At 31.7% G+C, this 72,089-nt stretch overlaps 6 protein-coding genes across 6 annotated transcripts in view; 2 read left to right on the forward strand and 4 right to left on the reverse strand.

Annotated features, from left to right (window-relative positions):
• HELRODRAFT_108507 (hypothetical protein) overlaps positions 1-3,273 on the reverse strand; it is an 8,190-nt gene extending 4,917 nt beyond the window's left edge. Inside the window, exons 1-8 of the mRNA XM_009032317.1 lie at positions 2,956-3,273; positions 2,646-2,805; positions 2,316-2,470; positions 1,847-1,975; positions 1,510-1,672; positions 1,066-1,170; positions 253-478; positions 1-55 (exon numbers count right to left, since the gene is read on the reverse strand). The exon at positions 1-55 is cut by the window's left edge and continues 84 nt beyond it. Of these exons, the coding sequence (XP_009030565.1) occupies positions 1-55; positions 253-478; positions 1,066-1,170; positions 1,510-1,672; positions 1,847-1,975; positions 2,316-2,470; positions 2,646-2,805; positions 2,956-3,102 (1,140 nt within the window). The 5' untranslated portion in view covers positions 3,103-3,273. The remainder of the gene's footprint in view (positions 56-252; positions 479-1,065; positions 1,171-1,509; positions 1,673-1,846; positions 1,976-2,315; positions 2,471-2,645; positions 2,806-2,955) is intronic.
• Positions 3,274-9,568: 6,295 nt separating this feature from the next.
• HELRODRAFT_150771 (hypothetical protein) lies at positions 9,569-10,276 on the reverse strand (the record flags this gene model as incomplete). The annotated part of the gene is made up of 1 exon (XM_009032318.1): positions 9,569-10,276. A coding segment is annotated over one exon (708 nt), but the record flags the coding sequence as incomplete, so codon positions are not given.
• Positions 10,277-15,564: 5,288 nt separating this feature from the next.
• Positions 15,565-28,103, reverse strand: HELRODRAFT_96415 (hypothetical protein). Its single transcript, XM_009032319.1, has 20 exons — positions 28,049-28,103; positions 26,314-26,345; positions 26,108-26,225; positions 25,878-25,944; positions 25,149-25,220; positions 24,407-24,485; positions 23,626-23,718; positions 23,328-23,399; positions 22,721-22,874; positions 22,208-22,290; positions 21,475-22,032; positions 21,280-21,395; positions 21,008-21,069; positions 20,616-20,715; positions 20,370-20,430; positions 19,160-19,306; positions 18,453-18,520; positions 17,211-17,308; positions 16,656-16,826; positions 15,565-16,530 (listed from the first exon to the last, which is right to left on the reverse strand). Exons 1-14 carry the CDS (start codon positions 28,069-28,071, stop codon positions 20,688-20,690), a joined length of 1,557 nt encoding a protein of 518 aa, XP_009030567.1. The 5' UTR covers positions 28,072-28,103; the 3' UTR covers positions 15,565-16,530; positions 16,656-16,826; positions 17,211-17,308; positions 18,453-18,520; positions 19,160-19,306; positions 20,370-20,430; positions 20,616-20,687.
• A 6,009-nt stretch (positions 28,104-34,112) lies between these two features.
• On the forward strand, positions 34,113-34,854 carry HELRODRAFT_70550 (hypothetical protein; the record flags this gene model as incomplete). Its single annotated transcript, XM_009031902.1, has 2 exons — positions 34,113-34,232; positions 34,723-34,854. Coding segments are annotated over 2 exons (252 nt in total), but the record flags the coding sequence as incomplete, so codon positions are not given.
• Positions 34,855-39,275: 4,421 nt separating this feature from the next.
• On the reverse strand, positions 39,276-49,858 carry HELRODRAFT_189800 (hypothetical protein). Its single transcript, XM_009032320.1, has 16 exons — positions 49,632-49,858; positions 48,482-48,609; positions 47,921-47,980; positions 47,518-47,697; positions 47,172-47,306; positions 46,721-46,879; positions 46,406-46,519; positions 45,462-45,561; positions 44,909-44,993; positions 44,176-44,266; positions 43,914-44,006; positions 43,108-43,152; positions 42,958-43,017; positions 42,784-42,870; positions 42,196-42,320; positions 39,276-40,374 (listed from the first exon to the last, which is right to left on the reverse strand). Exons 1-16 carry the CDS (start codon positions 49,753-49,755, stop codon positions 40,305-40,307), a joined length of 1,656 nt encoding a protein of 551 aa, XP_009030568.1. The 5' UTR covers positions 49,756-49,858; the 3' UTR covers positions 39,276-40,304.
• Positions 49,859-66,406: 16,548 nt separating this feature from the next.
• On the forward strand, positions 66,407-69,280 carry HELRODRAFT_70423 (hypothetical protein; the record flags this gene model as incomplete). Its single annotated transcript, XM_009031886.1, has 2 exons — positions 66,407-66,805; positions 68,384-69,280. 2 exons carry the CDS (start codon positions 66,407-66,409, stop codon positions 69,278-69,280), a joined length of 1,296 nt encoding a protein of 431 aa, XP_009030134.1.
• Positions 69,281-72,089: the final 2,809 nt, after the last annotated feature.

Below are 72,089 nucleotides of genomic sequence, written 5' to 3' on the forward strand. Positions count from 1 at the left end.
ACTCGAGAAAGGATGGCCCGCCTGTATCCATTCCCTGGCCAGCAAGGCTTCAAAACTGGTCAGGTGGTGCAATGCTGATGACAATGCTTGCACAATTTTAATCAACATTTATTTTATTTTTTATGAGAAATTCAAATGAATACAATGATGGAGTGATGACCAAAAGAAATGTGATGGCAACTAAAAAATGAAGTGGTTATATAACAGGATGAAGCACTGAAGTGGAACAATGACGTCATCCCACCCACCAACCCCACAACAGTCCTGCAGTCCGGATTAAGGATAAGTTGAGTGAGAGATGTAACGACCAGTGTTGTGTCAGTTCCTTCCCCTCCGTGAACCAGCACACTGCCACCATTCTCCATGTACTGAGCCACTGTGCACGCACACGTCAGTGCATCCTTCACATGACCAAGCCAGTTGCTCGAGTCCAGTTTGGAAAGCCATTTGTCCATCGAGGCTCCAACATCTAAACAAGCTACAAAGTTTAACAGCTCAATTAGATTTAGTTAATGAATTAAATTAAATGAGATTAAATTTAAAAATTTATAGCTTAAAATAGAAATAAAAATGAAGAATATTTATCTATAATTTATTCTTGGATTTAATACAAAAATGCATATTTGCTTTGTTGTGTGAACAAATTTTCACAAATAGAGTAATACCTAGAAAAAACTTCAACAGAACTACGTGTGTCAAAAGTAATTCTGTTTGAATGGTAATAATAATAATAATGTCATTTTATATAGCACCATGGCAAGCGACTGAGGTGCATTATCATTATTACAACAAACACACGGTGCATAAAAGCACGTGAATCAATGCATCACACACTTTTGCATGTGATAGGCGGGGATCATTTTGCATTCGAACCCGGAAACTGCATCAACAATACCAGGCTCCTTAGCCATAACACCATTGCGCCGCCCGTGGTACAACTATGGATGTTGTAAAATTGTTGAAATAAATTTTGTAAAAATTTGCTGACAATAAAATATTCTACCAGTACATTTTTAAACCTCACTGCTTACAATTATAACAATGAAAACAAGAAATATGAGAAACCCTCAATAAGTCGAGTGAGGGAATCCTGCAAGTTGGACGGCCTCTCAATGGGTTGGTTGACCCTTCTCCATTGGGGGTAGTATGCCTCTGGTTCGACACCTCCTCCTGTATGGTGGGTGCATCACTTCCATTCAATTTATATACTCCATCAATCCATACACTCCATCAATCCATATACTCCATCAATCCATATACTCCATCAATTCAAATACTCCATCAATCCATATACTCCATCAATAAATGTACTCCATCAATAAATTCATTTCATTTAAGATTTAAACAGAAATATCAATGAATAACAAGTCAACAAATATTAAACAGATACATTCAACATAAGTTAAAATACTTTAAAAAAAATGGAATAAAATATAAAAAAATTAACAGATGTGAAAAATTTGAAAAAAAATATAAAAGAAATAAAATGAAACATTGGATGCAACCCACCCCTGGCAGCTGCCATCTTGGTGGACGTGATGGATCGGGTGTCCACAATATACCCCCTGATTCTGCTGGACGTGGTGAGCACCGAGTTGACCACCACCTCATCCTCCCTACATCTCCTGTTGTTTGGACCGGTCAATGGCTGACTGCATCTCATCAGCACCATCTGCAGTTGTGATACAAACAGCAGCCACCGTGTTAAATTAATCAGGAATTGTCAAATCAAACACTTTACAATTACTTAAAATGGTTTTAAATTAAGATAAGTAAAATGAAATAAAATAAAATTTATTTGGTAAACGATATGAGGACAAATATGTAAAGTAAATAAACCACAAACCTTATTTGGCTTATGATAATATGACAAAACAGGGAATCGACCATTCTGTCTGAATGAAGCTGATTTGATCAATGTTTCATCATCGACTGACTTCAACACCACAACACATTCCGGATAAGATGAACATACCTGATGTTTTTAGAAAGAACAGAAATTTCCATTACTCAATCATTACAACAAAGCCTGTCACCAAAATACATGTACATCCAATGATGAAATGTATTAGTAACTATACTGTCTAGCAAATCAGCTCAACAATTAAATCCTTTAACGTTTTAAAGCATAAAACTATTAAAATAAAAGAATCATATTTGAAGCTATTAAAATAAAAAATCACTCATTATAAATTAATAAATTAAACATTTTAAATGCAATAAATAAACTAAAACACAATCTACGGTAAGAGCTTGCAGGGGAATAAAAAGCTGCTAAGATGAAATGTTGACACACATTAGAACAACAAATCAACCTTATAATTTTTATTGACATAGCTGAGTCTCCACTCGTAAGCTACAAAGTTTTGAATCCGACTGAACTCAGTCTCAACAGTGTATGCGTGCCAGCCATCTTCCAACATCTCAATTGGAACTCTGTTGTAGAATGGATAGGACAGACAAATATCTGCTGTTGTATATATAAATGTTCCATAAATTAAATTAAATTCTAATTATTAAGTGTTTGTTTTTATTAACTTATTATTTTCACATATTGTAAAATAAAAACATTATATTTATAGTATTGTTCATACGCAAAGCCAATTGACATATGACAGTCAAATAATTTATAGAATTTATTTTACCAATATTGGAGAGTGCTTCTATGGAATAAGCAATGTTTACACAATCGTCAGCAGAAGGAATACCAAGTTTTAGTATTTGAAAGTCTTTACATTTCAATGTTATTATGCTTTCTGATCCATTCAACCGCTTTTCAACTGAGTCAACACTGCTATGTAGAAGCTGTAAAGTAAAATATTTTGGTATATTATCAATTCATCTATTTTATTAAATTTATTATCTTTATTAATTTTATAAATTAGAATGTTTTACATTAAATTTTTTAAATATTACAATAACAAAACTTTGTAAATGAAGAAATGAATGGCTCACCCACAATTCTTCACTGAAGTCCTGTCGAGAAGAAAGAATGAGATGGTGAGCAGTGATGCAGAGTGTGCCCTCAATGGGGGCCTGATTGGCCTGGTACAAAGTTACCCCATCTAACTTAGGGGTGGTTATATATTCCATAAATTCCATTTTTTAATTTTTCCAGAGTTAGAAAGTACAGAAACTATTTTGGGATTTATGGAGAACGAAAAATTGTAAAGTAATAAAAAAAATCAACTTGAGCAGAATTGGACCTGTATCCTAAAATTAAAATCTAACACAAACACTGCTCTTCGGCAGCTACTTTTAATAAGTGTTAAGTTAACTTTTCATTTACCAAAGAATAACGAATGCAATCAGTGTGCGTCAACTAACTGATGATAGAATGTTTTATTCTAGAAAAATATATATATATATATATATATGATGACAGCAGTAATTCCATTTGTTGATATTTGTTGATTTGTTTGATAATGTGTGTGAGAGAGAGAGATTGTGTATGTGTGCGTGTGTGTGTGTGTGTAAGTGTGTGTGTGTGTGAATGTTTGTGTGTGAATGTTTGTGTGTGAATGTGTGTGAGTGTGTGACTGTTTCTCTATTTGCGGCGGTTACTTGGATTAATTACTAATTATTTCGAAGTAACTACACTTGAAGATTCAAACTAATATTGAATACAAATGCACTTCAATTACGTTTTAATATTTTTATAGATTAAAGTACATAGGATGAAAACATATACATATATGTATATATTAATTATACTATTTGTATAATGTAATGTTATAGAAAATTTAGACAATCTATAGTTTAAGCTGAATACAAAACACACAAGATAGTACTTAGCAGCTGGCATGTGTTTTATAGTTGGTTCTTATGAAAGTGTGGAAGTAGCAGCAGCAGCCTCTGAAGTTGTTTCATATTTGTGAAAATTTCTTCATTAGAACTTATTTACTTTTCAAGTACAACTATAGTTCACTCCAAATACATATAGCAGTCTAACTTTTCATTGCTTCATCACACAAACTCTTAGTCTTAACAAGCAACGCCGCATCACGGTTGTGTCCTATTATATTCTTCCAAACTATAGAGCTTATGTATTTCAATTTATAAAGGGATTGATCAACTTATTATTATTGATTGCTGGTAAATAGTGATTTAGTAATGACAAAAGGTCATCGTTACCTTCAGTTCGGTTCGGTCAGTTCTTAAATTGAATATACTTCCACAGGGAAAAAATGTGACGATGTCGCGAAGTTTTCATCTAAAATACAATAATTTGAAGAAAATTAGCCAACGTCCTTTACAATACAATTCAAATTTTAGACAAAGTACATTTATTGGTCCCAGTCTATAGAAAAACAAAATGACGTGACCGATGCATGGTTTTTGTGTTTAATTGTTGAAACAAATAAACTATTGATCGTGAAAGTTGGAAGGGTCAATATGATCACAATAAAATAACAGTAAAAACAGTAAAATAACTAAAAAAATCTACATTGGCAGCTCAATCAAGAATTGAAAAGGAACGTGGTCTGGTTGGCTTAGAACTTTTGCGTGTGTGTCTATGTTTTCTTTGTTTTAGGCCATTAACTGCCAAAAGCAAAATGAACAGGATACGATATCTCAATAAGGCTATGAAAAATTTTTAATTCAAAGCAAAAATAATAACGATTGATTTATTATTAAATAATGTCTGTGAGGACAAATATAATTATATGCCAACCCATGTGTGGGGAGGAAAATTGAGAGAAATATTGAAAAACTGGTACAAGGTTCTCCATGGAAACAAGTGCAATCTAACGACCGAGACATCTGAGAACTTTCCAATAGACCAGCAGTTCTTTAAAGTGATGGGTATGACTAACCCATTGTCTAAATGTGGATTCCATGATCTGGCATATTACCAGAAAGTTTAGATAGTCTTTGTGTGATTACACCTTCTATAACGACCCTCATGAATTATTAGCTAAGACGATAGAAAAATCTCAGATTGAAGAACTAAGGTGTACTATCCTTGGCCTCGACAACGAAGAAAATAGGTACAAAAAAAAACTACCTATGAAGTCCGTGTTTACAAGGAAGCTTCCTTTCCATGTATCGAAATTAGGCGACCCGAGATAACACCGATAAATTTAAATTTTTAAATTTAATTCTACTAATCGTAAAATTTTAGTGGGCCTGAGAGTTTAAAATGATCTATTTATATGCATTTCATCCTCATATGAAAAATGGTTTTCAATAGAATATCACATGTCAAATCGATTTATAACCGAAGTTGCATTTTTCATCAAATCATGTTATCTTTTGCTGGTTAACAACATGCTTTGTCAATGAATTGAATGAACTTGTAAATTTGGTAAACTTATCGTGCAATAAGATGAAATATATATATATATATATATATATATATATATATATATATATATATATATATATTGGTAATAGAGCATAATTTTTACAATATTCTATATATTCTACCGAATGTTTGGCGTTAATATGTTCCGAATATTGTAATATGGCCTTATTTGCAGCATGGATTCGGAAAATAACTTTATTTTGAATTTTAATAAACTAAACGTTCTCCAAAAAACTTTAGTGAGAAAAACGTATTAACGCCAAACATTCGGTAGAATTTATAGAATATTGTATATATATATATATATATATATATATATATATATATATATATATTTCATGCTCATAAAATTAAAAAAGAGCAAATAACAATAACTTTGTCATGCTGATTAAGCCAGTTAAAATCCTGCTTGTGACTTGTGACTTAAGACGAAATAACAACACTATACATAAATATCTAATTACTTACCTTCCACCAAGATAGGTGAGGTACGAACTAAGAAAAACTTATATCGGAAACAAGTATAATACGTTGAATAATATTAAATTATCATGTTAAGGAAATGAAATCGAATGAATACCGAGTTAGTAGCTTGGAAATTAAATAATTTATAACAATCATCCAAAACTATAAAAATTTTCCATATCAAATTATCAGGTGTTTAAAAATGGGAATAATATGGCCAACGATTTTCGAAAGTGATGTTGATAGTTTCTGTGATGCGTTGTCTCGATGTTAAGGGAACAACGATTTTTAGCTATTATTCTATATGTTAATAGAATCAAATGAATATAGCAGAATAATGTCACACATAATTACTGTTATTATATAACAGCGTAGTACGCTATTAAATTACAGTTGAATGACATTATTATCGAAATTATCCTTGATCTTCATTCTGTGGTTGCTGTCAGCCCCTGCGATCTCCACACATTCACTGCAGTCGTAAGAGGCTGCCTTCACCAGTCTGATAGGGGCATAATCTGCGTTGTTGCTGTTGTTAAAAACGGACGATCTGCACATCATGTTTCTTATATTGGTAGGGTTTGCCGTCTGATATTTTTGACAGCAAAGCTTAGGGCTTTTAACCATTCTCCTGTTGTAAATTTATCCATTATTATTTGCTGCCGTTATTCAACGATATAAAACTCGTTATGAAACTAAATTATTAATTTATTAAAATTATAAATTACATATTATCATTGTACCAGATGCCTCATTTTAACGTTGCTAATAAGATATAGTAATGATGTGAAGTAATTCTAAATGCAATTTAATAAAATTCAAAATGAACTGTCGAATTGGAAGAAAATGAAAATTTTAAAAGTATACTCACAACTCCTGGTCGACGCACATTTTGAATCTAGGCTGGATAACAAACAATTTATTGGTATATTTTAGGTTAAAACAAATCATAAACATAATTAATTTACTTTGAAAGCAACTTTTTAAATCAAAATCAACATTTAAATTACTTTTCGTAAAGCAATTTAAATCAAGTTTTAAAATGAACCTCTTTAACGCTGCACTTAACAATTTCCTTTTGTATAAAATTGTATTCAACCTCCAAACCATACTTCATCCGTGTTTCGGAATTGATACAACAAACATTAAACCATTGCGGCTGGTTTTGTACAGTGTTGTATCTTTCTACATTTAACAACCACACTTAGCCACGTTTTGGTTTTCATCCCAAGTAAAAAGAATCGTTGATTTCGACTCGTTAGCTCTTCTTTTTACATTTCTATTTGATAATCTTATGTTTCTAATTAAGTCAAGCTTCTAAATTGTACGATAAGTTTTAGATCTCATTATGGAAAACTACGAGAAAAAATTGATTCAACTTCTGACAAAAAATATTCATTTAAAAAAGTTAAAAATTTAAAAAATTTGAAGAATAAAAGGAACTACGCATCGCGGTGAAATTACAGGGAAATTACATGGTTCTATTGTTATCATCGAGTTATCAAGAAGACGGCTTTTGCGTGTCTCAGCAAACATTACTTTTTTAAAGTTAAATAAAAACTAACTTATTCAACGTTTATTAAATCATGCTCTCAAAATCGTTTAAAAAACGTTTAGAACAAACATTTGGTTAAACATTTCAAAAATAAGGATTAACGATGATTAAAAAATTCAACTGACCACGGGAAATAAGTCGCTGATGTCATCTTCATCATCGCCGTAGTTGTTTTTTGTTTGGCAAGGCACCAATGCTGTTTTAGCATACAGACTGTTAAAGCCAAACTTTTCATCCTTAACTGTTATTTTATCATCATTCGTTTTGTACAAGTTGTGCACGCACTTGTTTGTTGATGTTGGCTGGTCAATGGGATTGATAGTTGCTGAGGTTCTGCATTTACACTGAGGTAACAACTTTCTCGTTGGGTCAAGAGGTTTAATTTGCTTTTCTTGACATGACTCCTCTTTGATTCGCCTAATTTGTTCTTGGATCTGTTTTTGCATGTGTTGGTTCAATTCCTTTTCAACATATTTTCTTTGCATTTGTTCCTGGTGTAACTTTTGTTCAAACTCTCTGCATTTTTGCTCTTTTAATAAAATCTCTTGACGTTGTCGCTCAATTTCCATCATCTGCTTCTGCTGATAATAAAATTTAATATTTTCGTTAACTTGTTTGTATAGGTTCATTTGTAATGCTTGCAAATGACAGTCTGGTTCCCAGTTATTTTGCATTATAGGTAATTTGAAAGGTTCTTCACATGAATCTACTTTTTCATCTTCACACATATCATCCGATGATTCAATCTTTTCTGGTATTTCTTCTTCAATCTTTTTTTCTGAACCTTCGTTTATATCTGGTTCGTCATATTTTTCCGACACTTTATTTAATTCCGGTTCCTCAAATTTGTCAGATTCTTGAAATATTGCTGGTTCTTCAATCTTTTCTGGTTCTTCGTATTTTTCAGGTTCTTCAAAATTTACTGGTGTACTAAATTTGCTGGATCTACTTGAATTTTTAGTTTTACGATACGGCTTATTAACCTTTTCGATGTCTTCAGTTTCTTTAACTTCAACTTTGCTTGGGTCCTTTGGTAGTTTTGATACTTTTTCAGGATTTTGGTAATCTGGTTTTAAAACCTCTTTAATTTCTTTAAATTCCTCTATGCCATTTTCATTATCAGCTGTAGATGACCTTAAACAGCAACAGCCAGAATATTGTCGATCAAGTATCTTTTGTTGATCTTTTAATTTGCTTGATATAAATGGTGAGCGTAAACAATATTGCATGCATTTTGCCACTTTTTCATCATTTCCTAACTTCAAAATTTTATTTGTTTGCTCCTGAGGTGGTACGACTACAATGTTGCATTTGCAGAAATTATCAACGTTTGCATTATTGCACTGTCTATTTTTTGAATCTTGCTCTACTGGGCAGTGTGTTAATTTTTGGAAGTTTAGCATATTACCACAATTAAAAATAGGTATATTTTGAGTCTGTAATGCTTCAAATGTTTTCTTGTATAAATTAGATGGATTTGGGATGTATTCTGTCATATTGGAAATTTGACAACACTGTAAATCGTCATTAGAAAACTTTGAAGAAGAACATGGAATTTGTAGTGACGGTGTTAAGGTTGAATGAGAAGACAATGAATAAGAACACTCTTGATTTGAATATGGTAAGGTTTTCATTAAATGACGGCAATTGTTTGATTGACATGAGCAGAGCATAGAATAATATGAATCAGAACATTGCGATTGCTGGTGGAGTTCACGGCAACGTAAATGAGGGGGCAGGAATAATTGGAGTTTAGTGTAATCTGGCTGGGTCGCGTAATGTTCAGAATAATTTGACTGACATAACTGGGACTTACAATAACTTGATTGGGATTTAGTATAACACGATTCCTGTGAACTGCATTTCGAATTGACTGAATGGGATGGATGGGATTCAGAATAATTCGATTGCGGCACTTGGGATTTTAAAAAATTTGATGAATTTTGTTGAGATTCTGAGTAACCTGTTTGTTGAAAAGATTTTGAACAATCCGGTTGATTTGGTTGGGATTTGGAATAATCTGATTGGTGAGGTTGAGAATAATTAGATTGGTGGGGTTGGCATTTGGAATAATCCGATTGGGGCGGTTGAGATTTTGAATAATTTGATTGGGGTGGTTGGGATATAGAAGAAATCAATCGCCCATCTTGAGAAACAGAAACAGTGGATTGCGAAGGTTGAGCTTTAGAATAATCCTTCTGAAGAAGTTGTGATCCAAAATGATTTAACTGAGGTGGTTGATGTTTAGAATAATCTGATTGGTGAGGTTGAGATTTAGAATAATCTGATTGGTGAGGTTGGGATTTAGAATAATCCGAGTGGTGAGGTTGAGATTTAGAATAATCTGATTGGTCAGGATGAGATTTAGAATAATCTGATTGATGAGGATGAGATTTAGAATAATCTGATTGGTGAAGTTGAGATTTAGAATAATCTGATTGGTGAAGTTGAGGTTTAGAATAATCTGATTGGTGAGGTTGAGATTTAGAATAATCTGATTGGTGAGGTTGGGATTTAGAATAATCCGAATGGCGAGGTTGGGATTTAGAATAATCGGATTGGTGAGGTTGAGATTTAGAATAATCTGATTGGTGAGGTTGAGATTTAGAATAATCTGATTGTTGAGGTTGAGATTTAGAATAATCTGATTGGTGAGGTTGGGATTTAGAATAATCCGAGTGGTGAGGTTGAGATTTAGAATAATCTGATTGGTCAGGATGAGATTTAGAATAATCTGATTGATGAGGATGAGATTTAGAATAATCTGATTGGTGAAGTTGAGATTTAGAATAATCTGATTGGTGAGGTTGAGATTTAGAATAATCCGAATGGCGAGGTTGGGATTTAGAATAATCTGATTGGTGAGAATGAGATTTAGAATAATCTGATTGGTGAGAATGAGATTTAGAATAATCTGATTGGTGAGGTTGGGATTTAGAATAATCTGATTGACGAGGTTGGCATTTAGAATTGCCTGATGGAAATGTATGTGGTTTAACATTTTTTGACTTAGACTTGTACTTTTGAGGTGGATGAGGAAAAAGTGATAAAAATGATCTACATGAATTGTCAGAAGTTGGTTGCGAATTTAAAGGACACACAGGAGATGATTTTTTTGGAAATTCAATTAACTGCTGGCTCTGGGATATACATTTGAATTTGTCGCATTTTTTCCAACCTTTAGTAATTTTTTTCTCTTCATGCTTTTTATGAAGCATCTCCAAATCTTTTTGTTGACGATATGTTAGTGGTTCAACATTAGTGCAAATGCTGTGATCAACACAGTAAAAATTGGGTAAACATGAACAACATGTTGGAAAATCATTGCAACAAGGTGAACAACAATCCAGAAGTGAAGATGTAAGTTGTTCATACTGTTGCTTCAGGTAATGGATTGTTTGCTGCTGTTGTTCGTATTTTTGATAATGGAGTTGTAGCATCTTTTTGAGATTGTTTTGCTGATCAATAAGTTCGTCTATGTCGCCAGACTGCAACGATGGTGAACAATGTAAATTTGACGGTTCATGTTCGGGTGGTATTGGAGAAAAAATTGTCAAAATTGACGGTTGACTGCTTTTTCGATCAGAACTTTCCTTGGAAGTATTTTCAACATTTGGCTGCAGATCTACTTTTAAGGTATTTATGGTTTCTGAGATTGATTCATTCATTTTTTCATTTACAGACACAGTTTTGATCTTTTCGGTATTTTTAAGTACAGACGCCGGTTTGACCTTTTTGATATTTTCATGCAGTGAAGCCAGTTTGATTTTATTAATATTTTCATATACAGATTCTGGTTTTTTATTCTCAACACTTTCATGGCTTGTTTTTTTAGTATTATCATCTACAGGCTTTCCTCCCTCAGAATTTTCGAATGTTATTTTTTGGGATTTTCCTTCATTGGTACACCCTCTTTGGTTGAATTTTAGCATACATTGTTTCTCAATTTCCTCTAATTGATTCTCGTACCTTCTTTGCAGCTTCCATAGCTGTTGACGTTGATGTTGCACTTTCTGAATTTCAATTTTAACCTGTTGATTTTTCTTCTGTTGCAATTTGCACTGCTCCAACTCGCGTTTTTTAAGTAACTCATCTTGACATTCTTGTAGCTCAGAGTATCCGCATTGCATTTTTGTCTTATCTTGATGTTCTGTGCATGCTTGATTGATGCCCCCAACAACATTCGATATACCTAAACAAAATATTTTAAAAATAAATTCAAAAATTTTAATATAACTTTTTCACAACATAGCAGTTTAAAGTTACGTGCGATGAAAAGTTAAATTGAAAGATTAAATTTTCAAAAATATTCAAAGTTCACAAAAGTAAAAATACTACCTATGATAAAATGTGAAAAATGTTAAATAATTAATTATGTTAATAAAACCATTTAGTCTTCATTGTACAAAACTAGCTTTTATCTGTCAGTGATGTTGTTATTACCGTTTAATTTAAACCAATTTCGATTGTTCATATTTCAAATAAATTAGAAGCAAAGTTGCCAACAGAAGATAAAATACCTTTCTCATTCATAAACATGTGGTCACTGGCAGACGTCGGCCCATCTCTTGTTTCTAAACGTTTTCTACAAACAAAGTTTTTCCTTCTGAAACATGTAGAATGACGTTTATGATTTAGAATAAAATTTAACAATGGAGTCATTAAAAAATTATATAATTGAAAAAAAGCGGATTTTACAATCAAAACATATATATTCATGTATTACATTTTAGTAGATGTGAACAAAAGCCTACTTAGATTCTTGTTCTAGCTTCTTACAGTTTAAGTTATCGTCAGCTTCGTTCATCTGCTGAAGTTCGTCATAACTTGTTGTCAATCTGTCTCCGGCGGGGCATGTATCCAACGTTACGTTCAAATTTTTGGCTGGTTGATGAGGGTTGTATGTATCTCCACACTTTGTAACTTGAGGACATATATAATGGCATTGAAGTTTTTCAAAATTTTTGCCTGTTTGACATTCTTGTTTTGTGGTTTGTTGTAAATTTTTACAATCTATCGGTTGACGCGAGCGTTGAAGCAACATTTGTTGATGAATGTGCTGCACTTCTGGTGGCACTTCTTCAAAAATTCTTTGTTGCAAACAATAAGTTGATGGATGAATATTGGTGCTGATGTTATTAACTGATTGTTTGCTTGATGTTCGTAAATTTTCTTCACATTGATCTCCTCGCAGAAAATGTGGCTTCTGCATGCTATCCTGACCAGATTTCTGATGTAACGCATTGGTGTTTGAGAAAGGTATAACTTGAATATTTGATGGTGGGACAACGATATCTTGTTGATCACAGCAAGCTTGCTGTTGTTGGAACAATTGTCGCTGCTGGTTGGCAATTTGCGCTTGTTGTCGTCGACGAAGAAGTTGCATTTGTTGCTTCAGCGCTTTCGGATTGGCATAACATGCTAGATTTATATTTTTGGTAAAATGGAAAACTGGCAACTGCTTGTCAGTATTAGGAACTGTTGCGTTGTTGTGCAAACTTTTGTTATTGCTAAATTTATAGGTGAAAATTTTTGTTGCCTTGTTGTTATTTAAGTTATTTAAGTTATTACCGTTGTTGCTGTTGTCAATTTGGTTATTGTTGTTGCTGCAGTTATTGATTTCACTTTTGTTGTTATTGGTGTTTCCGTAGTTATTATTAATGCTTTGGTAATTGTTGTTGCTGTGATCATTGCTGATACTGTTGTTCTGGCAGTTGCTAATGTTGCTGTTTCTGTTATTGTTGTTACTATTGTTATTGCTGTTGTTATTGTTAATGTCAAAATTTAATAAAACTATGCAAGTATCACTTTCTTCTTTGTTATTCTGCGTTATCTCCAGATTCTACAAATAAAATATACATTAAAAAAATTACGTGATGAAAAAATAATCAATCATATTTTAAACAAAAATTTCTTTCAAATAAATTAAAATTATTTCAGTATGTTTGTTTGTTGTCTATAATAAAACAGCTTAAAAAATAAACTATTCAAAAAAGCCCGTCAAAAACTTCAAGAACGTTAAAGGGCTTTGAGATGAACTGAAGTTGGAGAAGTAAAAAATGAATTTTATCAACAAGAAAATGATTTTTAATTTCTTCCCAATTTTTTTTAAAGTAAATCTGCCAATCTTTAGACCGCTTTTGAATGAACAAAATATGAGTAATAAGAATTAGAAAATTCTTAAGGTCAAGCACAAACAAAAACAAGCGTGCATCAAAACACTCGATGCCATTTTGATCCCCGCTACAACTACCAATCTGGAATATTGGTATGGAATATGGAACGATCACCTCTTCAACTCTATTTTATCTTATGGGTCTCCATTCGTCAATAATTCACTCATTTTACTGAAGTTGTTTCTCCAGGATAGTAGGCTAGAAACATACATATTTACACATTTCATACAACCGATCAAATTGCCAATGCACTCTGCACACGTGGCAAATGAATCAACCAAATTATTGTATATGGAAATTCAGAATTACAATTTTACATCACTCTATATGTAGAGATTACTTTTTATCCCTCTATGCCAAAAATTAATTTAATTGTGACAAAAATAACACAGACCAAACAAATTTGGTACCTTTGTTTTAGATTTATGTTCATGATTTATATATATATATATATATATATATATATATATATATATATATATATATATATATATTACAGTGAAAGTTCTTTGTGATATCAATGACGATAACAACATTGATAATGTTTGTGGCAATAAATATACACTAGAGATATTAATTATGATCAACCTGTAACAATAACAATGTTGCTGGCCTTAACAAAACAATAACACAATAGGAAGACACGCATGTACATGCTCATAAAAATAGTATTTGGATGTTATGTGACCTGGTATAAAATTAGTCTTGGAAAATTTTGATTTCGTTTACACTTCAACCAGCATAAACTTGTAAACTTATTCCCAAACTTTGTTTAAATATTAATTCTTGCCTTTGTGCTCTTGATCATATGCTAATCGTTTTCGAGCCTATGCTCATCAGAGGACGGAAATTGAGGAGTTGCAATGCTATTTAAAAAATCAACTTTTTGCTAGCTTCTCAGATGATATCTATCGACATTATGCAGTTACGAATAGCTTAGCTACCAAAAACGACAAAAGCTGATGAAGGATGGAATCTTTAATCGGGCTTGTTTTATTGTTCCCACCCTACAATGAAGTAATTTTTCAGAAAAATTAAACAAACTACCGCAGAAAAGTGCAACGGAAATCGATCATGTAAAACGAAGATGATTTTTCTCTGATCAAAGGGTTTGAGTCATAACTGTCTTACGAACAATGACAATTTCGTTCCACGTTTGATCACGATTGTTTAGATAAAAAATGTTTGAGAACAGTAGTATACTAAACTTCAGATTTAAGCTGTCTTGGATTTATTTTTGATTTTTTTAAGATGTTAATGAACATTTTTGAAACTTGTGCCTTGACCTTTTCTTTCTCTCTCCACCCTCCTCTTGCTACATTAGTGCGTAGAAGTGATCATTTAATCTTACGAACTTTCATTTATTGGCCTAATTTTATTAACTTTTGGCAATACGGAAATCGCGATTTCAGCTTTGTCTTTAAAACATTTTTCAGAGTGCAAATGTATAACAATGTTAATTTTAAATTGAATAAATACAATTATAAAGGCAAAAAAAACATAAATAAATAATTTTGTCGCAAGTCGGACAATAACTTCCGTTCCATTCAATAGAAGACAGATTTCGATAAAACTTTACGATCATCATTGTTATCACATCAGTACAAAAAGGCTTTACTTACAACATCTCTGCAGTTAATCACTCGAGTATTTTTTATTGATTTTCAGATGGTTCCTCGATTGTGACTTTTTAACTTCTATTGAATGTTTTGGTCAGCGAATTAGTCAGTCGGTGGATGCGCCATGTCTCGTGCGGTTACGCGATGGTCAGGTTCGAATACTGTCGGTCGAAACTCACAGACTATCATACGCCATGCGAGTATGATGCGGTGCTTGCATATAACGTGTATGTACGTCGAGTCGTGTCCTTTGGATAGTACAGTCTTGTGGCACGAAGGTTTAAATACAGGGATGATATGTAGGCGGTTTGCGTATGTCAGAGCTGCATAAAAAATAAAAAAATAATAATAGAATTCCAGCTTTTGATACAGCTATTATGAAAAAATCAACAATTCCTTTTTGTACAGCCAAACGATGAAAGACAGATTGTGCATCACATGCGAACGAATACAAATTTATTATTAAACTCAGAGATAGAATTAAATTTTTTTTCATAATAAATTTCTCATCAAACAGATACAAATTAATCAGGTCATAATCAAAAAATAAAATAAAGACAGAAATTAGTCTGATGGTTTTGAATCGTGAAAAAAGTATTTCATGGTCGGTCTAGGTTCAACTTAATTCGGAAACCTGCCGCCGATGAATCTCACGATAAGGTGAACAACATTGCTCCATTCTTTTACAACAAGTGGCTTATAAGTTGTTTCTGGTCATTAAGTCGGTGACACCTAGATTTTGTCAAAAGAAAAAAAATGAAGTTTTTTTATACTGGGTCCAAATCTTGTGTTGATGTGCAGAAATGTCTTCAAAGTTGTACAAAAATTGATCCTAGAAATATAAAGAGATTAACATCTTTAGTACAATGAAAAAGAAGCAAAAACGTTCTAATTCCAGATCACACGATTTTTTCACGTACTAAATGTGCTAACATGAAATTTTAACTCACAAGATTTTATTCAATATAAAATATCCCTTAATGAAAAATATCATTGCAGCCGATAAGCAAATATGGCAAGCAATCTTGAGCGTCAACTTGCAAGTTGAGAAGAGAAATGCAATGAATTGTAAATATTGCAGAGAAAACTTCAAAAACCAATTAAAAGCAAGTAAAAAGATGGTTTGGTTTGTTAGAATTTCAACGGCATCCTACAGATAACCCTGAATTTATAGCGAAAGTTAACCTGCGCGGTAAACTTTTGTACAGTTATCAGCAGAATACGTATACAGCTTGCAAGTAATTATGGCTCAGTTAAAATTAAACAAACAAGTAAACAGTTTCAAACACTTCTGCACAACTATGGAATGAAGGAAAATTTCAGGAAGGAACAGTTGCTTCGTACTTAAGTTGCTGACAATTCGACATCCACGGGTATGAAAATGTGAGCGACTGTTTATTTCAACTACTGCAATGACAATTATTTTAATTGCTTTGAAGTACATTGACACAATAAAAGAAGATTCTTAGTTTAATTAAATTTTCGATGCATTTCAATAAAAAAAAAACTTAATTAATTGAAATAACTCTTACGTTGTTGAAATCCACTTTGAGATATTTCTTGCTTCTTGTTTTATGGTTCGACGCATTGAGATCGTTTTCTATTGTCTCTGATCTACTTGAGAGCGCAAGGGATGTAGTCTCTTGTGATTGGTCAGCAGGTTGGAGAGCACAGTCCTGGCTGATCGTCTTGCTCAAGATGGCCTGCCATTTATAATTTTTAAAATATGCTGCTGTTCACGATGCTTCTGAAACCCATAAAATAACTGATTGAATTGCAATTGCAATTGCAACGGTCAAAATCAGTGGCGGATTAACTCGTAATTTGCCGCCTAGAGGCACTCGTAGTTTGCCACCCCAGTTTTATAATAATTAAAGAAAAATAAAAGCAATATTTTTATTACAATTTTATCAGGTTCATTCTTTTATAATATTTACGTAATGTCATATTAGTAAAAAATGCATTTGCATTAAACAGTCTACAAAAAAGTTAGTTCAAAACTTTACAACGTGTTATTCTGCACGCAAACTCATCAATAATAAAATTTAATAAAATTACAGATGCCACCACACAAGCACAATAAAAACCTGCATAGCAACATTGGTCCTGGTATGTCTTCTTTCAGAATAAACTTTTGGCAGAGCGGCTGATGTTGGCGTCGTGAAAGGTGTCGACTGCTCGGGAACTATGAAGACAAGAATTTTAAAACTTGTTGGGACAAAGCGTGATAGATGATTAAAAAAAACGTGGAAGAACACAGAGAATTCACAGAAAATTAATTCACATTTTGAAGTGCCGTTAAAAAAATTGTCAAACTTAAACACATTTAGTTTCTACAATGCACGCATGCATTCTATAGTGGCCTGAATAAAAGAATACGGTAAAAGGAATCCAACTGCTTAACAGAATCTTCAGGAATCGAATCTCATTTGGTATCTCAATTTAGCCCGTTTAATTAGGGAAACAATTTAACAAAAGACGGACATTTATAGAGAAGTCGCAACTTATTTTGAAAAATGACAGCTTATTTGTGATTGCTTAAATTGTGATATGTAAGGCGCGTACGCTACGTAATCCAAATTTGTACATGTCTGGATAAAAAATATCTCAGAATATATTTGTCGAACAACACCAGATTGGCCTATTTTTAAAAGTTTAAACATGTCCGTTAATTTAAAGAACAAGTGCATAAAGGGCTAAACGTTCTTCAAGACGGAAATTAATTGTGCGTAGAAAATGTTTGGTCTGTAAAAATCCCACTGCTGTTCGGTTTATAAAAATCAAATTTCCGGTCAAAAATAAGTCATATGTCTTTAACAAATAGAGGCCTTAAGAATGGTGATCAGAATGCCATCAAGGTCAGCATTAAAAATGAAGTTGTCGAGTTTGTCTTTGTTGCTAAAAGAAAATGTCGTCGTTCCAACAACTAACGAGAAAAAGATTGTCAACACGCGTGTTTAGGTACATAAATTGTTAAATAAATTTAAGATATATATTATTAATTAAAGTAACTACTGAATAAAAAATAATTAAATTGATTAAAAAAAGAAAGTCCATTTATCTTATGATACGAGTGAATGAAAACATTCTCCTCAATTATGTCCTAAAACGGTTATTTTTAATCAGTGTGTTGGCTCGATCGTTATGTCAGGTCAGTGCATTATATTGTTAACAGTAATGCATTATGTTGAAATGAAATATAATAATCCAAATCGTGCTACAGCCATTTTTAAACAATTGCTAACGATTTCACAACAATAAAAACCAAAATACGAACACAACAATTGGAAAAAATGAAGGAAAAGAAAGAAATGCTTGAGGATACCAACCTGCTTGGCTCTGTGCGTTGGTTGTAAAAGATACTACGTGGCCAGATTCCGAGTATCCCACCTGCAAACTGCTGGCCAAATGTTGAGTATATAATATAATAGAACAATATAACACTATACCTCGTTTTATATTAACCTACTACTGCAAACAGTTTTGCATTTTCAAAGCTTTCAAGCAGAATTTCAAATGATTACACGTTGAATTTATATAGTGAAAATAATTTAAATGTTGCACATAACATTAAGCGATAATAACGTTGATTTTTTCATCTCATCGGTATATTCAACATGCTCGTTGTTTCTCATTTGTTTACAAATCATAAAAAGTTCATTTAAATTGTTCCTTTTCTCTAGTTCCACCTTGGTCTCAGCAACATTCAGATAGAACCAAAAAAACCGAAATAAGCATCAGAACCATAATAACCACACTAGCCATAAGTTATAATAACCATCCTAACCATCCTAACCATAACTTATCTTGGTTCTTCGAGTTGTTATTAACCAAACTTCATTGGCGTTTAATGAAGCGAATCTACAGGCCACAGATAAAATGTTTCTCAAATAGATTAATAAAAAATTAAACATAAACTTTATGAAAAACAAAACAATAATGTTTAACTTTCCGTAGCTTCGACAATAAAAACGTGAATATGAATACGTAGCAATTCTCAAACAACGTTATTTACGTAAGTTATAAAAAGCACAACCTATACGCTATGAGGTCCTTGGACTGGCTCAACTTTGAAAGAAATTTTGAAAGCTGTATTCCGGCATTAAGCATTCTCTGAACCCTGACAAATGAGAGTTCCTCTGCAGCCAGCATTTGTGGGAATCGGGTGAAGAGGTCCAGGTTTCTTTGAGAGAAAATCAGTTAACATTGTAACATTCAACTTATGTGTGTGTATATATATATATATATATTTTTACAATATTCTATAAATTCTACCGAATGTTTGGCGTTAATATGTTTGTAGTTCGTTTTTTCGATTTTTCTCACTAAAGTTTTTTGGTGAACGTTTAGTTTATTAAAATTCAAAATAAACTTATTTTTCGAATTCATGCTGCAAATAAGGCCATATTTCGATTCCGAATGAATCATCTTCAGTGCTCCTTGCTGTATATATAGGGAAATATTGACTTTGTCAAGATGAACTTTGACGTTGTAAAAATTAAGTTTAGTGTTGTAAAATTGAACTTTGATGCGAATTAGGTGTCAGGTTTCTTAATTGGCTGGTCATCTTCTTTGGTCTCCTTTTCTTCATCGATAGCATCATATTCTTCTTTGTCACTATTTACGATGCTAGTTTTTATTACTTCTTTGTTTCCGTTGTTGGTTAAGCGCCGGGTTGGAAGTGAGGTTGTCATTTTTTGTTGTATATTTATTTTTGGTTTATTGATGTCGATTAGGACTGCTTCTGCAATTTTAAGATGCGTGTAGTTGCTGTTCTGGTATATTACTTTGGTGTTGCTGTCCAGGATTTCACGGCTAATTGTGTTTGAGTGTGTTGAGTCCAAATGAGATTTGATAGCACCACTCTGTTTATGCATCGTAAGCCTTCTAGTCAGTGAGGTAGTAGTAATCCCGATATATGAGTCATGTTGACGTGCACAGCCGTCAAAGGGGCAATTAAATTCATATATTACGTGATTACGCTTTAACTCAGAGTTATTTCAGAGTCAAAGGGGCAATTAAATTCATATATTACGTGATTACGCTTTAACTCAAAGTTATCTCAGAGTCAAAGGGGCAATTAAATTCATATATTACGTGATTACGCTTCCAAACTATTTCAAATAGGTATAATATTCAATTAAAAATGTGCGCTAACTTCATAAGTTGGAAATATAAAATAAAGATCATCGGCGAAGCAACACATAACTCAAAAATAAAAAAAATCACTGTGAATTAGCGCTTACTTCTGAGCCTTGGACAGAGGCAGGAAATGTGAGAGATCATAATCCTCGCCTAATGGAATGCCTGGAATGAAAAAAAGAACCAATTAGAAACTTTCCAAAACTGTTTTCAGATTATCAAATGTAAAAAATTGCGACGAGTTAGCAACAGCAAAATTTTAAAACAAAAAATATTTAAAAAAATCAAGAGAGATTGGATTATGTTAAGATGCTTAATGAGGTGGTGAAGAATTATTAATAGTGACCAACTTCTATAATGTTCTCCATTTGAATTGATCGACAAACGTTGACGCTGTATGTTTCTATAGGCTAGCAACTTGTTCAACAGTTTGCAGACCAGAGTCCAACACCTGTCAACACAGCACGAGCTTCAACAACAACCAATCACAACGACATTCACATGACATGTAAACTAGCCTCATTCAAGTCTGAAGTTTTGGCGTAATTTATGGCAGCAATAGAAATTTTAATATGCAGCATCCCATGTAATAATTTGCACATTCGCCAGTAATTAATTAATGTTAATAATGATGATATTGGACGTGGCGGTGATAAAAAGAGCAATGATGAAAAGTAGTAGAGTAATTAAAAAGTAAGCTTCAAGACATCAGATGATGGTGTACAACAGTACTAACAAATTTGTCTGCACGTTGGTGCAGTCGTGCAACATTTCAAGGTTGATGACCAGCCATTCAAGACACGACTTGAAATCAATTTAAACGTTAAATTTATTACATCAAAAAAATTAATTTAGTAAACAAATTCAGAATAAAATTAAGATGCAATAAAAAATTTACTTCAGTACATTGTTGATTTGTGTATAAAATATAAATGTTTAAAATTTTTACTTGTGATTAAATATAAAATAATGAAGAGTGATAATTTATTTATGAAAGTGACGGAATTAAAAAACCTTAACAGAGGGAAAAACTGTTTCAAGTGCGAAGTCGTTGAATTCACTGCAGCCATTCTGTTCATTTGTAGTTGCAGCTTCACAGCACTTCTCGAGCATTTGATTCAATATTGCAACTGAATGAAATTATAAATGTCATAAAAATTTACTAAGTTAAACACGCTCGTTCACTTCCGTAATAAACAACCAACTCACCTGTCAAATCCGTCACCATGATCAACTGCTTTTTGTACTGCACATCTCTCGCATCAACACAACGTTCCTTATGCGCAGTTGAATCTAAATGATCACCATGGTGAGGAATGTTTCGTACCTCATCAAAAACAAAACTGTCATCAATCATGTCCTCCACCTCTCCTTCCAGACCCCAACGGTTACTTCTGACTTCACCATCAGTGCTTCCACTACAGCCTCGTGCATCCTCAGAGAGCAAAACTTTCAAAGTTCTGCTTTCATCTCCGTCATTGCCAACGAGATGATCCTGGCAACCAGATCTTCCAGTGACATCGGTCTCGCAACCAGACCTTCCAGTGACATCGCTTACCTTCTTGCTGTCACCTGATTGGTTAATGTTGAATGCATTCTTCTTATCGTTAGATTTTGTTGCTACCCTCTTTGCCAGGCAGTAACATTGGTAGAAGTTGATGGCACATATCTGAATGAGTTGCAGGCCTGAGAATCCCGATGTTGATTCGAGGTTGTTGTTGAATGTTGAGAGAATTTTATTCAGTCGAATCTCTGATTTGTTCAAATCTAAGCATGTTATTAAACAAAAATTTTAGTTTTATTAATTAATGTAATTAAATTATTTATTAACTAGATATATACATGGCTCATTAAATTTATAGATTTTGACAAATAAAAAAAAACAAAACAAAACCCAACGTAACATTTGATATTCATAGCAACTAAAAAACACATAACGAACCCAAATTAAGAAAAATCGTTGCGTGGAACTGCAGAAAGAAGGAAATCCACTCGTTGCTGGCCAGCTTCTGCCTGCTTTCGTAGCTGAGAATAAAATCAAGACTGTCACACACGCACAAAACACAAACACGCACCTTCACACAACACTTCACATAACACACACACACACACGCCTTCTTACACACACACACACACACACACACACACACACACACACACACACACACACACACACACACACACAACGCTACCTTTCAAAGATACAATGTGCTCATTAATCACATATATATTAATGCTACAAATCAATATAAAAACTATTAGATATTATCAGCTAAAAATAACCTGAGAACATTCATAATGATTTAATTTAATATTTATCATCCAATATCATCATCTATTATATTAGAAATAAAGAAGAAAACAACATTACAACAGCACAACACCATACAACACAACATCAAAACAACAGTACGATATCACAACAGCAGCACTACAACAACCACAAACAACCGACCTGTCCTTTGATATTTTGTTGAAGAACTTCATCAGGTTGACCTCTGAAACAGGAAATGGATGTATAAGGGCAAGACCTCTCATGTGATAGAAAACAGCCGACAGCTTGTTGCCGCGTTGAACCTCCAAGATGGCCAACTGATTGTACGGCTGGCCTGTCATATTTCAACATCGGCTATATTTCATTTTGTAACAACAACGAGAAAGTACATTTGAAAACTAACAAAACTATAATATTCTTTGCTTTATTATTATTATAATTTATTCTCTGGTAATTAATTCTCAGTGGTATTAACAAAACACAAATAATAAGCGGCAATGTCTTTGCACTCAAACCCGATCACGGCGACTGAAGGACCGGCCGCCTTACCCATTACACTATCATTCGAAGAAAAAAGATTGAAAAGAAATGTTATGAATTATTAAAACTTTTAATAAATTCATTTTGGATTCAATATTAATTATTTAATAACCATAGAATAAATAGAATAACCATACCTCAACCGCACAAATTAATTTGGAATCAAATTTAAGGTATGGGGAACATGCAAGAATCATCACTCATCCCAAAATGAAAAAAGAAAAATTAAAAAACTGGAGGTAGGTACCATTGAAGGGCGCCAATCTAGCAGCATGTTTGTAGTAGAACTGGGCCTGGTCAATCAAGTCCCTGTACCTCGCTGCATGAAGTTGGGTGGGATCGAATGGTTAAAATACTATTACATTTAAAATTATGGTGATTGAAGTAAAATTAATTGAGTGGAGTAATGGGGAAACTTTAATGATCTCCATATTTATAAAGAACAATTATACAATCAAGCCACACACACACACACACACACACACACACACACACACACACACACACACACACACACACACACAAACACACATGCACATACTTACAGATGTCTCCAAGATGGACCAAACAATCCTGACAAATGTACATGTAGGAATTGAGGTGGGCAAACTTCTTACTAGTCCTTATTGGTGGGTACTCTGTGGTGAGTTCACAATGGCAAATACAGTTGCAATGATTTGAAAAAAAATGTTAATTCCTAACAGAAACAATCACATTTATTCATCAAACAACTTTTCAACAATTACAAAAGGCAACAAATGGAAGAAGTAGCTGGAATAGTGAAAAACAAATTTCTTAGAAGAGGATAAATGAGAAGATCGTTGAAATATTTTGCAGAACAGAAACTAAATAGAAATAAGTAAATAAATGTTTAGACAACCGAGATGATACAGAAAAAAGGTAAAAAGGCTTAATAAATTATTTTACATGAAAATTTGCAAGAAATTTTTATATTATTGATTTATATAATTAATAGCAATTTTAAGCTGGCTTAATGTTTGAAAAATATGGAAAACATTTTAAAATGAAGAGTTCAGTTAAATATCGCATTATGAAGTTTCGTGGTAGGGGTAGGGAAAAAAAGTAATTCATATTTATTGAATCAATAAGACTTGATCATATAACAAGTCCAAACACAAGCTTCCCACAAACAAATTTGTAATAATCAGGAAATGTAAACTGATGTGACATTTTTAATAAACAATGAACCAAACATAGATCTATAAACAAGTCTAGTTAACAAAGACAAAGACACCAACGAGACACTCAGAAATAAACAACAGACCAGAGAAGTTTTGAAAATGGGTTGAAAAAAATGCTGCGTACCTTTTATGATGCCAATGCAGTATGGCTGCTTGTTGAATGGAGTGTCCATCTTCCACCAACATGTCAACTCCTGCAACAACTAATGTGTGTGTTTGTGCGTGTGTGTGTGTGTGTGTGTGTTGGATGAGTGTGTGTGAGTGTGTGTGTGTGTGTGTGTGCGCGCGCGCGTGTGTGTGTGTGTACACATTTCATTTCTTGACTCATTAATGATTAATTTTCTCACAAAAATATCCAGTACTTCAACTAATAAAATGAAAATTTAATTAGGGCTTCCTTTCACAAACGATGTTGTCTTAGCAGACCACAGTGTCTGCAATCAATAAAAGCTTGTTTGAAAACATTTTTTTCAGCCAACGAAACGGCAATGAAGCTGTTCTGACTTCTGACCAATGCAGAGATTGTCCCTACGTAATGGCCTCTTACTGCCTGAACTAACTTTCAAATTTCATTACTAATTTTTTTTCATCCTCTTGCAAGTTTACAAAGAGGTAGCAACAAATTGAGATAACAAATTGAGATAAGACCAATAAAACTATGAACAATAAAATGTAAAATGATAAATTAACAATCGTGCCGAAAACAATTCACTAATGAATGAATGAATGAATGGATGGATGGATGGATGTATGGATGGATGGGTGAATGAATGAATGAATGAATGAATGAATGAATGAATGAATGAATGAATGAATGAATGAATGAATGAATGAACTAATAAAAATACGAATTATAATCATGGAACCTGCAAATAAAATCCACTGGCTGCCTTGAGGAACAAGTTCAAACCTGCTTGTACTTCACCCTTCCTTAAATTCTGCATCATTATTTTATTTTAAAATTTGCCATAAGACTGTTAAACTTTTGTTATTTCAGAAGGTTGTTGAGTTTTTAATTATGTACATCGTTCTTGTTTTATAAAAATACACTTGTGGTTATAAGCAATCCAAGAGTTGTACAATGACGATAACACAGAAATTAACTAGAATAAAATCTAAATAACAAACAATTCTATTTAAAAAAATAAAAAAAGTCATTGATAGTTTACACTGTTCATAATTTTTGCAGGCTACAAACATGTAGAGTTGAATAGAAGTTTGAAAAGTCAGTCAAAAAAATGGAAAATAATTTGCCATAAGTTGACATGGAATTTAATTGCATTTAATAATGTGAATCACAGCATTACATCAGACAATTTAAAGTTAGGTTAAGTTAGTATGCTATAAAAAAGAAATTCTAATGAATGAATGATTTTATGCTGATTATGCTACAAAATATGAGTGAGAAAAATGTAAGCTTTCAACTTGAAATTTTTGCTGAAATAAATCAAACGCTAATGACATTATTGTAATTAATACTAATATGAATTAATAACTATTATGTATTAATAATTATTATGCATTAATAATTAATATTAATATGCATTAAAAATGGATTGTAGTATGTATTAATATAGAAAAATAATATTTCTAACCCCTTGCTTGTTATCCTTGCCCTGACATTGCAATGATGAAATCTGCTTCTTGAATGTATACTTCCATCTGATTCATTGACCATTGAGTCACACACAATTTTAATTATTATTTACACAAAACAATCTTAAATGTCAAATCACACGAAATAAAATAATTAAAAATTAAAAGATTAATATTTGAAACAAATTTAATTAAAAAAGTAAAATTGTTGATTCTAAAATTTTCTTACAAGTCTTGTTCAACTTTTTTATCCAAGGCAAATTCTAAATCTGTAGTTAGGAGAGTCTGATAGATTTCCTGGAGTAGCTGCCTTGATTTCCAAACTTCATTTGGTCCTTTAGTTGTATCTTTTTATATGGAGGGAAGAAAATGTGTGTTAGGTAATTAATAAATGGGCAAATGATTAAAAATGAAAAGGCTTACAGCAGGACTCACCATTGCATGCTAGTTTTAAATTTTCTGCTTGTCTGAAAATATTATTTGTTAGGGTTAAAATTAGTTTTACTAGAGTTAATTAAAGTTTGATATTTAAAATAGCATAAAATCAATTAAATATAATAAAAAAAAAAGTATTCAACATTAACAAACTAATTTGTAACTAATTGGTAATTAATTAATTAGATTAATTAAATAAATTAATAAAGAACCAAACATTAAATCATTGTAATAAAAACTGGTTTAAAAGTGGATATAATTATTTGCAACATTCATCTATAAAACATTTTTACAGATCTTAATAACTTTGAAATTTTAAGGGTAAAGAATACATAGTAAATAAATATAAACATTTCTACTGTTTTGTTACATTTTTGCTTTGACTGTTTAGTTTTTCAAAATAAAAATATACAGCAAAGCTACTACTCTACTCTACTGTAATTTGATATTCTTCAGGTTCAGAGCCTCTTAAGAACCGTTTTTAAATTATAATTATATGTTACACATATTGTATGCAAATCTCTAAACTAAATAAATACATATCCACCAAGGGTAAAAAAAATAATAGATTAAAAATTTTAAATGATTAAAAAAGCATTAAACTGTTGCAGACATAAAATAAAATAAATAAATAAATTATTGCACAATACAATACATTGGTTGATTACAAACATACTTATACTTATTAGAGTCCGCAATGAGAATTTTTTATCCGCAAGTAATTTAAAAAACTGCCCGCAACATTTAATTTTTGATTTTCAAAAAATTCCAGATTAAAAAAGTTTGTCTTTTCGTTTGTTTGCATATGTGTATGTGTGTGAGTATGTATGTGTGTTTAATGACCACAGCTGAGTCTCTCTGGAATCCACGTTGATAAAGACAATCAAGCAGCTTTCACTAATTACTTCAGCAGATTTGAATAAAGAAAGTTAGTTTAATGTTATACTCATCCATATATACATACACACATACATACATTTATATTTACATTTGCACTGTGCTGACAAATTCCACCGAACCAAATACGCTTTTGTTGGCAGCTGGTTGTACACTCCTCCTATTAGAAAAGCCAAACGGAGAGGAACCATATTCCAAATTTCTTTTCAACTAATGTTTTTCTGAGAATATGTGTACATGTGCATCTAAGAATACGAATTCAGTTATCGAAGTGTGTCGTACGAAGGTAACATGCTCAGTAGCCACAACGTAAAAACTGCAAAGTATGAACAACTGATGCAAGAGTTTAATTAACAAGAAAGGATACAATACCAGGTTTTCTCAACTACGCTGTTGAGGCTGGTGCAAGAGGAACAGTGGGAGCGTCTATGTATACACTTTTCAAATAGTCAAATAGTTAGGACTGTCAGGCAGAAAGCATGACTGAAAAAAGTTATTAGCAGAGCAAAGCAAGCTTTGTATTGGTTGAAGCTGAATAGAAATAAAAAGAAGTGTGGCTAAATTAACAAGCCATGGCTACAGTGATAAGACTTCGTATGGAAATATAGGGCTGAATTTCGGTATAATCAACACCACTGAACTAATAATCATTAGTAAATTAATTAATCTTAATTCTTACGTAATTAATGCAATTGCAATATAATTATTAATTAATTAATTATTAATCTTAATTGTTAATTCTTACTTATGCAATGTAGTACTACAAATATCCAATGCAAAAACAACAATGAATAAAGAAAATTAAAAAATAAATAAATCAATAATAGTAAATTTTTACTTGAATAAATCGATGGATGACATTTTAACTACTAACAAAACTATTTTTCATTTTTTAATCGGTAAGTAACAGTTACGATGTTTACATGACATACATGGTATAAACATAGACGAGGCATATCTTTAATTTTTTAATCTATGCTCTTAGTTTTTGTTTTCAGTCAGTCAGTCAGTCAGTCAGTCAGTCAGTCAGTCAGTCAGTCAGTCAGTCAGTCAGTCAGTCAGTCAGTCAGTCAGTCAGTCAGTCAGTCAGTCAGTCAGTCAGTCAGTCAGCCAGCCATCCAGCCAGCCAGCCAGCCAGCCAGCCGCCAGCCAGCCAGCCAGCCAGCCAGCCAGCCAGCCAGTCAGTCAGTCAGTCAGTAACTCGCCGACTAATTAAATAATTATTGTAAATATTGTATAAGGCGTAAACTTTTAATTGTATTAAAATTTGAATTATGTTAATTAATAATAATGTGTAATGTAAAAATGGAAAAAATCAATAAAAGATATTTATCTGTTTCTTTTATTTTTAAATTAAGTAGGTTAAAATGATTTTATTCATAGTGAAAAAAGACAGAGAAATATATGGCATGGTATGATGCTTGCTACTTCTTTTAACTTGAATGTGATTGCGGTGGTTATTCTTTACCATGATATTTTATAACTCTATAAATTAAATTTAATTGTACTGTCCATTCAGACATATTCCAACTGTCACTGAAATTACGTTGTGATATTTTTTTGCCGCTATTATACTTATCTTTTTTCATTTTCTTTTTTTAAATACTATATACGTTTTCTTTGGTTGCTCTAAGAAGTTCTGCAATATTTTAAAAGATGTGTGGCGTTTAAGTTGGATTGTGGTCTTAGTACGTCACTCTCTGCCTCTCTCTCTCTCTCTCTCTCTTTCTTTTTCTTTCTCTGCCTTTCTATCTCTTCTCTCATTCTTTATTAATATTTTTTATTAAATTGATTAATTGAGGCATACTATACTGTATCTTCAAATAGCATGGGTAGTTGAGTTAATAAACAAACTTTCGTAGATATTCGTAAGATAGGGAAAATATCAAGACTAAATATGTTGTTATATTTTATTCAATAGCCCAGATGTAGTGGTTGCAAGCTTTTATAATAACTAAAGAACTAAAGCCACAGACGAGTGGAAAATTACACCTAAGAATTTGAATTTCGGAGGAGAAAGAAAAGGATATGCACCGGAAGAGAGCATTTGAAGAGTCGTTCAGGAGTGCCAAGAAATACGGGTTTAATTGAAAATAGCTTGACCAATGCCAATCAGTATCTTCAAAATGTTTTCAAAATACTCCCTCCATGCCAATCATTATCTTCAAAACGCTATCAAAATACCTCTCCTCCTTTTTCAAAAGGTTGTCTTCAAGTCAAGATTCGTGGACTTCCTATCCTATATCTTATGAGTATGGTTGCTAAGGTTAAGGAGAAAATTATCAGATTTTTGCTTCTTAATGGTTCGATTTGATTATATGTTGGTCAGCCTTTGCCAGCGTAACCAGCACGCAATAAAATGTTTCAACTTGCACATCGCCTTCTTCCTCTTGTCGACAAATATCTTAGTAACGTCAAATTCAGTGGAATTATTTTAGGACGTCCTAATCCGTACTGATCTTCCCTCTTAGTCCATCTTTGTATTCAAGAGATATTTAAATATAATACTTAAGAACGAGATATGATTCTATTTTTTTTAATGGAAAATATCACTTATATAAACATATATTAATATTATATATTAATATTTAATTATATTTGAATATATATTCTACAAATAAATAAATATTTATATCATGGATATATATATATATATATATATATATATATATATAATATATCCATGATTTATATATGTAGTGACAAACTATATATATATACATATATGTATATATATTTATATATATATATTTATTTATTTATTCATTAATTGATGTTACTTTTTGCTTTATTTTATAAATTATGAAATACGAAAAAAGTTAAAAACAATAATTTGATATTTGATTGGAGTTTAAAGAAGTTATCAGTGGTTGTAATGCAATTTTTAATTATTAACAGCAGAATAATAAATGAATTCATCATTTTGTTTCATTGTTTTGCATTGGTCTCCGCCATGTTTGCCAAATTTGAACTTAAAATATTCAAAATTTGATCAAGTTTTCTCGATATTGCGTTGTCGTTTGAACTGTTTTTCTGTATAATTATTTTCCAGGCTTGTTTTTACTTAAGTTTAAGTTAAAATCTCAATCGAATTTCACTTCCCAAATTATCGTTTTGTGCTTGGTTTTCGAGCGTCAAGAGGTTCTCCCCCGCCTTTTTTGATTTGTTGTTTACGTAAATAAAGTTCCTCAACACATTTACGTTACTTTTTTAAATCCGTCGACGGTTTGCAGTGGACTTTGAGCAAGTTCGGCCAACCCTGCGTCGAAGTCAATATTATTTTATTCCCTCCATTGATCTGCATCTTTGATGAGATCTGTGACACACTGGTGTCCAAACTTCTGCAATTCGAATATGGATGTCGCGTTAGTTTGAGGTTTTTTCTTTTTATATTATTGATTCTTAAAGCTTTCACTTTTCTTTATAAACTGTTCACCAGATATGAAGGTGTAGAGAATGCAGCTGATATCGAGCAGCTATACATGAACCCTTCCTTCCCTGGGGTGAAATATGTTACACCATATCTGGCAAGTTTAATTTTTAACATTTGATTTGAATTTTAAATAAATAGTATCACATGCAACCTTTGATTTAAATTTAATCTTTTTGTTATATAACAGAGATGAAAGATAATCAACAGCCTATAATAAAAATTAGACCTATTTGATGTGTATTTAGAGTTGGATCTAATACACAAGTTAAGTGTTTACACAACCCAGACTACTGTAGCAAATTGAAAATATTTATAGAAACTACTGGCATCTACTACTAAACCTAAATTTAGATAAATTTAAACATTTTTTCTTAGCTTTGGTCATTTAGTGAATAATAGTTTTTATTGATTTTCTTCATTTTGTAATGGAAATATGGTCTTTTTTTCTTAGGATCATTGCTATGCAGCTGAACTACCAACAGTACCTACTGATAGTCAGGTCGATAGTCCGACACTTCCTCTTGCAGAACCATTGGCAGCTTATGTTGACATAGTTGATGTCAGAATGGATAACTTGAGGAATCAATATGGTTTGGGTTTGAATAATCAGAGGCCACCTATGATGACTATGCCTGTTATTAACAGTCTCTGTAGACAAGGAGCAGCTAACAATAACAATATCAGCAGCAGTAACATTAATACAAATGTTAACAACAACAATAATGGTAATGCTAATAGTAGCAACAATAACAACAACAATAATAATAACATAAATGGAGGAGGGGATGGTGAAGTCGATCCATATGAAGGTAGTGTGACTCGCTGCATATGCGACTTCCAGCATGATGACGGCTATATGATCTGCTGTGATAGATGCGGGTATATATTACTACTACTACTATGTATTATTTCATTACTAACCTCACTAATATACTCTCTAATATGCTGGTTTTTCATTTTTGAATTATTTGTTGATAATAGGGTATGGCAGCATGTTGACTGCATGGGTGTGGATAGGAAACGCATTCCTGACAGTTACCTGTGTGAGTTATGCTATCCGAGGCAGGTTGACAAACGTCGGGCAGTTCGTATACAATCAAAGAAAAAAGAGGAATTTGAAATGGGTTAGTTGAATTTAATGAAATTCGTTCATTTTTTCCATACATAGCCATGCTGTTAAAATTAATCATTGCCTCGCACATGTTTAGTTATAATTAAATAGTAATAATGTCATTTTACGCCATGGCAAGTGACTGAGGTGCATTATTATTATTACTATTACTATTATTATTATTATTATTATTATTATTATTATTAGAACAAACACACAGCGTATGTAAATGCACTGTGAACAATGTGTCAAACTTATGCACGGGATAGGTGGAGATCACTTCACATTTTAACCCGGTTACTACGTCAGCAAAGCCAGGCACCTTAACCATTACACCATCGTGCCACACAAATTTAAATGTAAATTTAAAGTGTTTGATTTGATAAAAGTAAAAGTATGATAGATAAGTAATTTCTATTCCTTGTTTGTTAAAACATGTGTGCCTGTATGTTTGTTTTGTTTTTATATATATACAGATGCACGTGTATATATATATATATATATATATATATATATATATATATATATATATATATATATGTTCAATGACCATATTTAATGTATTTTGAGCCTTTAAAATAGGCAATAAATATTTCTGTTTTCTAATAATTTGTGTTCGTCTGTAAGCAATGGATAAATTTAAATAAGATAAAATGTATACAGAACATAAAGATATATACCATGCCATACGTTCCATTATGTTAATTAATCAGTCTATTTTTAAATGGATGCATGGCAATGTAGAAGAAGGATGTTGACTTGTTTCACCTTCTGATTATATATCCTAATTGTTTACATTTTCTTCAACAAAATTTTTTTTTTTTATGGAAGAGGAGTCATCTGGAAGTGCGGAAGATAGCGTAGAAGAAGAGAAGAAACCAAAGAAGAGGAGACGTAAGAAAGAGCAGAGCAAGAGGAAGAACAGTACTTCTGAGGTGACCAGTGGACAAGTAAAGAAACAAAGGAAGAGAACATCTTCTGAAATGGAAAAGCCTAATCATAAAGTTAGCATTTTAAGTTTTGTCATTGATGCAATCTAAAAATGGGAACTTTTGCTTTTGTAGCAAATGAGTTAAATTTTTAATTATTTATAAATGTATTCTTCTTATAATTTTTTTATTGTGCCTGATTATACATTATTTGACATTGACTTGTAAATGGTTTGGAAAGAAAGTGGTTGAAATATTTTAGTCAATCATTTTTTTTGTGATGGTTTCTTATATTTTACTATTGATAATGATATAAAAGGCAGATCAGAAGAGACCTAAAAAACAGCATATGAGCAACAACTCTGGCTCAGATAATGCAGCTGGTGGAGACATGTGGAGACTTACCTCTTCCAGCCTGAAGGATCCAGCAGATGTTGTTTACCACACCAATGTACAGACAACATCAGCTCTTGAATGTAGGAACACTTACAGTCCTGAAGTTCTCGGCATACTCATGGTCAAGGTTAAATTTTTCACTTTCATACATTCATTCCATAACATTTAGTTGAATTGTTCATGCACGATATCACATAAAATAACAGATATCAAACAAGATCAAAAATGACTGGCGCTGCCTATGTGTTATGTTTCTCATTGGAATAATCTTCTTGTCATCATACTTTAAAATACACTACCATCGATAATTTTCATGTTGTTAATTGTTATTGTATTGTGTTTTGCACAATTTCATTGTTATTTTTTGGCAAAGATTCTAAATAACATAATAAATTTATAAAACAATTTCAATTGTTTAAGGTTAAGTCAATGGGAGCTAACAACAGTAGCAGCACTTTGGCTATCGTCAGAGAACAATTGTCCAAGAGATGTTTCAGGGTTGTATTGTATGAAGATAACTCAAAGGTTGTTTCATGATTTTGTTTTAATATATGCACACACATACGCAAATAGTTTGACCACGTGACGCCAATATTACACGATCTTCCATTGGCTTACCATCAACAAATGTGATTCAGTTTAATAAATGGTTTTGATGCAGGGTTTGGAATCAATAGACAACATCAAAGTGAATCAAGCAGTTGCAGAATACACTGGTAATACTGTGCTCAGACAGGACTATGAAAAGAACTGCCAATCTGATCTGTTAGTACCTTGCTCCTTTTCTCCTTTAATACTTGTTTTGTTCTCTTATATTATCTTGCACATTAATTGTTCTAATTTGTTTTATCTTTAAACATTCATAGCATAGCAAAACATAAACAGAAAATAATGAGGTTGTAACTGTTGTTCCTATGCCTGCAACAAATTATACATCTCAAATTAATAAAGAATAAATTTTAATAATTCATTATCAGACCATTCTTTGGCATTATAAGGTTTAATTGAAAATTTGTTATATTCCTATTCATTCAGATCATACCCATTTGCCGTCTGTTATATGGGTATCACAGGAGTTGAATTATGTGTTGATTCTTCACATTCTGACAATGAAGCTAAATATGTGAGACGATCTTGCACTCCAAATGCGAAGGTTTACAGCTTGTGTCTTTTATTCAATTTTTTCTTAAAACAATTGCTGAAAATATGATTTTCTAAATTTCAGAAAAATTTTATGTTAGTGTAAATTTATCAAATCAAGAATGCACAACTAAAAATAGTTACTGGTATAATTCGAGTTTAACTCAACAGTAGTAATAATTTCTTACATCTATTTGGTGCACATGCTTGGTTTTAGTTCTGCTTGACCAAGAATCTCATCATCATGGACACTGAGTCTTTCATCTTCATTATCCCACATATCCTTGCCTAATCTTTTTCATACATTTCTTCACTGGTCTAACAACCTCAATATTCTAGACATCTTTAATTCACCAGGCAGTTTCTTAATGGTTAAAAGTTGGAGACAGGTTTAATAGAAAACTCTTGTGTATTCATATTTGTTCAAATATCAAACCTACTCTAATTGCAATGCCATGGATTGATTTTTATGTTTATAATAACAATTTGTATTAACAACGAAGGTTGTGCACATATTGGATAAGAATGGCTTGAGGTTTTTCATATGTGCCACAAAAACCATTCCTCTTGGTAAAGAGATCACCATACCATTCTACTTTGATTACCACAGAAGGTCTGCTTGCATGTTTATATAATATATTTTAAATATGTTTTGAATGTTGAAAATTTCAGTAGTTTGCACAGTTCACTCACTATCAGATTGTTCATTACTTGAAAGTTTATCTGAAATGTTCATGTTTAAATTCAGCTTACTTAATTTACTCAAATAATTTACTTACATAATTAAGCTAACTTAATGTCAAACAGCATGGTGGAAGTTAAATGTCCCTGTGGCAAATCTAACTGCCTTGTTGCCAAGTACTTCAAAGATTTTAACACTGGATCAGTAACATCAACTGTAACCACAACAACTACCACAACAACTTCTGCGTCCACAAGAACTGCCAGGTTTTTTCATGTTTTCTTGTCTTCCATTGATGTTATTTCTTATTCACTCTGAGAATGCTTTATTTTAAAATTTATTGACGTCGTTGGTTATGATCAGATAATTCGTTGTATGAACTTCCAACTATAAATATCTCAAATTCAATAAATGGCATAAATAATAATTATTGTCTGGTAGGCAATATATGTTCAGACTTATTTAGTCGCTCAATTTAGACCTTCATGAATAAGAATTAGGGAAAAGAGATTTAATTTTTAGTGTCAGTTTTAAAGTCAAAATAGTTGTTGAACACTGAATGCATCCAAAAACATTTTGGTTTTTTGAAATATGTTTGATTTCCATATCCACTAAAGTTTGGTGTTTAGGTTTCATGTATATTAAGGAATGACACTCGGTTAATCGGCAAAAGAGTTTGTGTATTGTCAATGTTTGATTGGTAATTTTAATTATCTTCAATGCAGACAAACAAAGAAGAAGCAGACAGATGATAATGCTGATGTAATGAGTTCAACATCAGCTACAGTGGCTGACCCACCTCAGCAGAATGAGGAACTTAAGACGTCATCAGGAAGGGTTGTCAAACCTCCTCGTAACAGACAAACTTCAGAACACTTGTTTCCAAGTAGCACTGCATCAAATACATCAAACAGTGCAGGCCTACATACTGAAAACTCAAACAACATATCTTCATTGCATGGCAAATCAGATTCAGCAAAGGCTAGAAATTTTTTACACTACCTCTGCTTCTTTTTATTAAAGCTGTGATATATTTTGTGTGTTCATTAGTGCACTTACTTTCGTATTATCTTATTTATAAATTAACTTTAAGAAATACATATATCAATTAATTGATTAATTTTTTTGTTTTTATTCTTAAAAGAATATAAAAGCAGAAAGCAGTGGTGATGCCCAGCCACAAAAGACAGCATCCACTCTTGAGACATCTCCTCAGAAAACAGATGTTTCTGGTAAATCTGATGCAACTGGTGTTGAAGTTGAAGCTGGGGACAATGAAACAGAGAAACAAGCTGCTGAAAAACCAATGAAGAAACCTAGTCATTTTGGCCGCAAACAGAACTCACCACCATCAAAGCAGGATAACAAGAAGGATGATAAAAGTGTAAGCTAAAATATTGATTGCAAATTTGAAAAAATAATGTATATTTAAGCACTCATACACAGTAATATAAGTGAGTTATATAATTAATTATTTAATAATATTGATATTCTTTTCATGCAGAGTGCTTGCTTGCTGTCGTTTTGCTGCTCAAATCATTATTTAATCAAGATTCTGTTAATTTTAAGAAGCAGCCACCATTACCACACCAATTAGATCGGATAGAGCAGTCGAGAATTGAATAAAACTAGGATGGAAATAGTCAGAGAAATGACTTCAGTGGTGTGTTCTAGGTGTATACCATTGGGTCGGTCTGAATGGTAAGATATATAAAGCATGTGTAAGAAGTTGCATGTTGTATGGTTACAAACTTGGGCTTTGACAATGAAAACTTGAGAAGGTTTGAGAAAACAAAAATGCTTTTAAATTACACTCAATTATAAAAATAGAAAGAACGATATGTAATGTAATGATGAGCAATAACTAAAAACTTTTTTTTAAATTACTGTGAAATGCTTTTGAAAGTGTTTGTTTGAAAGCTAAACAAATAAATTCTTATTTGTTTTGTAATAAAAAATATCTACATGTAAAGCTATCACAAAATTAGTGATGATGTGCAAAACAATGTTAGCAGAAGAGATATTGATTTAATTGAAGAGCATGGATGAAATATTAAGATTACCATTATGCAATTGGTACAGCATATTCGTCTAAACAGATGGATAATTTAGAAAAATTGGTTATTTCAGTCGAATGAAATGAACATTAGTTACATGTATTAAAAATTTGTCTTAAAATTATGATGTGGGAATTTTAGCTTCTTACAAAATACAATATTAGATATAATTGAGTTGTGCAATTTTTTGTAGGATACCAAAGAAAAGGAGAAGAAAAAGTCAAATGATGGTAGCACCACTGATGAGAAACCTCAAGATTCAAATGATAATGACACAGATGACAACAGCAACGGTAAATCTAAAAGCAAAAAGAAAAATTCTAAATTGCTAGCTGAAATACAAACATCACTGAAATTAGGTGAAAAAGAATCTGAGGATAAGAAGGTAGTCTATCATAATTATTTAGCTCTTTTGAGATGCTTGATGACGATTAAATTACTTTATCGTATGCATATAAATATATATATGCATAAATTTTCAATTAAAATATTTTTGGCACAAAGTCACGAGAACAAAGAAAAATTGAAGCAGCAGAAAAACGGTTTGAAAAAATAGAGCAGGCAAAAAGTAATGTTTCATCTGGAAAGTCAGCTGCTTCAAAACTCACAAGTACATCATCCAAGACACGACCAGTTCTCAAGGAAAACACAACCAGTAAAAGTACAGATAACAAAGTTTGTTTTTAGGGTTTTTAACAGAAATAAATTTGTCTTACCACTTCTAAATTTTCATTTGTACTTCTGTTTCTCATTTCAACTTATCTTTGTTAAATAATTCATTGGATATATATTTGCTTCGTCTGAATTTTTTTTTTTTTATTCAAAACTTCAAATCATTGGTAGTACCAATTTATCCGATTCCCATTGAAATTTTTTGTCATTTTTATCTTGACATTTATATTGACACCCAACCTTTATCTTCAATTGTTACTTTTTTATACTTTCTTATTCAAAATTTGTCATTATGACTTACTTATATTACTTGACCTTTATTAAGTCTTTATGTCTGCCATTTTATGATTTTTATGTTCCTCTTTTTTCTGATATTTTTCTTGTAAACCATTTTTACGTGAACTTTTGTCCTTTGGTTACGTGTTTAAGTTCATTGCTGTTACAAAGCTTATTTAAATTTTTTTAGTTTTTTAATGTTCATCCGTGTAATAGATCAGTAATTAGCTGTTCGTTTGTTTGTCTGTTGTAGAAGACCACTGCAAAATCATCAAAGGCAACGGTTGCCTCTACTGGTAAAGTCAAGTTACCAGCCGCCACAAAAGGTGTCACAAAATCTAGTGCTGCCAAACAAGAAGTGGCAAAACAGGCTGATAAGACTAAAAAGTTGAGAACTGCAGGGACAACCACGAGTACGACTACCAGCACAGCGACAACTGCATCATCCAGATCTACGAGGTCTTCCAAAAGATGATTTGATTCATCAAGTCTCCCTCATATTGACTCGACGTTTCATTTTCATTTTAAATGACTCAAATATCCATTCACCATTGACTAAAAAAGACATTTTAGCATTTTAGTTTTATCAAGTTAGGACTGGTTACTGAAGAATACTGGAGTTAATATATTGAATGTTATGCAATGCTTATTGAAAGATCATAAAATTGGAGATAGACCACATCACAGATTGTATAATAAGTAATATATATGTGTAAGAATCTATATGTTCACATTTACTGTACGAACTCTAATGAAATATGTATACAGATGTGACTTGAAATATTTATTTGGCCTTTCTGATAAAAGACAAGTTTGATTTTGTTAATTGTTTATTTAAATAAGTTTTTCTTTGTTTCTTATATATATATATAATATATATATATATACATACATATATATATATATGTAGGGTGCATGTGCTATTGTTGGCAGACATGATAATTCATTAATATATATATAAGTGATGTCTACCATTGTTTTTATCTTGTTAAAGCTTAGCTAGTTCCTTTTATCTACGGATATATTCTTGTTTAAGTTGACATACGTTTTTCTTTTATTCATCAATTTGTTAAGGTCATTGTGTAAATATTCAAACCATTATTTAACCTTTATCCGGTTTTCGGTTCATAGATTGTTTATATATAAATCACACATTGTTTATGTGAATCACGCTATTTTCATAATTAACAATGGAGTCTTTGTTGTCCTTTACTTATTTTCCACGATCATCACTTAGCATGAACATATATCACGTGAATAAGAATACTCTGTTCGAACATTGGAATGCTGTTAACCACCAAACGACAAAAACTTAAATGTGTGACAAATTTTATTGACTCAGTTGAATTAACAAAGACCTCACCAATACCAACAAAACTTGTTTATCATAATAAATGAACTTTAATTTGGTAGGTTTGGGTTAGTTACATTATTGGCATGAACGCGTAACGTTATTGGGCAGTTTGGTGAATAAGGTTAAGGATTTGATTAATACAAGCAATGCAGTTGATCAATCGGCAGGTCATATTGCGATTCATCTTAAGTTAAATCTATAAGCATAGGGCATGCACAAATTTTGATGATTTGTTCCACAACTACATTTATCGAACTAAAAAAAGACTGCGTCAATTTTGCTGTTTGAATAAATTCAATTTGTCTATTCCTTGCTATTTTTGATGTATATAAAGTGCTTGTTAATATTTTATTATGATTACAATTAAATTATTTATTGAACACTGTCAACTATGGACTATGAATCTTCAACCGTACTTCATAAATTTTTCTAGAATTCACCATCGAATTCTCTAAATTAAAAGTTCTCCAGGAAAGTTAATTCCAAACTTCGCCGTTAATAACATTTGTTCCAAGTTCTTCAGTTGTACATAAAATTTTTAATTTGACTAGTTTTTTTAAATTGTTGCTAATTCGTTCTTTATTCAAAAATTTATTATTTTTATTATTTATAGTTAATTTAATTAAAAAATTATTTTATGATATTAGGATTATGACTGTTCATTTTTTTATTGTAAAAATGTTTTCAACAACGCGTTAGCGTTGCTCCAAGATAAAATTCAATGAAATTTTGATTATTATAAATGTTATTTCATTCAACATTGACTCTATGTTGCATTTTGTTGTTAAGAACTAAATATTTATTTGATTGTTGTGAACATAATTTTTTGTATCAAGATTTTATAAATGTCAACAAATTCAGAACACTTGGTATTTGTTTAAGCACAATCATAATTAATGCCTCGGTAAGGGTTCATTCACTCATTCGTTCTTTCAAAGAATTTAAAATAAAGTCGCTAATGTTTTTATAAAAAAAAATAATGTCCTATTAAGAAAGATAAAATGGCAGAGGTAATTTTTTTAACTGACGAAAATCGCCATCCAACTACTTTGGGGCCACAGAGCCCTGTGTGATAACCTCTTTGAGATACGCAAAATCATCCAAGTTAGTGTTCCTGTTAAGTTAATCAAATTAATAATTAGCAGCTGTGAATGTAAATAGACCATTAAAATGCAAGTATTTTATTTATATATACATGCAAGAAATTCAATTATTGATGAAAATCACAGCATGTTTCACGTTAGTTAGCTTCCTGTTAAATTTTTCTAACGGTAGATCGTAAATCATTGCAAAGTTTCTTGTGTTCAAAACCAAAATTTTTATTTCAAGCATGATAGAACAAAAAAGCTTTTTTCGGTATTTCTATACCATCTTCGGTGTTCGAATTGATACGTTGTGTATGTGGCCAAACGCTAAAGTGTATATATATATATATATATATATATATATATATATATATACTGTGTCTCCACAAAGTTAGTTTTTTGTTTAATGTGAATACTAACGGTCACTTAATTAGTTATTACAATTTTCAACTTTGTGCAGTATGACACTTTAACCTGTCATCATTAACGATGATTCCTGTTTCTAAATTCATTAGTGGGAAGGATTCCAACTGCCCGTTGTTGAATATTTATTATGTTTTTGTCTTATGAAATTAACCAGTCGTCAATTATAATGGTTGTTATTGTAATGCAAGATTTCAACGGTTGTCCGACATTTGCCTAGTAATTTTAGCTTTGTGTTTCTCTTTCATGTGATTTTTTATAGCGCCAGTTTGTGTATGCATCGTGAGTCTTCTCGATAGCTTGTTCGTCGTAATATCATTATATTCAGAATTATGGTGCCCACACTCATTATTTGAATATTAGATCAGGAGTGGGCAAACTTAGCTATGAGGACTATTTTACCTTTGATGGACTGCATATGCACTTAAATAGCAAATTTATTCGACCCGAGGGAGAAACTTTTTAAGGTTTGTGATTCCTTTAATTGCTCATAATGTCTGGCTGACGAACTTTTTTTGGCGAACAAGGCCTTGCGGGCCGCATAAAAAATAGCTTCACGGCCTGCAGGCCGTAGTTTCCCCACCCCTGTATAGATGGCTATGATCCATTATCGATTCTGGCTTACTTGTGCAGTTGAAATTCTTGGTTGGATTAGTATATTCGTAGGTTTAATACTATCGTTTTCGTTTGTTGCTTGAACGTTATTTTTTATGATTCTTTTTATGTTTTTTTATCCTGTTTGAAAGCAGTTTACAAGTGGTTCTTATAATATATTACTATGGTATTTTTGTTATCGTTAGTTGCATTATTGTTGTTACCGAAAATGGTATAGAAATACCGAAAAAATCTTTTTTGTTCTTTCATGCTCAAAATAAATAAAAGTTTTGGTTTTGAACTCAAGAAACTTGACAATAATGATTTACGATCTACCGTTAGAAAAATCGAAAAATTAAACAGGAGGCTAACTAACGTGGAGCGTGCTGTGATTTTTATTAATAATTATATATATATCTATGTATATATATATATATATATCTATATATATATATCTCAATATGCACATATAATGGAACAAAATTGCTTTTCAGTGCTAATACGGTTCATGCAAAGCATTTTCAGAGCATCCTACAATGTATAAAATGAATTCTTTTGAATTTTGGTTAAATTTATGAAAAACTATATAAATTTAAATTTTAAATATTTGCATTCTACCCACAACAGTAACATTTGACAAATTGGTATAAAACAGCTGGTTTGAATATGGAATTATTGAATAGTGGACGAAAGAAGTTTTTAAAAATATTTGAGCAGCCCCACTATATTTTTCCATAAGCCCCAAAGAAAAATAAATGAATAAATATCTGAGTCTAAAGGAAAATGTTTAAAGGTTTAAAGAAAATAATTCAAATAAACTCATAACGATTAACCTTTCAAAAAAGAAAGATAAAACATTCTTTGCATCTGGAGGGAAGTACTTTTGTACAATGATGTGTGCAAGCAAGATGCAGGGTCCTTTTATATCTTTAACTAATGTGATGTTTTTCCTTTCTCCCTGAATTTATTGTCATGAATATTATTATCAATTATTATTATTACCGTAATTAACAAATAAGACTATCACATGGAATGTATATAAGAATAGAAATGACGCACTTGATCACTTGACTTTGTTAACCTAGAAGCATTAGCGCCATTATATTTTATTTATTCACAGAAACTTTCCAAATTGGCATGGTGCGTGCAATCTCTGATCAGCCTTTTTACTGGCTTACCAACTGTCGCAGAACTATACAACCACCGAAGCACGTAATGTTCGATTTAAAATATTGTAGCAGTCCGTAAAATAAATTAGCGGAGCTAGTCCCACAGAGCAAGATGAACCCAAAATATATATTAGCTTACAAAACCCAACACATGCAATCTCAAATACTATACACTGAAATTAATTTGCGAAGAATAAATTTTACAATTATCTCCAGATGACAAAATTAGAGTAAAAATAATTGAGAGAGGACCTTTATGAGACCCAGTGACAGCAAAATGCTGTTGGCCACCCAGGCGAAACTAACTTCATCAAACGCTTTCTTGTAGAATGCATCTGCCAAAACAAAATTATTTTTATCAGTACAGAAGAAATGCCCATCTACACATGATCACTGGAATGGAGAAGAATGAACGGACTAACCCGCATAGCCATAAACAATGGAGTTGATGCTGCTACTGCTATCTGACACACAAACCTGGGCCATCTAAAAAATCATCATCAAATCGTTTTACGTAACGAGTTGCAATTATCAGATGATAGAAGCAGCTAAAATAGTGGGGAAATAAGCACAAACCTTCATAATGGCAATAGAAGCATCGTCAATATTATCAATTAGATCCTGAAAAAATTCATTTAATTACAATTACACATGACAAAGTTATGGTAATGCATGATTAGGTTTCAACAAACTTTTGAACAATTTTCTTTTCCATGATACTATTCAGAGGTATCGACGACGCACACACACACACACACACACACACCACACTCAAACAAACACACATAGAGTGGATGTGAATCTGTTTGCATTTGAACAAGGTTAGGTGTCTTAAATCATTACACCATCATGCCGTTAATTTTATAATAATGGTTTCAGCTAGCTTTACTTAGATAAGAGGAATTGTTTTTAAAAGGTTAAAATTTTTTAATTCCTTGACTATTAAATTATTACTATTTATTTATTATTTATTTTTTTAATAATTTAAAATAATGCGTCAACACTCGACAATCATATCTAAGTTTCAATTGAAAGATTCAAAAAGCATCCACATGATAATCCAATAAATAAATGAGAATCCATTGAATTGAAGACAATTATAGTATTTACTTAGCCAGTTAAACAATTTTTTTTATTAATATCATCTTCCAACATCTTTGAACTTACACCTTGGTCAACGTTCACAGCAAACGTTCATGTTATGATATGTTATGTAACAAACATAACAAAAAACTGCCTCAAACCAAGTAATGGAAAAATATCACAAAACTGCAAAACTTTCCATAATAAACGCGAATTAAAAACTAAAGTCAAACTAAAGTAAGTTTTAAGAAAATTTCAAAAAATGTTTGAGATAACTACAAGGAAAGTTTTAATATTACTTCTAAATAGTTTGTGATGGAATGCCTGTTATTATCGTGGATACTTTTGAGCTGTGAGGCTGTTGGGTTTTCCAAAAAACTTTCTATGTCAGACTGAAAAATGTTAAGTTATTAAGATTTAAAGAATTGAATAAAATTGACGTTAAATTAAAATTTAACAAAAGAATCACAACAACTCTTAAATATTTAATGAATTTTTTTTATAAGTTTTTTTGAATGGACAAGTTGCAACTGCATTGAAAGGATTCAAAAAGCAACATACCTTTACATCTTTTTGGTCTTTCTTTTGGTTATCATCTTCAACATCATCAGCTTTAACGTTAAGATTGGAACTATCAAGCTCAGTATCACAGCTGTTATCACCGTCATCATCATCATCATCATCATCGTTGTCTTCTTCTTCTTCATCATCATCATCAGGATCTTCATCATCACTTTTATTTTTGAGATGCAAGATTTGTTTTCAGATCATTTTTCATGAATTAACAAAAAACTAATTAGGTTACTTCCTAGTTTGTTTAATAAAACATAAAAAACGGAAAGTTGGCAATTGATTAAATGTGAATGCGCCTGTCTGTCAGCAATCACTGAGTCAGCCATCACTAAGTCAAGCAACAGCAGAAGCAGAATTTCAATTTGAATAACAAAAAAAAACATTTTTCAGTTTTTGTGCCTTTTCATTCCTATTCCTCTAAATTTCCTTCAAATATCTTGATTGTACAAAAACAATATCTGCCGTAAATGACACGTTTTTCAGAAACTCAACTAAGCAGGTTAACATAAGTTCACCAACATTAAATAACTCTTTTGATATTTCACATTCAAAAAGAACAGAAACATTATCTCAATTTCTTGACAACTCTCATCTCAGCTTCTTCTTCTACTTTGTCTGCGGCATCTGCCATAATCAGAACAATGTTTGTATCACTATCACAACATCCAACAACAACAAACCCAACGCATTTCATTCGCTGGCTGATACAGATGTTAATTACCTGAGAGAGCCAAGAGTGGACAACTTATCACACTGCTTCAAACATTTCTTCAACACTTTTATGCCTTTCTCGCCAAACTGGTTACCTGATTGATCGCAATGGAAAAAACAATTAACTGTAATATTAACTTTTAATAATAACCAATCGATCGGTGTGTCAGGTCACATGCATATTGTCAAATCATTCAGTGTATGGCAGCAACTGTCTTTCTATTATCACAATTAAGAAACAGAAAAAAACAGGGAAAGAAAAGAGATGGAATAATGAAGTATATAATTTGCCAATTACTCAAACACCTATGTGAATTCATTTCTGTTTATTCTATGAATGTTAATTATTCTATGAATACGGACCAATATGAGCCTAAAAAAATTTTCAACCAACAGACACAATAATCTCAGCCTTATAAAATTTTAAAAAACGTCGTAACTTTATTAATCTAAGCTAAATGCTTAATGTGGATGCCTGGATTAAGAAGTAAAACAAACTGTAAAAAATGAAAATTAAGTCAAAAATAGTAGCAAATGGAAAAAAAGAGAAAAAGCAAACGAACAATTTAGTTGTAGTTCTCGTAAATTTTTCTTCTTCTTGATAGCCTCTACAACTGCTTCTGCACCTTCCATCGTCAATTCATTTCCAGATAATATGAGGACCTTGAGTAACAAAGAGACATTGCGTCATGTAAATAAGTGTTATGGATGAATTCATCACGAGCAAAAAAGTTATAACAAATTGAGACTGCACATCATCATCAGTGATTCTGAACTGAGTTGCAGGTTGATTTTGATACTAAAATATCTAAATTGAACTTGCTACAATCATAGTTGCAGCTTGATTTTAACTCAAATTGTATAAATTTGATCCTGAAATAGTACAATTTCAATATTACCTGCACAAATTAATGATTGCGCTATCACAAGTAATCAGAATGTCTTTAAAGAAAAGAAGCCAAAGAATATATTGTGCTTCAATCTGTGTCGAGGTCACTGAAACATGAAATGCTTGCTGTCATCGAAAGACCTACTAAAATACAACCTTCCAACAAATAGTTATAAATGCTAGGCTAACAAGAGGTCATATGGTCAGAAAATCAACTACACACAAACAGTGCATAAGAACACGTGCCAAATGAAGCATCACATGTTAAGATAACACGTTGAAAGAATCTTAAGAAAATTAACAAAAATAAGGTGAAACATGATTAGCATACAAGTGCACGCACAGCTCATGCTAACATGTTAATAGTTCTGATAAGATGGATTAATCTCTATAAATGGCTATCAAATTTATTAAAACTATTTCTCGCCAACAATTTTGAATGTAAATTTTTTACTTATGTATTATGCATTTCAAATGTATTTAAACTGCTGCATGATCCACCCAGCATAATTTTCACTGAAAGAATCCTCTAACAAACAATCATAAAAGGAAACATGATAAACTAACATACACAAACATCTACAACAAACAAACAAACAAATTAAAAACGAAGTTTACTTTTAGGTTATCATTGCTGCATTTGAGTGCATTGCAGATTGCAATGACCCCTTCAGTTCGAACCAGGCAATCTTCAAAATTGATTTCTTCCAGGTTCTTTAACTTCTCCAGGGCCTGTTGTGGGCAAGTTGTTGTTTGAAGAAATAGTGCTGTTTCAAATGAGAATGTGCTAAAACAAAAATATGGAGTGTTCGAGAGTGCATTGGCACAGTAATTAACTTGAACCTGTGCCCAATGCACCACTATTGAAATACATGACTGAATATTTTCATTTTTTAAATAATTCTTTTAAAATATTCCGTTACAAAAACAAACTTTTGCAATAGAAACTGATCCCCGTTCTGTGAATGTATTATCACTAAGATTCAATATTTTCAAATCAGGATTACAAGAAAAAGCTTCAGCCAATGCTGTCACCCCCTGGTGGTTGATACCATTTTGTGGCATGTGCACTTCAACTAATGATTTCATTGACTGTGGAAGAAAAAACAAAATTAACAAATTTTCCAATCAATCAATCAATCAACTATACTAAATTTATCTGTTCGTAAATCAACAAACAAAAGATCTGTAAATCCATAATTTAATAGGATAAACAACAAATGTAGAAAATAGTTTTTTAGTATGTTGAAATGTACTAATTATTATCAAATAATTTTAAGTTAATTTTAAGCTTTCAAAAAGATATTAAAAAATTATTAGATGAGCCAAAAAAATGAGCCTAGGTGATATCGTGCGGTCTAGATGGAAATGAAAGGGTTTTAACCTTGAATGCACCTGCCAGGGCAGTGGCTCCTTCATTTTCAAGTCGACCCCTCCCTGAAACAAAAATTTCGAGTGACAGTGGCTGGCCCGCTTTCACACTGGACTCATAACATGCCTGTAAACTTTCTGCTAGCATCTGGTGTGCAGTTTCAATGAAAATTATATTTAAGAAACAATCTTGATTCAGTCAGGTAGGTAATGCTAGTCATTTTTGTTTTAGTCATATTTTATTCATTTGATTTTATTTGAGTGAGGCAAACAGGTACCAGAAGCATCCTAACAGCAATTTGAGCCAGACTGAACCAAATACAAATCAAACATGAAGGAACGCATCAAACCATACAAACCTTTCCTCCCTGTATCCCAAGTCCATTGTTGTTCAATCTCAATTCCTTTAGACTGTAACAACTTTCGGATTTTAAGAAATCTGTCAAACCCAACATTCCATTAGGACCAAATGCATTGTCACTCAGATCTAACTCCACCAATCTTGCTCCTGCTATCATCATCCCAGAACACAAATTTTTCTGTAGATAATGGTGAAAGAATTATTTCCAAATAATTAAACTTTAACTTTAACAAATCTTACAAATAATTAAATATATTTTACAATCTAGGAAAAAGCTGAATTAACATCTTGTCAAAAGTAAAATTTTTTGTTCCAAGGCTTAAAAAATACTCCAAAAATCTAAAAAAATAGAAAACAACTTTGCTAAAGGCATAAAAGACTAAAAGCTAATTTCTGCTTACCAAGGCAGAGGGGATTTCTGATTTGAGTCTGCCAGTAAACAAATCACTCCATAGAGCTCTCTGTTGATGAATCGTATTTTGAATGGTGTGTTGATGAATGAATCAACATACCATGTTGAATGTGTTATTAAATATTCAATGTAGTCAGGTGAATATATTGGTGGATATGTAATTGAATCATTTTGAATGTGCCAGTGATTATGTTTAATGTGCCAGGTAAACCAATAAACAAAAATAAATAATGTGTTTGTAGTTGTGTATATATCAAATTTTTATATTTCAATCCCTAAAACTTTGGAACTTGAGTATCTATTTAGTAAGATTTCAATGTTAATATTTTCATTATTTAATAATATTACAAATTATCAGCAAGTTTTTTTAAATTATTTATAATTTTCTCAAACAAAACTTCAAAAGTTCATTGTCTTAAGCATGAAGCATTGCAGTGTAGTAACAGTAGCACCATCTCTGCCTGACATCTTTGCACGTTCAGAGCAATGAACAACCAAACAAAAAGTGATGAAAATTTCATAAAAATGCCAACCATCCACCACAACTAACTTTTATGCTGGTCTTTCTCTCGAGAGCCTTGCCAATACTTTTGGATGCCTCAACTCCCAGAGTGTTGCCTTTCAACTCCAACGCTTCCAAATCTTCATTCTTTGCAATGGCATCAACAATTTCTTTGGCTGAAAGCAAACAAAATTTAAACAAATTATTATTTATTAAAAAGTATAGAAAAATAAATGCAAGTCTACATGCCAACAATGGCAGTTAAAGTTTTGGTTATAATAGTTATTTAGCCATAGCCTAGGTTGGAAAATCTTACTCAATCAGTGTTACCAGCCTGCTCAGTCAATAAATAATAGATTAAAAGATGTAGCCCCAAAAATGAAATGGTTGCAGTTGTAGAGAGAAACATGTACGGAGGCAGATCAATGATTTTGTCATTTTTATCTTAAATGCTAGCAAGTGGAACTAAAATATCTGAGAATTAGCAACTAGATTTGAGCTGCTAGCAAATAACTATTTTCTAATAGCACTAATCTTATCTAATGTGAATTTGAATTGCTTTCTGAATCTGTAAATTTCCTACCTCGGGGAACCGGGTCTCTGGACGCAAAACGAAGATTGATTGATGTTGAAAATTACTCTAAAAATTTCTACTGAAGCTTAACAATGATAAACACATTACATACAGAGAAAAAATTAACAATGTTCCAATGCTTTAAGATTTTAATTTCATAAAGCATTACTGTGAGCGTAAAGAAGGACAAAAAAGAATGAGGCCTACAAGGATGCCCAACGCCCATGAGGATGGCGTTACCAGAATAATGAATAAATGGTAGGGGCAGTGGATATGCCTACCAAAAATATTAATTCAAATTTAATATTAAGATTTAATTATTAAATCTTAATCTTGAGATAAGATTTATTTATTATTATCAATTAGGAATTATAACTTGAATTAGGAACCATTTATCATTCTTCTTAATCTTATTTTAAAATTTAAACAAGATAGAAAATTAAATAATTTATTATTTAATCGATAAAATAAATTTATTAATTAAATTAATAAATTATTAATAATTCCTTTACTTTACACGTTAAAACAGAAAGAACCCTGATCACATAAATTACTGCAATATGATTTTAATAATCTTTAATTAAATTAATTTAATTAACAATTATTAATTAAAAAATTAACAACCTGATTGTTCATCATCAAGTTTCATGCCTTTGTAGGCAAATGTTAAAAACTTTGAAATCTTATATTCGCCGACACCAGTTCTAAAGAGAGTTGCGGCTAAATCTTCGATTTCCAACTTGGACATCTTGATTTTTAAATTTAAATTTAATTACGCGTCTTAAAATTTTAATTGATGCCTAACTTTTAGCTAGCACCTCACTATCACAACTGAATGGAGCATTTAACCGGGAAAACCAATTCACTTTTAAGCAAATAACGATATTTGGTTGTTCAAAAATAAGCTTGATAATCTTTGCCATATAGCTAGAAAGGGAATTCTGTTATAATCTATTTATTGTTTTATTTTGTATTTATAGTTATAATCATACACACATATATATTTATATAATAAAATATATAACAAGACAACACATTATATACAGAGAAAAAATTAACAATGCTCCAATGCTTTAAGATTTTAATTTCATAAAGCATTACTGTGAGCGTAAAGAAGGACAAAAAAGAATGAGGCCTACAAGGATGCCCAACGCCCATGGGGACGGCGTTACCAGAATAATGGAGACAACAGGTGCGGATAAAAGGAATAAACTCGAGATGGATAGACGTAACAAGTGGCGTGCCTCAGGGATCGGTATTGGGACCGCTATTATTTGTGATATACATTAACGACATCGACGAATGAATAGTCTCCAAGATTTAAAAGTTTGCAGATGATACCAAATTATGTGGGAAAGTCAAGAACGATGAAGATGCAGAAATATTGCAAAAAGACCAAGCAAGACTGTACCAATGGTCCAAGCACTGGCAAATGCTTTTCAACGTTGACAAATGTGCAGTCATGCACTTAGGAAGGAAGAACGCTAGATATGAATATAAAACTGGTGAAAGAGAACTACGATCGACAGAGGAAGAAAAGGATCTAGGAATCATTGTTCATCAAAGCACAAAACCGTCAAGACAATGTGCAGCTGCAGCGGCCAGAGCCAATACGATCTTGGGATTTATAAGAAGAACAATGGTCAGCAGAGAGAAGCATATTATACTGAAACTGTATAAAACCCTGGTCAGACCTCATCTGGAGTACTGTGTTCAAGCATGGAGCCCATATATGCAGAAAGATAAGGAAGTTTTGGAAAAAGTACAGCGTAGAGCCACAAGAATGATTAGAGAAATCGGAAAAATGGAATACGATGAGAGATTGAAAAAATGCGACTTGACATCATTGGAAAAAAGAAGATGTAGAGGAGATCTAATCCAAACATATAAATTGATCACGAATAGGGAAACAACTCCATACTCGAGATTTTTCAAGCTAGTAAACAGTGATAAACTACGAGGACACAGATTTAAGATTTTCAAAAACTCGAATGGAAAAATAAAGAGCAGATTCTTCAGCAGTAGAGTGGTCAACGTCTGGAACGAGCTAAGCGATGATGCAGTCTCTGCGAATTCACTCAACAGCTTCAAAGCCAAACTCGGACAGATAGGATATTAGGAGATCTAATTAGTAGTGGTTCTTACACAGACCATAGTCTTCTGAACCACTTTAAACCCCGTTAATAATAATAATAATATCATATATATAGAATAAAATAATGGTTAAAAATTACACTTCTTATAATTATGGTTTAACAATGGTATAACCATATAATTAGAATAAATTATAGATAATTATATATAAAATAGATATATGGTTATAACCCATGGATATATATCCATCTATGGTTATAACTCATGGGTATATATCCAGAGATATAACCAATGGATATATATATCCGTGATATAACCATATACTTTTAATACAGCAGCCATATATATATATATTTTTATTTATTGGTTGCCGTTTAGTACTTATTTTTCTTTTGTTCATTGCAGTTTTTTTTATTAATATTTAAAAAATCAGTATCTGATAGACCTAGAAACTGTTCCAACAAGCATGTCCATATTATGAAATGATCAGTCCACAGATGAATAAGAGCTGATCATGATATTGTTATAACCGTGATACCGAACGCACTGGATTCTAGCGTATTCTGGAATGTTCTAGTGACTGGAGCATTCTAGAGTATGCTAGAATCGGACCATCTGGAAGAATCTAGAAACGACGCTTGCGAAGAGTATATAAGCGCACGTCGCAAGAAGATTCGTGATTAGTGATATTCGTGATTAGTGATATTCGTGATTAGTGATATTCGTGATGAGTGATAATCGTGATTAGTGATATTCGTGATTAGTGAAATTCGTGATTTTGTGAATAGCGATTCGGTGAATTATTTAAAGCGATATTTGATTTGTTTGTTGACGTTGTCATAACGATAGATTTTGAAAGATTTAAAAGTTAATTGTTGCGTTAGTGCGAATTTACTGGAAATAAACGATTAGTTGATTTTTTCTGTAAATAAAGTTTAATAACTAATAATAGTTGATTTCTTCTGTAAATAAAGTTTAATAACTGCTTGGAATATTTTATTCAATCGAAGATTTGAACCCGTCGCATCGTAAATCGGTTACGACAGCGAGAATATTATAACAATATAAAGAATGGCGTGCCGTGGTTGTGTTATACCTAAAGATTTTGCGGTGTAGGTAGAAGGATAAAATACAAGTTTAAAATAAATGATATTCCGTTTTTGAAAAATATTTTTCAATTTGAAAGCGAACAAAACTTACACGAAGCAAAACTTACTATACAAAATTGACATCACTGTCAATTGTCACGCTACTTTCCTTAACTTTTACTTGCATGGTTCTTTTCCTGCGGTTGAAATTTTGGAGAGAAAAAACATCTTGCGTTTCTTGGAATGTCTTGCACGTTTGTATGCGTTGATATTTGAAATAAGTTATTGACATTCAAAACAGTTTGATTATTTGTGGCGTAAAATATCAAAAAAAAGATGCAATTGGTTGAACTAGTGTTTATATTTTTAAAAATGATTAAATTTAAATTTGTTTGATTCGATAGTCTTGCACGTTTGTATGCGTTGATATTTGAAATAAGTTATTGACATTCAAAACAGACTCTTTTTTGGCTTATCCTTTATTCCTTATATTTCCCAAACGAATCAAGTTCTGTGGTATCCTTCCTCACTACTTTTCCTTTAATTGTTGGTTCGTTTTAGCTATTAGTTCATATATAAATCGAACATAAATATTTTATCACGTTATATTGCTTTTAATAATAATTCATACTTTTTGACCTGCATTAATATTCAGTTATATTTTAGAAATATGAGTTTATATTGATCAAATCATGTTTAGTTGATGAATGCTTATTGCTAAGGTTGAATTCTTGTTTATTAAAAATTTTTCTCACTTAATTCGTCCTGCAACATATTAATTCGTTTTCAAAATCCAGTATTAAATCGTAGCCAATAAGGGGTGTAATTTTTTAATGAACATAGCGTCTAAAGTTGGAATCTATTCAATAATAATGTTTGGAATGTGTCATAATGAAGATGGTTAAATCATCATCATCATACGAAATAATGGAATTTTTTTTCAAATTCCACTTTTAATTTCATACAAATTCCTTTTCCATACTATATTATGTGTCCTCCATCATGAGTTCAAACAACGCTCTTTCTTTCATTTAATCTTAACGTATTTTCATAACTAAACTTAGCTGGGTACATTGAAAATAAGTGCCTTCTGACTGGCTGATGTTACATTGTTGAGTTAACATTGGATGAACTTAATATGACAACGTTAATTTGTTACTCCGTTACTTTATTCGTTACTTTTTATTTTTTTAATATGTATCGATATTGATGTAATTCAAATTATCATCATAAAAATCAAATTTTATTCTCAATTTCAACAGACTGAATACTTGGAACATTGGTCTAGCTAATTGGGAACAAAGGTTCTTTAAGAAATTATTAACGGTTAACAATTAATTCAAACAATTCATTTAGAAAATCCGGCGTTAAATTAAAATCGGGAATATAATAATATGACAGGCAGATTAATAACAATCATTTTATGAATGAAAACGCATCCACGCCTTTTAGAGAAAGTGAAAGAAAAGGAAAGGGACAGAAAGAGACAGATAGAGAGAGTGAGAGAGAGTGTGTGAGAGTGAGTGATATTGATTCTTTTGAGCAGACGAACATTGTAGGCGTTACAATGGAAGAAGAATCCGGAGCACCCAACATTTGCATATACATACATGTAAGTAGTGTACGTATGCATGTATTCCGGCGTATATCTGTATTTATTTGCATGTACATTTATGCAAATATCTTGCATGCCTGCGCATCTATGTGTATTAATTACGTTATATGTATGTGGTATGTCTGTGAGTTAGCCCGTGTGAACGTGTGTGTGAGCTAGAGGTGAGCGGGAATTGAAATTTGTTCCCAATTCCCTCCCATTTTGTTTGTCATTCCCGATTCCCTTCCGAGTTCCCATTTATGACAACGTTTCCGAAAATTTCCACTTCCCATTTCTTCAACTCATTCCCGTGTTTTCCTTCCCAATCCCTTTATTCCCCATTTTGCAAATTTTTGAACGATAAAAACAAATTTAAAAAATTATTATATATTAAAAACGTGTTTTTAGTACCAAACTAAATAAAAATCCAAGAGCTCTAAAATGTATTAAGACCACATAATAATTTACAATTATAACAATTTTATACATGTTTATGAATGTTCAGTTCATACTACGTGAATTTCTAATAATTGCAATGTGCCTTTGAATGTGTATGTGTCGACCACATGCATGCGTATATATATTTTAAATGAAATTTCTTTATAGCTTTTGTGCACTAACTAACGTCTTTCAACGCATGGGCAAATGAGGAAAATGGTGGAAATGAAAAAAAAATGGAATGAAATTTTTAGGGAACGTTAAAATTAACGGGAAAGAATATGAAAAAGGGGAATTACAAAAAATGGGAGGAATGGGTAACAAATTTCAATTCCCACTCGCCATGAAATCAATGTTTGTTAAAATTTCAATTTCAGCTGATTGTCATACCCATAATAATTTAGGCTAAAAATCACATGTGGGTTATAAGACTATTTAGTGTTATAATCGGGTTACGTTTTTTTGTCAAATAACAATAGGCTTCAGACATCTTTTTCAATTTTTCTTGAAACTTCCATGATCTAAAAACTTGTTTTGAAACGTATAACATACATTAACTAAACTCAATGTTTTTTAAAACGATTGTAATCTACAGCAAACATATTTTTAACGATTTCGCCCACAGTTCTTTGGAATTCGGCTCTATTCAAAAGAACCGTGGGCGAATTATCTGAATTCATTTATATATCTAAATTGTGTGTATGTGTGTATGTTTTGTGAGTATGTGTATAAATTGTGTCAGTGTGTGTGTGTGTGCGTGCGTGCATTTCTCTGTTATTTAAATTTTCATCAAATAAATCAAATTTCCGAATTCTTGACTTCTTGACTCCCTATTTGTCTCTAGTCCAATAGGGAGTCAACTATTTGGCTATTTGGTACATCTATAATAAAAATTACACTATTACACTATATATATATATATATATATATATATATATATATATATATATGTATATATATATATATATATATATATATATATATTATTTAATAAGTAGGTCTTACATATTCATAGAAAATGTTACTAGAGCATCTATTGAATTGGACCCCAGAGCATTAGACTGAGTGACGAGTAACATCGCTAGAAATTTGATTACTGAGTTGTAGGCACCGGAGTTAAAAGCAACTTTGCATCTTCATGAATCAATCTCTGCCGTGCCTACAAAGCGCCTTTTTTATGTAAACGACGCCACACGGTCTCATCTTGTGCATTCTGTGGATATAACTTGTACGGTACATGTGTATGAGCTTCATTTATATATCTGAATTGTGTGTATGTGTGTGTGTTTTGTGAGTATGTGTATAAATTGTGTCAGTCAGTGTGTGTGTGTGTGTGCGTGCATTTCTCTGGTATTTAAATTTTCATAAAATAAATCAAATTTAAAGTTACATATTGTGGGTAGAAAAAAGTAGAAAATAAGCGCGTCTGGCGGAGAAAAGAGAAGGGTCGACACGCAAGCTAATGTTGTTGCTGCGTGGTGCTTCTGCGTAGGTTCGTTGAAAGGAAGAATGAAACAATGATAGGAAGCAGGGTTGCTAGGCGATGATGCAGTCAGACAATTGTTGTAGGTACCATGTTGTACATGTGTTCGCTTCAACAATTTGTCATTTCAAAATTATTGTCAGCAGACAACATTAAGATGATTTTTCATCAACTGTTGCGATGTTTTTGGTTTTAATATCATAGGAAAAATAGATGAATAATTATAAAATAATAATTAAATAAAAAAAATTAATTAATTATCAAAAAAAAAGAGAAATAAAGAGAAAGAGTGAATATATATATATAATATATATATACATATAAAGATTAATTAATTAACCAAAAAACCATCTGCATATATGTGATGAAACGAGCAATTAGAATTGTGACAGGATCAAAACGAAAGGACCAGTATACCGCTCTTCAACATAAGGCGAAATTTAAATTTTTCGATGTTGAACATATATTTTGAGATGATCTTCGTGTACAAACAATTGACGAACAGATTGCCAAAGTTGTTTCAAGATTATTACAGGATGAAAGAGCAATCTCGAAAACCCAACAATCTCGTCTCCAACAAATCGAAAACGAACATCATGTTTTCAAACATTTTCTGTAAAGGGTCAAGAGCTTGGAACGAAATCGTAAACAGCGGTTTCGATGTTGATTTCAATTCATTGCTTAGTTTTAAAATAAAACTGAAGAACTATCTAATTAAACATACGAGACTGCCCTAATCTTACTCACAAATGCTATACTATATAAATACTATATAGACATCGAAAACATAAAACTTTTTTGTTAAAAACTGCCAATTTTTACTTATTTCTGTTATTTTATTCATATTATTAAATAATTTTTGGTATATGATTTATGAAATAGAATTATTATTTTATTTACTGAACATTTTCATTTTTGTTTAAACACGGAACATTTCTGATTAGGTGGCCATACCAGATGAATTTCTATACAAATTCTATCATGGTGTTCCTGCTTTCTTATTATTTTTAAATATTGAGAAGCAAATAAAATTTTGTTCGTTAGTTCGTTCGTATGAATATAAATGAAATATATATATATATATATATATATATATATATATATATATATATATATATATATATAGAGAGAGAGAGAGAGAGAGAGAGAGAGAGAGAGAGGAAAAGTGAATATACATCGAATAATAAAATACAAAGCATGAAGAAAAGGTGAAGAAAAGGTAGAAAAACCGCACTAGTTAGATTGGTTTAATTATCAGCTTATATTCATTTTCCAATTTTTTGTTTTGCGCTTCTATTTTTAAATTTTTGTACGCAACGCTGTTATTTGACGCACGTATAAAGGTGTGATAAGTTTAGTGATTACTATAATGATCTATAATGCCAAAGAATGCCCTAAACATTGATTTAAAAAATTCAACTATGCTTAAAATTATTACAATTGACTCTGATAAATTTTTTTCCTAAACCATTCCGAAATTATTACCCAGTTATTAAAATAATGAATAATTAACCTACCTGACCAAAATACAAATTTATATTTGATCATACTTTGGTATAACCCCAACCATTCAAATTTCTGCAGGATTATTCCATTATGTTTCCTTACCCAGACAAAGATACATTACTAACAGGAATTGACTTATTTTGAAAAGAGTTTTTTCTACAGTATGTTATTCATCAAATGAAATTTTGAAAAAAAATGAAGGGGCTGTTTTGCCGTCCCTACAAGCTGCGTCCAGTGAGTGATTCAATACCTTTCAATACCGAAAAAAGCTTTTTTGTTCTATCATGTCTTACAAAAATTGTGATTTTGAACTAAAAAACTTGAAAATGATATACGCTCACCGTTAGAAAAATCTAAAAGTTAAATTGGAAGTTAACCAACGCCAACCATGTGATTTTTATCAATAATTACATTTTTGACAGTCTTATTCCAAATATATATATATATATATATATATATATATATATATATATATATATATATATATTTACAATATTCTATAAATTCTACCGAATATTTGGCGTTAATATGTTTGTAGTTCGTTGAAGTTCTGCGACCAAACGACGTAATCTAACAATCGAACAAAATCGCAAGCAGCGACTGCTCCATCTCTCTCGAGAATTAGAAGTTAAAAAGAAGGTAGTTCAAGACTTGTTAAAACGAACTACAAACATATTAACGCTAAACATTCGGTAGAATTTATAGAATATTGTAAAAATTATGGTCTATTACCAACATATATATATATATATATATATATATATATATATATATATATATATATATATATACAGCCTATATATATATGAACATATATATAAACGAAACATGGCACATTAATCCATATTTTAATATATACATATGTATACGTTTAGGTATGTACTAACATATATACATACGTATACACATGCAGCCTCAAGTCAAACGTTTTACATCGTCATACGAATCTTATTTCAGCATTTGCTGATGGCTTGATTGTTATTGTTGAAATTCTTAGCAATGCATTTTATTGCTGTATTCAAACTGCCTGTACTAAAATTGATCAACATGAATTCCTTCTAAAATATCCTGCTAATAATTTTAAATTATTATGATTGAAAAAGTAAATAAATATAAATAGAGAAAGACAGATATACAAAGATACGTATATATATATATATTGGGCAATCATATATATATATATATGATTATATATATATATATATATATATATATATATATATATATTTCTGGGATGGTTTATGCACCTATAGTTATGAATTGAGACATCCATGTTAATGTACATTCCACCAATCCAATACATTTGCGTTTCTTCAGGCTTCATGAACGAAATGCACTTACTTAAATGTTTTCATCCATTGGTATTTGCTGGATATTAAATCGGTTTTTAAAATAATTAAGTTTTTTTGTTTTTGGAGATTATTTATTTCACATTGTTGAAAAATAAAACAGATTAAAAAAATTTTCGAGATGCGCTAATTATTCCTGGATTTGAAAAAAATACCAAGGTTGGTCCTTTAATCAATCAATCAATCAATCAATGTTCAATGTTCAATTCAGTTTTGTAGTTGTGTCATCCATCTGTTGTATAACGTTTTTTTTTAATTTTGGTCAAACGATTGGATAGTTTTTTCAATATTAAATCTTGCTTTTGACGTCAAGTAGCAAACTTGTTGATATCAACTCGGATTGGTATCAAAGTTGAAGTACCATAAGATCGAAGAGTACCGAGCTTAATACTCTTTAAACATAAAAAAAGCTGGTACAAATGCAAACGCTTCTGTTAACTGAACATAATTCTGATAGAAAATAAACGGATTTTCCGTTGTAATGGCGTTTTATTAATGAAGGATTAGTTTTTCGAACAAGTTTTGTTGTCTTTCACATCCTTTATGAGTTAGATAATTTTTATTTAATTAATATATAATTTAACTGTTTTTGAAAGGATTTTTTTCATTTAAAAAACACGACTGAGTAAATTTTATATATTTTTTTTTATCAGCAAAATGAGTTTTATTATTTGGTCGAGATCCATAATTTCAAAATTCATTTAAGTAAAAACTCATTTCAATTTATTAATAGAAAAATTAAATTTTTTCAACGTGAAATAGGTTCCGATATAAAAATATATTATGTTTGTTTAGTCTCGTCAACGTTTTCATCGTTTGGCATATTTTTCCTGGCATTTTAACTCACTTCAAATTCGACGGTTGATAATGTTCACGAAATTTGTTACCCCGCTGTCCTTTTTGTTATTGACGTTGATAATGGTATACATTTTATGACCGCTGTTGATATTCACGATAAAAATTTTGAATATTGTCAACAACGCTGATATAGATAAGTCCAATCAAAATTCTTTCTTCTGCATTACAAAATTCTGTTTAATTGTAAGATAAGACTGATAAGTTACGCTAGCTCACATTTATGACAAATCCGTTGTCACAGTTTACTGCAGCACATTTGGCGCTTCGGAACTTTTTCTTTAAAGATGAGTTAATAAAGTAGATATATTCGTATGTTTCATGTGCAGTCTATAAGCTCTTATTGCTTACCAAAATATGGCTGCTTCTTACCACATTAGTTCGAGGTAAATGCAATTTTAACAAATTGCTCTACATTGATTTAATAAATCGCTCATTTCATTTCGCTAGACTAACCGGCTATCGAGATATAAATGTTCCGATTCAGCAAGCACAACTCAATGAAAACATCGTCTTCAACAACGACGTCTCTTCATTCTCCTCATCACAGCAAATATTTTTTTCTTCGTTGTCCAAATGACAAAACAATAGTAAATTTATAATTCCTCGGTCTCACTTTAGAACGGTGGTTCTTATTTTATTTCATACATGTTCATAATCCTCACCATAGATGGTGCAAATATGATGTACTGGTAAACAAACAATTGTATAAATTAAATTTGTTCAATTGAAATCAATCTGCCACGCTAATGAGGATGTTTTTTATGATGAGTATTTCAAAATTATTAAGAAAGGAAATAATAAACTTACCTACTTAAAATGTTACAAGAATTCACAAAGGACTTTAACATTTCTTAATAATTAATTTACCAAAAATTGCCATTAAGCAAACATTTGTAATCGAGGAAAAATCACGTTAGAACGTTTATTTCCGGCTCACAATAGCACAAAATTACACTTTTAAAAATTTTCAAATGTTTAAAATGTGTTTCAAACTATAAACTCTGTGGAAACTTTTGTTAAAAAATAAATTATCGAACCAATAAAGGTTAACATAAGGTTAAAGGTCTATTACACTCTTACAAAATTCAGACGAATCAACAACACATAAGCACGGTATACAAACGACGCAACACACGCAAAGCACATGTGATAAGCGGGTCCCAATGTCGTATTCGAACTTGATCGCTGTCAGGATCAGGACAAGACCAGGCGCTTTTAACCACCGAGCTATCACAGCGCCTACATTAACTAATTTATTAATAGTTCAGAACTATTTATATCATTAAATATTTTTATTTGGAAATTAAAGCATTATTTAATTCATATGCAAGTTATAAATTATATATTTTATTATTGATTCTTGTTAAGCAGTTCATTATTTATGTCCATTTTAATATTTCCTATGTTTCTCAAACAGCGTTATTTAAACTTTCTTAAAACTAAGTGGAAAAAGGAGTCGAGATTGAAACGAATAAAATAATTCCAATTTTTTGATAAAAACTCGAAAAAGACAAAAAGCTTTTTCATAACAAAGACATTACTTCATGCAACTGGAAAACCCAAAAAATACAAAACTGCATAAAGGTTTAAAATTAAAAATTCACTAAACCAACCGTTATAAACATCAATGGCAAATCGCAATGTAAATGAAATGTTAAATAACTCGGGAGGCAATAACAGCTAGCTGTAAAACCTATGCAGTTGGACTGTCTAAAAGACTGAATTAAATAAACATCGTTAACCAACGAAAGAAGAAAAAAATATTTATAGAGATGACAAATGTGATTTGGGCCTTTTATGCCCTTGTAAAAAAATTCACCTCAAAATGCGCTAATTTAGAAATTAAATTACATTTTAATATAAACAATTTAAATTAATATAAGATAGACGCGAAAGCGTGTCTTAAATTAACAAAAAATAGCTGACGCGTTTGACTTTTCAATTATTCAATGACTGGACGTTCATTTACATATTTATAAAAAAATGCAACAAAAAAAGTTTTATTGAACATAAAGACGCATACGATGGTTGCATCGCAATACATAATTTCGTTATTTTTTCAAGTGCATTAAGAAACGAATGCAAATGCCAGAACATAAGACAAAGCCGGGATGCACGCATCAGGCTGCGGTGTGCACGCCATAGAAAACGTGCACTCACTTATATGCGTGCACGCTCGTTCGTTGGCGTATGCAGCGCTAAGCAGGCGTAATTCTACGTTATGTTGTTGCCAGCTGAATATTGATCTGCTTATATGTAGTCACTCTCTGCTAAAATGTGATCTTGTGCTCGCCTACATGTGCTTTCCTTGCCGTGTTATGCACGTGTGTTTGTACATGTGTCGTGTTGTGCGTGTGTGTTACTACCATTGCGAATTCATGGCAGAATTTTTTTTAAATAATCAAAAATCTTTTTTGGGTAAAAAAAAGTAGCAGAAACTTTGAAAAAGTTTGATAAGCCGTAGTGATATTGAAAAATGCTTAAAAACTAAAAATTTCGGGTTAACAAATTTTGCTAACAGTAAATTTTTAAAAACAATGATTTTTTATCACAGCGAATAAGTGAGAACAAAATTTAAATTATATAATCCTTCAATTTGCGGCAACTTTAAATTTTATATTTGCCAATTGTCAGCAGAGCTGGTGCAAATCAAATGTAGGTTTTAGCACCGATAGCCTATCTTCACGCCTTGGGTCTTGGTTGTAAATTTTTTGAAAAGCAGGACAATTAGATATTGTTGAAATTGTTTATTTACTTAATGTGTGATGCTAGGATGATTATGCATTTATTTTTGAAAATTGAGTGTACATATTCTGGAATTTGGTATTTTTCTTTCTCTCATTATATGTTTGGCATTCTATTTAATATCTTCGGTTGTTAATTTTGCATTACATTTCTCACAAAGTGGATGTTTTGTTTTGTTTAATATCCATGAATGGATAATTTTGGAATGACCAATTTTTAATCTATTTATCATGTTTAGGTTGTTTTGACTTAGTTCATTGATTTTACCATTTTTGGATTAATTTAATTCGGGAATAACTACTTTGAGAAAATTCGTTATCTTGTTAAATTTTCTTTGCCATTTTTCATATATGAGGTCGTTAGTCTTCACTCTTATCATTATCATTATCATTATCAAAAAAAAGGCCTGGGCAGAGCCCTTTGCCCCAACTAAAAACAATGACAAAATAAAAGAACGTTTTCAAAAATAAAGGATGTGACAATTAAAGTCGTATAAATTATTGTTCAATGTCTACACCAAACGACCAAACACGAAATTAAAATTTAAGCAATTATTTAATAATTAATCAAGCTGACACAAATTTTTTATCACCGTAAAAGTCATCTAGTTTAATTTTAAATGTCTTCATAGATGGAGCATCTACAACGTCAACGGGCAGTGCATTCCAAGGATTCACGACTCGATTAGAAAAAAAATATTTTCTGCAATCTTTCCTTGCAAGACGAGTCTGTAAACTGAGATGATGACCTCTGGTGCCATTGTCCGCACGACGATCTAACAATGGGGAAATTGAAGGATCCACATAATTATGGAGAATTTGATAAGTTAAAATTAAGTCGCCCCTGATTCGTCTATATTCCAAAGATGGCAGATCTAATTTTATCAATCTAGATTTATAATCTAAACCTTTACATGACTTTGGAATTCTGGTAGCTCTTCTTTGGACCTTTTCCAATTCACCAGATAAACCTTTTCTATATGGGCACCAGACTTGCACAGCATATTCCAAACGTGATCTGACCAAAGATTTATAGAGACAAACGAACGCATCATCCGACAGGTCCTTGAAATTTCTGAATAAAATTCCCAACATACGGTTTGATTTTTTTATCTGCGTCATAACATGCTCTTTAAAAGTAAGTTGACTATCTACGATCACGCCTAGATCATGCATACTCTTTACTCTTGGTAAGATATGAGCAACATCATTCGAATCAACAATTTCATAGTTCATTGGAAAACATTTACCAATTGACAACAAGCTACATTTACTAACGTTGACTTTAAGACTCCATTTCCGAAACCATAACATAATATTGTTTAAGGAACTTTGCAACTTATGTCGTGATGTGGTGTTGGAAGGGTCGATGGAGGATCCAAGGGAGCTTGGAATGCTAATTGATCTACTCTTTCGATATCTTCAATTTCAAAACTATGCATGAACTTTTTTTGAAGCGTTTGGTATGATGTAAATTGTGGTATAACCAAACATGTTACTGGTTTCGTAGTAGTTTGTCAGCACCATTTACTTTATTAGGCTCTCTTGATTTAAAATTAATTTTATGTTTAATTTACCTGCAGTTATAAAATTTGTATTTTTCAATGATTCTTGTTACACAGTGTTTTTATATCCATTTTGCAATTTCCCATGTTTTTCAAATACCATTGATTAAAACTAAACGATGAGTCGGAATTGGAACGGTTAAAATAGTTCATCAAACTTCTCGGTGAAAACTCTTTTTTGTTTTTTCTAACTAGGACATTCATTGTTACATACAAATGAACAACTAATAAAATACAAAATGCAAATATTAAAAAAAATTTTAATAAAAAATTCACTGAACCAAACATACATGACAATTCGCGATGTTACTGATCTGATCTCTACGTACGAGCCAAAATGGTAAATAACATGGAACACGAAAACCTCTTTCAATATAACAACAGATCATTCCATGCTTTTACAATTGCCTTTGAAATTAGGATGTCAATAAAAATAAGAAATACATAGAAATACACCTGCTTACATGCTAACGCACACATACGTACGTGCACACACATGTGCACATGTACCCAAATTTGTATATGCACCACATACACACATGCACATATACACTGGTGACATCAATCTGAAAAATATATTACTGTAACTTGTAAAATCTCTTTAAGCGAACTTTTCAGATGCCTGTCAGTGAGATTTATTGTCGTTTACGGCTATCCAGTGATTTGAAAATTACCACGGTTAAAATTGTTTTTCATAAAAATTCTTCATATCAACAACGTGACAAAATGTGAGGCTATTGACATCAATGAATATATCAGAACAGTATCCTGCTATCGAGTTTTTGAAACAGAAAGGTAATGATGTCAACCATGATGACTTCCAGCCATGCATATTGTTTAGACGATCGTTAAAGTGCATTTAATCGCGTTGCACTTCAACTCGTTACACTTGATCCCGCTCACACTTTTTGACATCAACAAACTGTTCGCTGTCAATAACTCAAATGATGTTCAACAGAACGCAGCCGCCCTGTCTGGTTCGCACTGACCTGGTTCAAACGCATAATTGATTCCGACTATCTAACTAATTTATTATATCCATATAACTTTGCTTTTTATGAAGAAACTATGTAAACAAAACCAACACTGCAGATGATTTGTGAAAAAATTGAAATAAGATCTATCTGCATGATGAATTTGAATAACAATTGTTTTATTAGATTTTCATGATGAACTTGGAAAATAATTTTATTTTCAATAAATTGAACTAATTCCAGACAATTCTAGTAAGAAAAATTGAAAACTCAAACTTTAAATTGATTAATGCCAAATTGATTAATATATATATATATATATATATATATATATATATTATTTTTTGTATATATAAGAATAATATATATATATATATATATATATATAATTTATAATATTATAAAGACCAGAAGTTGCCTATAATTGATGCAATATTTGATAATTTACTGTTAGAAACATTGAAAAGCTCGACCGTAAACTTTCAAATCGAAAATTTTGTATATTTTATTAAATGTTGCTTATATATATATATATATGTATATATATATATATATATATATATATGTATATATATATATATATATATATATATATATATATATACTCATCTTTCATATGAACAGAACATCCATACAAGCACCACCTGAGCACTTTCAACGGAATGAATCTTTGCAGAGGCAGGCGAAATACGGCCAATCACTTTGAAAGCATTTTTATTTGTTTTTATGTGCCGCTCAGTGATTTTATTGTTCAGTTTCGTTTCTAATTTGCAATGGATGGTGCACCAACAACTGAGCAGGAATATGTGAAGTTTAAACAAAATTTTAATACTTTTATTTAGTTCTGAAAAAGCCAAACTTCTTATATTTATTCGAATTTAGCCAAAAAAATTAACAAACATACGCGAATTTCATATAGAGATAGCGTGCTATCGTGTATAAAGACCGAAATCATCATCAGACATCATTATCAAACAACATCACCAGACATCATCATCAAACATCATTATTAGACATCATCATCAGACACTGTAATCAACATCAAACACAGCGCTGCATGTATAGACATCATTCATCAGCCATCATATAGAGACAGACATACAGAAACATTGTGTACATGTACTTGTACAGGCAGCATCATGTACATACACACGTCAGATACAAACATATGCAGACACACATCAGATATAGACATACAAGACAGACATGGAGTTGTTTTGAATAATTTATCATGTTTGCATCACAGTTTAGCATACTTTTTTTTATCTGCAGGTTTTCGATGCAGCCGAAACTAGGCATATCGTACAAATAAAGCATTCGCAACATGAACTCCATTCACCAAACACCACATTGAACCAAAATCAATCAAGAAGAAGAGGTGCGAGCGTAAAAGCTACAAAAATGCCACTAAGGAAAGAGTACCGTAATGTTCCTTTGAAACTGTCAGAATTTATATAGTAAAAAGTTTATTTTAATCTTTTTCAAACGTAAAGTGAAAAGCTATCAAATTAGTATTAACTCATCAGCACTACTATAAAGCCACAATCAAATATTGGCGTCCAAACAAAGCTAATACAAAAAAGTGACCCGAGTCAACAGCAAAGAACAACATTCACACATCGACCCTCAAAATCAAAACTTATCTAAATATTTCAAAATTTCATCCGTTGTAATCTGATAACGAAGAAACAGAAAGCTAACCAGCCATGGATCGACTCCTCAAATCAGCTCTCACCATCAGAGAGATCAAATTTCGCATGGACGATGACTACATCGATCGACTGACACGCCAATACACAGTAATCATCCTCATATGTTTCGGTTTTTTGGTGAGTACAAAACAATTTGTAGGCAGGCCAATAACATGCTGGTGTCCTGCAAACTTTGAAGAAAGTCATCGAGATTATGCAGATGCCATCTGCTGGGTCAGCAACACATATTATTTGCCACTGAAAACCATCATACCTGCCAAAACCTTATCAGACGCCGCCAACCACCACAACCATCGTCACAACCACCACCACAACTACCCAAGCGAGGATAGTGAGCAGTATCCACAAATGATCAGCTACTATCAGTGGGTCCCACTCATTCTAATATTTCAGGTAACAACAAACTTTTTTCTAAACATCTTCATGACGTCATGACATATTGTTTCCATCAAACGTTGATAACGATGTATTAGTTTAACTAAAATGGTTAATTACTCAAAAGGCTGTTTTTTTTGTTAATATTCCAGTTTATCAGCAGTAAAAGATTAGACATTAGTTTTTTTCATCTACTAATCTTGAAATGTTTCAAACGTGTTGTCATATCGCATCATTTTTTATTTAAATTTCTCGGATTTTCTCTGACAATACTCTTAAAATTGTCTGGCTTACATACATTTTTAGGCATACTTCTGTTTTGCAGTTTGGTCTGTTTTTATTTTAATTTTTCATCCATTATAAAGCAACTTGTTGACATCGGAGTCATTCCAGCTCCTCGTTTTTAACATATATTTACTATATCCTAAAACAATAAGTTGTTTTATTAGAAGCAAAAATTTAAAAAAATGTTTAACAACTGCAGGTCGAAATATTTGGTGATTTTGAGCGAAACAACCAGATGTTATAAATATTCTAAAACATTAATTTATTATCTGTAATACTGTTAGTATGTTTAATGACAGTTTAATGTGCAACCCATAATTAATATAAAATTCACGTTGGAAATCTACGCACAAATCCTTAATCTATAGTAAATTAATGTTGGGATTTTCTGGTATTTTATTTACATACAATGTCAAATCGAATGACTGAAAAATATATTAAAAAAGTTAGCCTCTCTGAACCAATGTTACAAACTTTACCTTTAAAAATGAACCATCTGTGATCTTAAGGGCTCAGAAAGTACAGCTTAAGCAACCACAACTGCCTGCCAGCATTCTGATGGTTAAAGAAGAAGTATTCGATTTTTTTTTCTAATGCTATCATAAAATTTCAAAACTAGGGAGTTCACGTTGTTTGCAATGCAGACAAAATATAATTATATTCTTTTTACGATATAAAGTAATTACTTTTAACTTTTTAAACAATAATATACAACAAATAAAAAGTACGAAATAAAAGATAATAAGATATTACATCGGCTGATGATCACAGTTTTTAAGTTGTTTCAATTCTATCATACACTTGGATTTTTTTATATTGTAAATTGTAATGGCTGGAAAACTTATTTGAGAATTGGAAGAAAAAACCAAGAGTCAAGGAGTCTGACAATATTCCTGGAGATCGGAGTCTTAAAATTTTTAATCAAGGAGTCGGTGTAAAAATTTTTTTAATTCAAACCTGACCCCCGCTAAGCAGAAACACTCATACATTATTTTGAAAATCATTTTTCATTTAATTTTCAACCACTTTTTTAATGGTAAAATTATAGAAATGTACATTTTATCCCATTACCTTTTTTATAATTTGAATTAACCACCTATATTTTGATCACTTCAGTTGTCAGTATTATTTTGTTAGTATTATTGCCTAAAAACCATTGTATCAAATTAACATATAGAAAGCAAAGTCTCCTCGCATAATACTGTAGAAATATACAAATTTATTAGAAGATTTTCATTTCAAAAAGTTTTTTAAATCATAGATATAATAAAACTTATTGAAACATTTTAAATACCCACGACCTTCTAACAGGGCTTGCTTTCCTTCATACCGTGCCTGTTCTGGCGGTTCCTCAACAGAAGATCTGGAGTGAACATGACAGCAATCATGGACGCTGCACGAGTTTGTTCACAAGCCTCATACTTGGAGATCCGAGAGAAGGCCATCAGGTACGTTGTCAACCAGATGGATCGGTACTTGCTGGCACAAAGGGAGTACAGGACAGGTTGTGTGGTGCGCATCAAACATTTCATTGCTAAGGCCTGCTGTCTGATCGGTGGCAAGTTGTACGGGAACTATTTGATAAGTTGCTACATGATGATTAAAATTCTTTACGTGGCAAACGCCGTAGGTCAATTGTTTCTGTTGGATGCGTTCCTTAAAATAGATTACCACATGTATGGTGTACATATCGTTGAAAAACTCGTTCGAGGTCAAGATTGGGGATACTCTGAAAAATTTCCCCGCGTGACTCTCTGCGAATTTGACATACGTTATCAATCTCGTCTGCATAGCTACGTTGTTCAGTGTGCCCTCACTATTAATCTCTTCAATGAAAAACTTTTTACGTTTCTGTGGTTTTGGTTTGTGTTCCTTGCATTCGCCACCGCCGTTAACTTTTTAAGATGGTTGTTTCGCTCGTTGTACTGGCCCGGTCATGTGCAATACGTACGCAAACAAATACGAGTTATGGACGCGGCCCCTCGCGAGGCAGGTACGCTGGCCAAGTTTGCTGAAAACTATCTGCGTAGAGACGGCATGTTCATCGTTCGACTGATCGGCATGAACATGGGCGAAGTGGTGGCCGGGGAAGTTCTGTGTGGTCTGTGGAACAACTACAGTCCCGAAAGAAGGACGTTGGCCGAGAAACCAGGAAGGAAGAATATTGTTAAAAATCGAGCGAACGGCGGACGATTGGAGGTGGTTTAGTTGCACAACAACCAGTTAAGTTTGTGAATTGTTTTGAATGCTTAATATGTGGATTGTGTGTTGTTCAATATTTTGTAAGAGGCAAACAAAGGTTTTATTCTAACAGTCAACTTAGATGATTTACTTTTTTATATTTAATTTTGTTAGAAAATGTGAATAATTTAACTTTTTAAAACGTGTAAAACAAGTTTATTGTTTGATAAATGTGCAGAAATTATCTTAAAATCTATAATTGATAGAATTAAATCGTTTGATTTTCAAAGCAAGATGAAACAAAAACCAAATTAAAGCAAATTTTTTTGGTTTCATTAAATTGAAATTTATCCCATATTTTCAGTTAAAATATGAAACCAGCAAAATCCAACTTTTACTAATATTTTCACTGGAGAATCACGTAGCGTAATTATTATTCAAATAATTTATATAAAGTTAAAATAAATTTATGTCCCAACGAAATTATTTATATTTTTTATTATATTCACATAATTGATAATTTATTTATTAATATTAATTAGTTGTAATAAAAAATTTCTTTCAACGCTTGTATCTACCTGTTTGTTCCAGAGTAAATGTTTGTGAATAAAATAAAATGCAAAAATCGTCAACTCGATTTTATGTGCTGTATATAAATTTACACTATATATATATATATATATATATATATATATATATATCCTACTTTTATATTTCTTATTTTCCTTTTAAAAACTTCTCGTCATGTTTTCAAATAAATGATATTATTTGGAATAATGATGATGATGATAGTCATTATCACTTTCATTCATCCCTCGTTTAGTTCCATTCCTTCACGATTTCCCACTTGTTAAGCTGCCGATGTTTTTCAGTTCATAATACATTCATTCAAGTATTTTGTTTTCTGTATACTGGTAATGTAAGCATGTGTTGGGTAGGTAGGTAGGTAGGTAGGTAGGTAGGTAGGTAGGTAGGTAGGTAGGTAGGTAGGTAGGTAGGTAGGTAGGTAGGTAGGTAGGTAGGTAGGTAGGTAGGTAGGTAGGTAGGTAGGTAGGTAGGTAGGTAGGTAGGTAGGTAGGTAGGTAGGTAGGTAGGTAGGTAGGTAGGTAGGTAGGTAGGTAGGTAGGTAGGTAGGTAGGTAGGTAGGTAGGTAGGTAGGTAGGTAGGTAGGTAGGTAGGTAGGTAGGTAGGTAGGTAGGTAGGTAGGTAGGTAGGTAGGTAGGTAGGTAGGTAGGTAGGTAGGTAGGTAGGTAGGTAGGTAGGTAGGTAGGTAGGTAGGTAGGTAGGTAGGTAGGTAGGTAGGTAGGTAGGCAGGTAGGTAGGTAGGCAGGTAGGTAGGTAGGCAGGTAGGTAGGCAGGTAGGTATGTAGGTGCTTATGTATGGCGAGCGTATCATGTTGGTACAGTCAGTTGGTACAGTCGCAGATTTTTGTCTTAAATTTAAACTTTTTTATCATTGAATAATATTTTTGTATCTGAACACTTCTAATCGTTATCCCTATAACAATTCTTTAAATTTGATTTAAATATTTACATTTAATTGCTTGAATTATTAAAATGTTATTTACACAACATGCACAGTTTACGAGACTTCGTTGGACTAACTTTCTTGGAAAATTTAACAGTAGAACTTTGAATTGTATTATCATCATTGCGCATTTCTTTTGTTTGGAAATGAATTGAAACCTCCGGTCTAATGATATTCAAAATTTTATTCTTAGTTTTCAAGACATTTCAGAGAGTGAACTACATTTAACCCGTTTCAAAAGTAATTTGAATCACATGCCATCAATAAATAGCTCTAACGTAAAACCGTCAAGAAGAGAATGCATTTCATTGAATGAATGACATGTGACACCTTCAGAAGCAGCGAAATAAATTGCTTTATTGCCGATGAAGAAACAGTGCAGTGATGCATTAAATTTATTTTATAAGCATTTTATAGCAACTATAGTGAAAGCTGACAGTACGCTAAACCAACTGTTTACGATGTAGAACTTTATTAAGACTATACAGTCATCTGGATGGATGTATAGTGAAAAAATTACCCTGCAAACTAAATGTACTATATAACTATTATTATTCTTATTTTGGGGTCACTTTTTGGACGAGACAGTATTCTAGCCTAGTATGATAAATTTAATCTCTGGAGATTAATTTAGTAAAGACCTTATCATTCAAAAAAAGTTTTTGAATATTTCAGAGCAGTGATTAGGAAGAAGAAATAAAAAGGAAAGGTGAGAAGCGAGAGTTGAGGTTGATCAATGTTGGATAATCTCGCATCTTCGTTGCCATGCATGCGCCACAGCAGGTTGAAAGTCCGCGTAAAAAGCAACAATCAATCATCAGCTGTCCATTATTTTAAGGGGAAACTTTTAAAAGAATTTTCAACAAATTTTTTGAAATTCTTATTAAAGTAATTTATAGAAACTTTGAAAAGTTCAGGGAATAAAAAAAAATTCGTCCGAATAATAAAAATTAGTCCAATGAAGTCTCTCTGGGAAGCACTTCAAATCCAACGTCGCTGGAAATTCTGGCAATGAGATTAGATTGACCAAATGATCAAAAATTGTTATGTTAATAAGTGTCGGAACGACCGTCGAAAAGTTTTTTTTAAATTAATATTTCTATACGATAATTTGCGATGATGTTTTTAAGCACACAACGTTAATTAGTTAGTTAATTAATCTATTTATTATTTATTATTATTTATCTATTTAGAAACGAAGTTCTTTTTGTAAATTCTAAAAAATATTTAAATATTTTCTTTTTCCAATTATCCCAACTCAAAGTCATTTCAATTTCTTTGCATTCTGTCACTCAAAATCATAAAATT

The sequence above is a fragment of the Helobdella robusta genome (genome assembly GCF_000326865.2).
Source record: "Helobdella robusta unplaced genomic scaffold HELROscaffold_8, whole genome shotgun sequence".
NCBI classification, from domain to species: Eukaryota; Metazoa; Annelida; class Clitellata; order Rhynchobdellida; family Glossiphoniidae; genus Helobdella; species Helobdella robusta.

Excerpts from the sequence above, each read along its gene's own strand:
- HELRODRAFT_96415 (XM_009032319.1), bottom strand. The coding sequence starts at position 28,071 with ATGTCATCCATCGATTTATTCAA. Across the intron at positions 23,719-24,406 it reads CTGCATTGGCATCATAAAAG|AGTACCCACCAATAAGGACT; the intron begins GTACGCAGCATT and ends AACTCACCACAG. Across the intron at positions 23,400-23,625 it reads GGTCCATCTTGGAGACATCT|CGAGGTACAGGGACTTGATT; the intron begins GTAAGTATGTGC and ends AACTTCATGCAG.
- HELRODRAFT_189800 (XM_009032320.1), bottom strand. The coding sequence starts at position 49,755 with ATGTCCAAGTTGGAAATCGAAGATTTAGCCGCAACTCTCTTTAGAACT. Across the intron at positions 48,610-49,631 it reads ACTTGATGATGAACAATCAG|CCAAAGAAATTGTTGATGCC; the intron begins GTTGTTAATTTT and ends GTTTGCTTTCAG. Across the intron at positions 45,562-46,405 it reads GCAGCAATGATAACCTAAAA|GTCCTCATATTATCTGGAAA; the intron begins GTAAACTTCGTT and ends TTGTTACTCAAG.